Here is a 70,548-nt window from a genome sequence, read left to right as displayed (position 1 = left end):
GCCAATGGGAATTTGCTGTATGGCTCAGGAAACTCAAACAGGGGCTCTGTATCAATCTAGAGGGGTGGGATGGGGTGGGAGATGGGAGAGAGGTTCAAAAGGGAAGGGATATATGTATACCTCTGGCTGATTCATGTTGAGGTTTGACAGAAAACAACAAAATTCTATAAAACAATTATCCTTCAATAAAAAAAAGTTCCCAACTTCAGTTGGAATAGCGGCTTAGCCAAGCTAGGGCATTACTGGAGTTCTCACTGCCACATCTGTAGGGGCCAAGGCTTGATAAACACAAGCGTGCCCACTGGGTTCATTCCTTCTTTGACCTGGGGTCTTCTCAGAGACAGTTTCAGAAATGGGGATCCAGGAGGTCTTCTGGAATTCCCAATGGACTTTATACTTCATTATCTCTGTTATTGTTCAGTCACTAAGTCATATCTGACTTTTTGCTACCACATGGACTATAGCCCACCAGGCTCCTCTATCCGTGGGCTTTCCCAGGCAAGAATACTAGAGTGGGTAGCCATTTCCTTCTCTGAGGGATCTTCCCAATCCAGGGATCGAACCTGGGTCTCTGGCATTGCAGGTGGATTCCTTACCTACTGAGTCACCAGGGAAACCCCTCATCATTTCTACCTTTGTCCAGTCCCTGGTTTCTCCCTTCTTAGCTGAGAGGCAGGGGAGTGACACTGGACGTTGGAGTCATACAGAGCATATTCAGACCCAACTTCTATGGCCTTAGTTTTTATGTCTATAAAATGCGAGTAAGATCAATACATAGCAGGATAATTCAATGAGATTAAGAGTGTCCTCAGCATCTCATAAATGCCAATGGTGATTACCCTGGTTATCCTGTTAACTCAGGACATAGGAAGGCAAATCGGGGACCTCAGAAGAGCATAGCCATGGGATCGGAGGGAGCTGAATTAAAATCCCATATCTGCTCCTTACTAGCTCTGTGACCTTATACATGCCATGGAATCCAGAGGGTTACATGCCACTTAAATTTCCAAAACAAGGTTTTCCCTGGTAGTGCAATGGCTAAGATTCTACACTTCCAATGCCGGGAGCCTCTGTTTGACTTGTGGTCAGGGAACTAGATCCCACATGACTCAACTAAAGAGCTCACATGCAAAAAAAAAAAAAAGAAAAATAGAGCTCACATGCCACAGCTAAGAGCTGGTGCAGCTAAATAAATAAATACACTTTTTTAAATCTAAAAAAAAAGTTCCAGAACAGTTTGGGAATTTGACAAAAGGTTGGCAAGTCCTTCCCCCACCTGCCACATAAGGATATTAATAATTTTTAAGGAAATCTAACATTCATTATCACCATTGTGTGATACATGAAAGGACATTTTAATATACCCCCTTCCAAAAAAATTAGGAAGAATATAATCTGAGAATAATGAACTCAGAACCACGTCCTTGTTTTTCTTATTTCATGCATCTCTAGCATTTGGAAATGGGCACTTCTGATAAGTCTCATTTTTCTTAGTTGTAAAGTGGAGTGAGAAGTCAGACACCTGCACCTGTGATCCGCTGATGTACTTGGTGCAAAGCAGGAGCCGAGGGACTGTTAGCACCTGGTCTTCTTTATTTATTTGGCTGTGCCAGGTGTTGGTTGCAGTATGCAGGCTCTTCACTGCAGCATGCAGGATCTAGTTCCCTGACCAGGGATCGAACCAGGATTCCCTGCCTTGGGAGCTCGGAATCTTAGCCGCTGGACCATCAACGAAGCCCTTTCGGCCTTCCTCCTGAGCTGGTTTCCCTCAGCCCATCTCCTCTGCTCCAGTTCCTTCTCTCCTCTTTGACCCTCCTGAGGACTGAGATGGGGACCAGAAAGAGCCAGTGCACAAGATCTCAAAGAATTTTATTGAGGGTGGAGGAAGGCGATATTGGAGACACAGGTACAGCTTGTAGAGTAGATGGGAATGTCCAAGAGGGAAGAATACTCATTCCATCCAGGATCATGTAGGGACTCTGTGAAAAGGGGCTTGTTTTCCATCTGGGTCTTTGAATGAAGCTCTCTCCAGCCAGGCAGGGAGTGGGCCCCAGCTGGAGGGCAAGGTCTGAGGGAGAGATTTTACTATCTCTAAAGACAAAAGGTCTTTTGTGTGTTTTGATAACTGGGTGGGGTGGGGAGAGGGGAAAAGGTTTCTGGGAACGAGAATGAGATTCCCTGGGAGAAAAAAAGGAGAGAGACAGAGAGAGCCAAAGGAAAAAAAAAAAGCCTTAAAAGACAGAATTCCCTCAGCCGAGCTTTGCTTTTAGGCTGTCAGTTCTGAGCATTCAAAGAGGTGTCTAGAACAGCCTGAAGGAGCTTTCAGAGCCTGGGCTTCAACCTGGGTGCCTTCCCAGACAAGCCATGCAGCTCTCAGTAAGTCATGCCCTTTTGCCAAGCCTCAGTGTGCCCACCTGTGAAAAAGATGCCTGGACCCTGCATGGCTTCAGTAACGTACACTGGGGGTGGGGTGTCCACAAGCTAACTACAGTTATTTTGTAAAAGCTTGCAACTGAAATGGTCCCAAATCAGAGAGGGAGACCATTGGTCCACAAAGATGGCCCAGGAGCTGGTTGGCTATTACTGAATGAATGAAGGTAGTTTATTGGATACACAAAGACTTGCGGGTTGGAGGCCTGAGAGTCCAAAAGCTGCTGCCACTGCTTCTTCCGGCCCTGGCTCTCTGAGAACTGAGTCAGTTGAGGATGCAGGCCTCTTTCCTGGAGGCCGGAGGAGAAAAAGATGTAACAGGTAAGAAGGAAAGCAAGGAGGCTGTTTTCTCCGGGTACATGCTGGACGTTTAGGAAATGGAAACAGGAGGGAAGATTCAGGTAGGTGAAGTGAGCCCAACTCACATCCTTAAAAAAGTATTCCTTGACCCTGTCTTGGGGAAGGGACTCTTGGAGCGTCAGGCCCAGCCGGAGACCTGCCAGAGCCCATGGAAAATTCAGAACCACAGGAGCTTGTTTGACTTGCGTCTTGAGAAGCACATGTTGCTGCTGCAGCTGCCTTGGTAGATGGGGGGGCAGGCGGAACACGGCCTCCCCGTCTTGTATGGTGCCTCTCCGATCCAGTTACCCCTGGAAGAGAAGAGGGCCCAGGGAGGCGGGTTGGGGGGACAGATACATGAGCCACCTTCACACAGGTTTTCAAATATCAGCAGGGCCGCTGACTGGCCCTGTAACCAGGTCACAACTGCAAGCCTCAGTTTCTTCATCTCTAAAACCAAGAGAAGACATTCTTCCCACACAGAAATGAGCATATCCAAGCACCTGGCTTGGCAGATAAGCAGTTCCCCAGGAAGTGCAATTTTTTTGATTCCTTCCACACAACCACCCCACCCCAGCCACCTCCCCAAAGAAATCCCTCCCTCCCCTCTCTAACAAGCAGATCTGAGTTCTGATCCTGGTTCTGCCAGCTGGTGACAGAATAAACCATCTCATTTCTTTCTCTTTTTTTTAAAGATTTTTTTTTTTGATGTGGGCCATTTTTAAAGTCTTTATTGAACTTATTACAGTATTGCTTCTGTTTTACGTTTTGGTATTTTGGCCCTGACCAGGGATCAAATCCACACCCACTGCATTGGAAGATGAAGTCTTAACCACTGGACCACTTAACCACTTACCCAGGGACCACCAGGGTAGTTTAGTCCCTAAACTACCTCATTTTTTGAGCCTTGATTTTATCCTCTGAATAAGTTAATGAAATGGTGTCCATAAAAATTATGCAAAAACACTTTGTAACTTACAAAGAAAGAAAGATAGCACTAAGTCGTGTCCGACTCTTGGGATCCCATGAACTGTAGCCTGCCAGGCTCCTCTGTCCATAGGATTCTCCAGGCAAGAATATTGGAGTAGTTTGCCATTTCCTTCTCCAGGGGAACTTCCCGATCCAGGAATTGAACCCAGGTCTCCCACATTGCAGGCAGATTCTTTACCAACTGAGCTATGCGGGAAGCCCCTGTAACTTATAAGGTAATATGCAAATAAGAACTATAATAATTAGATACTGGGTGTAATTCAACCATGGGAGACGTGCCTGTGAAACCTCTTTGTGGCCTCTGCTGTACATTTATTTTTCATGGACAGTCATCCAAAACCATCCTACCTGCTATGAAGTTAATCTTCTCAATAGATTTGGGGAGGGGCGCGGATAGGGAGCCATTGCTTAAAGGTAACAGTTTTTTCTCTTTGGGATGATGAAAACATTTTGGAAATAGAGGTGATGGTTGTACAACACTATGAATACAATTAATGCCACGAAATAGTACACAGTACTTAAAAATAGCTAAAATGGCAAATTTATGTTATATATATATTTTTTACCAAGATTGAAAAAAATGAATACTGTGATACACCAAAAACCCATTGAGTTGTACACTTCAAATGGATAAATTGTATGGTATGTGAATTATATCTCAACTAAGCAGTTTTTTAAAAAAGAACAAACCAGGGATTCCCTGGCCATCCAGTGGTTAAGATTTGGTGCTTTCATTTCCAGGGGCCGTGTTTGATTCCTGGTCAGGGAACTAAAATCCCACAAGCCCCGAGGCGTGGCCAAACAAACAAAACAAACCTTCATCCCATCATTCTCCTGCTCAAGAACTTTTAGTGGTTTCTCATTGCCTGTGCAGGAGTTTGCAAACTTTTTATGTAAAGGGCCAGATAGTAAATATTTTAGGCTTTGGGGGCCAAACGTCTTTATTGCACAAAAGCAGCCCTAGAGGATATGTGAACAAATGTGGTCATGTTTCAATAACAGTTTATTTATAGAAATAGGCAGCAGGTCAGATTTTGGCTGTGGGCTGTAGTTTGCTGGCCTCTAGCTTATGAATCACAACTACGGTTTTGGTCAGGCTTTCCAGACTGCTCTGGCTTCCCTGATAGCTCAGCTGGTAAAAAAAAAAATCCGCCTGCAGTGCAAGGGACCTGGGTTCGATCCCTGGGTTGGGAAGATCCCCTGGAGAAGGGAAAGGCTACCCACTCCAGTATGGAGAATTCCATGGACTGCATAGTCCATGGGGTGGCAAAGAGTTGGACACGACTGAGTGACTTTCACTTTCCAGACTGCTCTAGTGGCACATAGATCCAGCTTACACACCAGATCTTCCCACAGCTCTTTTCTCCATCCAACCCAAAGAGTTCTCTTTTCTCCCTCTTCATCCACCTCAAGGCCTAAAATCAGTCCCCCAGGATCTTGCTCGGGGCGGCCTAATAATCTCACCTCTAGCTGGTGCTGTTAGTGATCTCTCAAGCTCCAGTGCCTTATTGTCTCAAACATCAAACACTCTTTGTAGGCAGAAATTGAATCTTTTTCCTCCAAAAGTGATGGCTGAATAACAATAAGTAAAGTCAGCCAAAGTGCTTAGAAAAGTGTGGATTTCTGGTTTCATATGGGTTCGTTCATTCATTCATTCAACCAAGACTTCTAGTGGGCATCAGGATTTGTGTCAGATGCTGTGAGTCCACAGTTTTCAAAAGGTGCTCCCGGAAGTTTAGGGGCAGGGAATGTGGGTGGTGGAGACACCAGGGGATGATGGAATAAAAGTCATCCTTTTTTTGTTTAATTTAACCACTTGAGGGAAAGTTCTGCTTTAAGAAAAACCAACAGTTTGAAATCACTGTAGTAAAAGGATATAAAAATGAATCAGGTCTATTTTCTGCTCTCCAAGACTTCTCTTGACCTCTCTCCCACCTAGCTGACTGGAGTCTGGAAGAAGCAGCTGAGCATGCTCACTGCATCCTTCCTTTCTTTCCTGTGGGATCTGCCTCCCTGCAGGGAGCATATGTCCTTGGTGGCTCTGTTTCTTGTGGGAAGCTTAAAGGGGCCAGCACTATACTTAGAAGAGGCCTCTGGTTGTCCAGTGTTGCTTGTTAATGGATGTGAAGGTTTAATTCAACAGCGAGCTATTTGCAAGCCCACTTGGCTGGCAGAGCTAAAACACATTCTCCACTACTGGCTTCATCAGGGAGACTGCCTATCTACTATCCACCTGCCTTGGTCCTCTGTCTATCACCCAATTGACTGTGAAGCTTGGGTAAAGAAAAAGGATTCTCGATCAATTCTAAAAGTACCAAACTGTATGGTGTATTTAGAACAGAGGAGGGCAAGGTGTCCTGTGTGTCTTCCTTTTATGAGAATCCTGCCCACCTTGTGAGCCACCCTCCTGCCCCAGAGTCCCCTCGATCTCAAAGCTGCACTCACTTAATGGCATAGTTGCAGACCAGGTACACAGCCTGGCGCCAGGTGCTGCCCCAGACGCGGATGCTGCCACAGGTGTGGATGGCACAGCCCAGCCGATTAGAAGATGCCCACACCATCTGAGAAGGGAGGACAAAGGAAAGGGAGGCTGTGAGAAGGACTTGGGCCTGGAAGTTTCCTGCACTTGCTCAGTTCAGGGTGGATGCATTAGCTGAGGTTTTCCTGGGGGAGGCAACTGTCTCAAAAGTGAGAGGATGGAGGCATACGGTACTATTAATATAATGTTTCCCAAACTTTATTTTTTACTGCAATCAACAGTAGGGAAAACAGTTTTATATTGTTACCCAGTGCACCAACACACACACACACACACACCCCCCTACTCCTCTTGCACAAAAGTTTTACGAACTAATATTTAATCTTATCATATAGAAGGATATATGCTAATGTTTTCTATAGTGTTCAATTAGATTTCTTTCTTTCCCCCCTTATGAACAATGCTTGAAAATCATTGTTGTGTTGGAGATTAGAACACAAACTTTTTTTTTTAGAAAAGAAAAAAATTTTACTTGAAAAGAAATACAAGGAAGTCCAGCCTCAAAATGACCAGCCAGCCAAATACAAACCACAGTAATTAAAGGAAATGAATACAAAATTTCTAAGATTACCAGGTTTTCCATTAATCTGTTCCTGATTTAAAAAAAAAAAAAAAAAGCGAAACAGTATCTTTCTCAAAAGATTACATATCCACAAAGGAAGGGACCTGTGTTTAGGTATCCATGTCACAAAAGGCGAAGATGAAATTGTTTTTGCAAAGCCTTATGGGAAATACTCAAGGTTTCAATATTGGAAGGATGCAGGCTAAACAGACTAACCTGTTGTTCCTGGTTTATCTCAGTATACAAATTGCTATTTCTCATGAACTGTGGTACATGATATGCTTGCTGCTGCTGCTAAGTCACTTCAGTCGTGTCCGACTCTGTGTGATCCCATAGACGGCAGCCCACCAGGCTCCTCCGTCCCTGGGATTCTGCAGGCAAGAACACTGGAGTGGGTTGCCATTTCCTTCTCCAATGCATGAAAGTGAAAAGTGAAAGTGAAGTCGCTCAGTCCTGTCTGACCCTCAGTGACCCCATGGACTGCAGCCTTCCAGGCTCCTCCATCCATAGGATTTTCCAGGCAAGAGTACTGGAGTGGGATGCCATTGCCTTCTCCCATGATATGCTTAGTCATAAAGAAACCAGGAGAAAGTGTCAGTTTTCCTTTCATATTATTCATGGGGAAAAAAATCTAGAAGCAAATGTACTACCCTGTTACCTTTGGGAAATAGAATTGAGAGAAGAGCTTACTATCTACAGTGCACATTTCTATAGCATTCAAATACCTTATTATTTCTTTTTTTACAAATTTATTTATTTTAATTGGAGGTTAATTACTTTACGATATGGTATCGGTTTTGCCATACATCCATATGAATCTGCCACAGGTGTACACGTGTTCCCATCCTGAACCCAGAACATAAACTTTGAAGATAAACAGCCTTGGGTCAGTTTCTCAATATCAGAAGCTGTGTGACTTTGACCAGTCACTTAACTGCTCTGTGCCTTGTTTCTCCTTTGGTAAAATGGGGGTAATAATATCTCATGGATGTCAGGAGGGACATTTGGCTTAAGCCTCACATTTCCTAGGAGAATTTTCTTCAGTGTTTGACATTTACTGCAAATGAGTCACAGAGAAATTGGCAGGTCTCCAAAAGAAGACCTTTGTCCTACCATTGGTCCTATTTCTTATAACACTATACTGCATTGTATTTTTATGTACCATAAGTGGTACCATCTCAATATGAGCACTCTGAATACACTACGATTTTTGGGTAATCTTATTTGGCATTTCTTTTTTAAGACAGCACAGCCTTGGAAACTAGAAAATACTGGGAAACATTTGGACCTATTGATAGCAAAGGCACTCTTGAACTTGTCAGAACACACATCTCCATTTTGGGGTCAAACAATATGGTCCACTGACCTAAGACACTCAAAATAAGACCCAGTTCAGTTCAATTCAAGGTATATACAGGAAAAGGCTCATTATGTAAGAGCAAGTCCGTAGAGGCCTGTGTTTTATTTCGAGCTGCTGTCCACCACATTCTATTTCTCCCACCAGCCCTTCATCCCTACAAAGGGTACCTGGGTGTAGTGGGAGCAGACAGGGCCACTGCAGCGCCAGGGGCAGCGCGGGGTACAGTCCTTTGGGGCAGGAAACAAGTAATGCCGCTTCTCCTCTGACCAAGACTTCACAAGATCCACCACCGAGCGGTACCTGGGAAGGTGGAGGCGATGGAAGAAACTCAGACCGTGTGCTCGGTGAACTTGCTGAGTGAAAGAAGGGCAGTGTAGTGACGGGGTGAAGGGAGGGCTCACTCACCGGCCGGAATGGACAGACAGGTTCTGGCCCACGTATCTCATCAGCTGTGAGGGCCCGTGGGCCCAAATGCACTGGGAGGCCCAGGCCTCAGCCGACCTGGCCAGCCGCTCGTCCCAGACCTGGGGAAGCAGAAAGGTCATGAAGTTCCCAGTGGGAGGAAAACCACCACCATCTCAGTAGTATCTAGAAATGCAAATATAAGTGGTATCATGACTCCTCCATCTCCTGGGAACCCTGCAATAAATCCACTTAATTAATAAGAAAACTGAGCCTTAGAGAAGGCCTGTGACTTCAAGGTCAATAGCAAGTCCACACGAGAGCTGAGATCCACACCTAGCCTTCTGACTCTTAGCCCGATACCCTTTTTCCTTCACTGGACTTCAAGCTTGGGGTTCCCTGTTCTGAGGGGGTCCCAGGGATTGGCCTGGGAGTTCCCAGCTATCCCTAGAAGAGACTGAGCCCAGGATAATAGGAAGAGAATGGATTTTTTTTTATTAAAATTTGAAAATGTGTTTAACATTAAATTTTTAAAATTCAAAATGTGTTTGTTTTTAATAGTGAAAACATGCACACATTTACTATGTAAGCTGTTGAAAGGAGAAGTGGAGAGTCTTTCATCTTCGTCTTATACTAGTCCCTAATCTTATACTAGCCACCCAGACTCTGGAGGTAACCATCATTGTGAGTTTCTTGTGTCCAGTTGCAGAAATATTCCACACCCATAAGCATATAATATATATATAAAATGTATATATGATTATATGCAAAAATGTAATTATATATAATATAATGTATGTAATATATGTAATTACATATCATATTGTGTTAATATATAAATAAAATATATATTATGTAAAGATAATAATTATGTATATATACACATATAATCCTTCCTGGAGAAGGAAATAGCAACCCACTCCAATATTCTTGCCTAGAAAATCCCATGGACTGCAGAGCCTGGTGGTCTACAGCCCATGGGGTCGCAAAGAGAGTCAGACATGACTTAGCAACTAAAGTGTTAGTCACTCAGTCGTGTCCGACTCTTTGTGACCCCATGGACTGCAGCCCGCCAGGCTCCTCTGTCCATGGAATTCTCCAGGCAAGAATACTGGAGTGGGTTGCGATTTCCTTCTCCAGGGGATCTTCCCAACCTAGGGATTGAACCTGGGTCTCCTGAATTGCAGACAGACTCTTTTATCAACTGAGCCACCAGGCAATAACAACATATACATATGTATGTGTGTATATATATATATATATATATATATATGTGAATTTTTTTGACAGATGGCAGGATGCCAGACATTCTATTTGGCACCGTGCTGTTTTCATTTAACCAGACAGGTTTGTCTTAGCGATGATTCTACATCAGCACATAGAGAATACCCTCCTCCTCCTCGGTAATGGCTTCTTAATTTTCCCATCTATGAATGCCCCAAGTTTTATATCTCAAAAAAGGATCACTTACTTAAAAAAAAATACTAGTTCCCTTCCACTCTGACTTCCTGAGATTCTGAGATATTATTTGTTCCTTCATTTCATCTGTCATTTAGCAAATATTGAACAAGGACTCACAGTCTAGCAAGGAAATGAGACGTTAAGCAATCATTACAGTTGGCTGGTGTGAGAATGTGAAACGGAACCTGGTCTTTTTTGGAGCCATAGAGAGAAAGTGATCCTTGAGCAAGGGATATTTAGCCAGATACCTGTCCTGTGGGCTGAAGCCAGCTAGTGAAGCAATGGGGACACCCAAAGAAGGGTCCAGACATCTCCCCGGGGTTGTGAGACTCATCCATTCTTAAAGAAAGTAGAGGAATGTTTTCTTCATGCTTCAAAGGGGTGAGCTGAGGTAGGGGCATGCAAACCTCTAACCCATGCTCACTGACCCTCCCCAGGGCCCCTCCTGGTGGAACTGTCTAGCTCTCTCTCTTCCACAATACATGCAACAATCAAACACCTGTTGCGGGGAGGGCTTTGCACACAGGGCTGGTGCTCAGTAAATGTGTCATTGTTTGAAAACTGGAGGGCCTTCTACGTGCCAGCCATTGTGTTAATCAATGGATGAGTCAGTTAATGAACAAATAAACGGCTCCCCCACCTTTAGCTGCCTGCCATTTGGGCTCCCATCCCCACCCCTCCCAACACCTTATTGTACCTGATGTCGTATTCTACATAAATGTTGTGGTTGATCTTTGTTTTTTATCATGCCCACTGAAATGGAAGCTCTGTGAAGGACAAGACCTTGTCCATCCTGTTCTCGGCAGTGTCCACAGGGCTTAGCAGTGGTGCCTAGCTCCAAGCAGGAGATGCTACATAAGTGAATGAACACATGGCAAAAGTACAAGTGTTTGCAGGCAGTTAAGGGAGCAGGTATCTGTCTTACAGGGGGCGGCTGACAATCCTTTTCCCTAAAGAAATCTGTAGGTGAGCTGGAGGCCTATCTCTACAGGCTAGTTTGGGACAATGGTCCTGGGGGAGGGGCTGCGATAATGAAAAAGGTTCCCTCCTCCCCTCCGGAGTCAGGCTGGTAGGGGGCTGGGGTGAGACACCCCCTTCTCCCCTGATCCCCCATTCTGCCTCTTTGAAGGAAGACATCCCAGCGTCCTTTGCTGGTCAGCTGCTGTTTCTCCCCCAGCCTGTGCCCTCCACCCCCACCCCAGAAACTAATCCCTATCTCTCCCAATTCTACCCCCAGAGACTTGTGGACAGACTGGGAGTGTCATCAAACCCCTGGGGCAAAGAGACAATGGCAGGGAAATCTCCAGCCACCCACCCACTGCTGATCCCCAGCAGGAAGCCAGAATTCTTGGAAAAGGCATTGTGTTAGTTAAGACAACAGCTTTAGCAGCTGGCAGAGCTGGGGTGTAATCCCAAGTGGGTGACCTTCAACGAATTAATTCTCTGCTTCTCGATTTCTTTATTTGGAAAATGCAGATAAATCCCACCTTGAAGGAAGAGGGTTCTGTGTAAGTGCCTGGGGCACAGAGAATGCGCCATAAATCGCAGTCCTCTGCTCCTGCCTGCAGAAAGGACCTATATAAAGCCTTAGTTTTCTCATCTGTAAAATGGGCAGACTTCACAGGGCCCAGATACTGGCTAGAAAGGCTAGACTCGTGAGTGGTTCAGCCCTTCCAGGGAACACCGAGTCAACTGGCATTTGCCAGAGAGGGCACTGGCAGAGCATGAGGACTCACCATATACTCCATGTTGGCAGCAGGTGGGTGCACGCTGGCCCGGATGTGGTTGTGATAATCCAATAAGGCACTCATGTCCCGGGCAGAGATGTGGCGCTTCCGCCGGTACCGAGGCACCCCCAGGCCACTCAGGGGCCTCACAGCTGTGCCCTTGGTCTGGGTCAGTGCCAGGGTGGTGTTGGGCATCAAGGCGTTCATTGTCTGGCCTGCCCAGAAGAGCAGGCCTGCCAGGCCCACGGTGCCGGACAGCGGGGGCATAGCTGGCTGGAAGGGGTCCCACGTCTGGCCTCGTGCAGTCAGAGCTGGCTGCCTGGAGGGGGCGGTCATGAGGGCACCAAACCCTGAGTGCTCCCCAGCATTCCCACCCTAGAGGATGCTAACTGCTGGGAGCTTGACACAGACCTCCCAACACAGCTCTGGTGGCGGGGAGCAACACTCCATCCTTCCCACCCCATGGACTGAGTGGATGGTGCAGTGGGAAGAATTGCCCAGACAGGGACTTTCCTGGGGGTCCAATAGCTAAGATGCCACGATCCCAATGCAGGGGGCCCAGGTTCAATCCCTGGTCAGGGAACTAGATCCCACATGCCACAACTAAGAGTTTGCAAGCCACAACTAAAGACCCTGTGTGCCTCAACTAAGATCTGGTGCAGCCAAATAAATATTTTTTAAAAAAGATAGAAAGAAAAAATAAAGAAATGCCCAGAGAGTGGCTGAATTTGGACCAGGCCCTGGAGTGAGACAACACTTCAAAGTCGGAGTTCCATCCCACCAGCCCAGGAAGCAGACCCCACTCCTCCCCAGACTGGATACCCTCTGCACCAATCTCACTCCACACGGGCTCTGTCGGTGCCCTCAGAGGGGCAGCGCCCACCTCCCCTGAGGCATCGGCCAGGGCGCTCTCGTCCCCAAGTTGCTGCAATTTCAGGGTGGAGTTCAGTTCAGTTCAGTCGCTCAGTCGTGTCCGACTTTTTGCGACCCCACGGACTGCAGCATGCCAGGCTTCCCTGTCCGTCACCAGCTCCCGGAGCTTGCCCAAACTCTTGCAAGACACAGAAAGAAGGAAGAGACTGAAAGAGGCAGACAAAAAGAAAAGTGAGAATCAGAGAAAAAGAAAATGAGGGAGACAAAAAGATCACTGACATAAAAAGATCCAGAAAAGAGCTATGAGACAAAAAAGGTAGAAAGATACAGAGAGAAAGAGAGACGACGTTGGGGCAAAAAGAGAAGGAACATGGGAGAGACAGAGAGAGAGAAAGAGGGGGGGAAAGAACAGACAAGATAGAGAAAGAAATACTGGGAAGAGAACCACAGAGAGGGGTCTGGGAGACAAGGCGGCAGGCTCCCCAGGGGCGCGTACCCAGGATGGGTAGCCCAGGCTGGCGGCGGGAGGCGGCCCAGGAGGCAGGGGACCTCTGCAGACGCCCAGCCCTCCTGCCGCACAGCGACTTAAACGTTCCGCCAAGAGCTGATGGCATCTGACGTCCCAGCCCCCCAGCCCCCCAGCCCCCTCCCCTTCCAGCCGGGCCAGGCTCGAAGCTCCGCCTGCCAGTCCGTGGGCTTCTCTCTCCTCCCTCTCTCCGCCGTTCCACCTGAAGTGCAAGGGGGCCGGGGCTGAGCTGCCGGTCAGGATAGGGGTGCGGTCAAGGCAGGGATTCCCGGACGAAATACCACCTCTCCTCAGGAGACCTCAGATCCCGAGCCTTTTCTCTGCCTTCCAGACCCCACCTATTACGGCCATCTCGCATCCAGAAAGTGTTTTTCTCTTTTCTCCACAAAGTCCTCCAGCCCCAGAGTTGGCAGCTTTCATATGGTTCCCATCTAATGAGCCTGGCTGAACTTGGATGCTGAGCTCGAGTATACAAGCTCAGCCAAGCTCTCAGAAGCAGATACGATCCCTCCCCATTTTAGATGAAAAACCAGTCTCCAAAGAGGTGAAGAAACAGTCCAAAGTCAAGCCAGCCTGTCTGCTGTGGGGCCAGGATTCACATCCAAGTCTGACCCCAGGGAGGGCCCTGCTAGTATGTAACAAGGATGTCATTTCTGTAACCAAACCAAGTATAGATGCATGGGGGGGAAAGCCCGATGAGAATATTAGAATATTTGCTGCGAGGCCCCTCAAACATAGGACCATGCAGCCTAATTAATTAAGCCAGTGGATCCGGATTCAAATCCCCATTATTTTGTGTTTGAGGGTTTTTTTTTTTTTTGGTTGTTCTTTCTTTAAAAAAAAAAAAAAAAGCCTTTTTATGCTCACTAACTGGTGTCCTTGGGCAGATTACTTAACCATTTGTGCTTTATCTGGAAAATGGGAGAAATAAAGGTTCTTTCCTTACAACACTGATGCCAGGATTAAATGAATTCACATCTAATTGAACTGGTGGAGCACTGAGTGGAGCTCTTTAGGTGTGTGTGCATGTGCTTATGAGAGTATGTGTGTTTGTTATAGGTGTATAAGCACACACAGACACACATGTGAGGGCTTGTGTGTCACATATAGGTGTATGGATGCGTACATGATCAAGCAGATGTCTGTACCTGTGTGTGTACTTGCATGAGTATGCATGTGCTTGCATGTTATGAATGCGCAAGCACACACATACAAGCACGTCCTTCTGATGATTTCTGTGTCATATGCATGTGTTAATGCATAAATATTCAAGGATGTGTGTGTGTGTATGTGTTGACAGAACTCCTTTGATCTCTGAGTTGCTGTACTTTGTTGTTGACAAAGAATTCCATTTTCTCTTCTCTGATTCCTTGTATTCTTCACAAATAAAAAGCGATGCCTTTGCAACAGGAAGGGACAGATTTACAAGAAAGGTGTTCCATTAAAAAATCCAAAGTTGAAGCACTTGTAATCTTCAGTCTCCACTTCCAGAGACCTTTCTGAGAAGTTCCAGGCAGAACCCAGTCTCCGGTGCCGAGCTGAGCCCTGGCCCAGGTGACGATGCAGGGCTGGGAACTGGGACGGGGCTACCCAAGTGCGGTCCTCCCCAGACGCATGGAATTCCCGCCCCAGGCAGCCGCCCAGCCTCAGCCTCGGCGGCCCAGACAGTGCCGGCTGCCAAAGCACACACCTTTTCCCCTGGAGCAGCTTCCCCCAGCCCAGGCTGACTGCTGGATGCTGGGGGAGGCGGGGCACACAGAGGCAGTGGCGGCTGGGGGCTGCTGACTCTGACCTCTACATGGCTTTCCCATCACGCCAGAAAGACAAGAGGCACTGGCTCCGATCTAGCTCCATTCTCTGCCTCCAGTAGGCTGGGTGTCCTGGGGCAAGTCTCTATCCTTCTCCGGGCCATTGGAGCAACTGGACTTAGGGCTTTTCTGTCTACAGTGAGCTGAGAACCATGACATACCAGGCGGCAGAGGAGGCAAACACAAACAGCTTTGGCACTGATGACCCAGGAGTGTGTGCCCCACTCTCCCTGAGCGCTAAATACCAACCTCTCCCATGTCCTGGCCACTTGCAACGGTCCAGAGCATTAGATCCATGACTCACTTGGTCCTTGCAGCTGCCTTTGAGGCAGCAACCCTGCCCACAGACAGATGGGGACTCAGAGCTTCAGTGACTTGTCCTAGGGCCTGTTTGTTTGCTAACTGGGTTCTGGCAGTGAACATTCTTGCCCATTTTACAGAATGCACACGCATCCACTGTGCACACACCACACACACATGCATGTATACACACACAGATACCCTCCTCCCACAAAATATGAGACAGCTGGTTCCCCCAGTCCCTTAAATTCTTGCTGTCAGATGCCCTCAGGTGCTTTTCCATAAATACACAGAAGCCCACCCTTTACACACTTGATCATGTTAACACATAGAAGCGGCAGGTATTTGTTCTTTCCTCAGTGCTCAGAACCATTTCAAGCACTTTACCTGGATGAGACCATCCAATCTTCAGACCCACCCTATCAGGTTGGTATTATTACTGTCATCGTAACCATTTTTCTATACGTGAGGGAACAGGCACACAGAAGTGAGTCTTTGGCCTGGGGTCTCACAGCAGGTGGGGGGCAGAGGTGGGATGGGCCAGGCTAGTCCCACTGCCTCTCCGGAGAGACAGACAGACATCTGAGGAAGGCACGGCCTCGCAGTCCAACCATGTGTACAAAATCACCATCTCCTGAGACTTCCCTGATGGTCCAGTACTTAAGACTGTGCTTCCAATGCAGGGGATGTAGGTTCAATCCCTGGTCTGGGAACTAAGATTCCACGTGCCTTGCAGTGTGGCAAAAAGAAAAAAAAAATCACTGTCTCCTACCCGACATGTTCACACATCCAGAACAACCCAGAAAATCACACTGGTAGCAAACATACAGAAACACCCGCGGCCAGTCCACCAGGTAGGACCTTGCCTGCTGTCCTTGTTGACTAAGCCTGTCCCGAGGTTCACTTTGACAGGTTGGTGTTGTTTAATTGCCAAGTCATGTCTAACTCTTTGTGACCTCATGGACTGCAGCACGCTAGGCTCCTCTTTCCTTCACCATCTCCCAGAGTTTGCTCAAATTCATGTTCAATGAGTCAGTAACGCCACTGAAGCATCTCATCCTCTGCCACCCTTTTCTCCTTTTGCCTTCAATCCTTCTCAGCATTAGGGTGTTTTCTTCTGACAAGTCGGCTGTTTGCTTCAGGTGGCCAAAGTATTGGAGCTTCAGTTCAGCAACTGTCCTTCTGATGAATATTTAGGGTTGATTTCCTGTAGGATCGACTGGTTTGATCTCCTTTCTGTCCAAGGGACTCTTCGAGTCTTCTGTAGCACCAGAACGCAAAAGCATCGATTCTTTGGCACTCAGCCTTCTTTATGATCCAACTTGCCCATCTGTACATGAATACACAGGTTGCCAGTGGATAAAAATGTTAGGGGTGAAGGCAGGAAATAATCAGAGATGGCCCAGATGAATGTCCTGGGCTGGGATCTCACTTCAGGGTAAGAGCTTTACTCACCCCTGGATTTTGTCACACTGGATTCAGCTATTGCTTCATCTTCACCCCTACTGGAATTCTCTTGGGCAAGTGAAGGGGAGATTCTTCTAGATAGCAGTAGTATTTGAGGCAGTACATCTCAGTGACTAACACTGCTGACTCTGGATCCAGACAGCCTGGGTTCATGGCTTACTAGCTGTGTGTCCATGGGCAAGTTACTTAACCTTTTGTGCCTTGATGTCTCACCTATAAAATAAGGCTGCCTTGTGGAATTGTTGTGAGGATTAAATGAACTGAGACACGTGACACAAGGCCTGAGTAAGCAGTCAATAAATGTTAGCTATAACTGATGATAATAATAACAACAACAATAACAGTCAACATTTATTTAGCACATACTAGATGGGCTTCTCTGGTGGCTCAGACGGTAAAGAATCTGCCTGCAATGCAGAAGACCAGGGTTCGATCACTGGGTTGGGAAGATCCCCTGGAGAAAGGAATGGCTACCCACTCCAATATTTTTGCCTGGAGAATCCTATGGACAGAGGAGCCCCACAGTCTGTGGAGTCACAAAGAGTTGGACACAACTGAGTGACTAACACTTTCATTTTTTTTTCAGGTGCCAAGCACTAAGTGCTATAAGAGTCCGATATCATTCAAGTTTTGCTCCAGTTTTATGGATTAGGGTTCAGAATCTCCATTCAACAGACGAAGAAGTGGAAACTCAGAGAGGTTAAGTACCTTGTCCAAGGTCACACAGCTAGTCCCGGTGGAAACTGGATTCCAGAGCCAGGTCTGTTTCTTACCCCAGGGTTCTTTTCAGACAATAAAGTTGCTTTTAAGAAGAGTCTGTGTAGGGACTCCCCCGGTGGTCCAGTGGTTAAGACTCCACACTCCCAATGCAGGGGCACAATGGAAAAAAGCCCATGTAGTACAACACAAGGAATATAAGACTATAAATGGAGTATAACCTTTAAAAATTGTGAATCATTATATTGTCCATGAATTAATATAATATTGTACATCAACTGTACTTTAATTTTAAAAGAGATTAAAAAGAAGAAGAGACTTCTTCTTTGGAACAGGAGCCTGGTGCTTGAGAGAGGAGACTAAGAAAGTTGGAATGTCCTTAGAGATCTTCCAGATCACCCCTTCATTTGCCAGTTGAGGAAATAGGTTCAGAGTGGGTGAGTGACTTGTCCAAGGACACACAGCAATTGGCAGACTCAAAACTTCAACCCAGATTTGTGTCACTCCAAATCCAAACAAGGGAAAGAGGGAGCTGGGAGGGAGGAAAACACATGTGAAAAATAGGAATGGTGATCCACACTCTTCAAAACTCTTTGGTCAAATGTTCTAAGTTCTTCTAAAAGACAACTGAGAAAATGAAAGAGATGGAGGTGGAAATCAATAGAGACTCAAAAGATACACATTTTTTTAAATATTTATTCTTATTGATTTATTTGCCTGCATGTGGGATCTTCGAAGTTCCTTGTGGCATGGGAACTCTTGGTTGCAGCCTATGGGATCTAATTCCCTGACCAGGGATCAAACCCGGACCCCTGCATTGGGAGCATGGAGTCTTAGCAACCGGACCACCAGGGAAGTCCCTACATTATTTTATATGGGCAAATTTTTTATGGACTCCACTGTTGAGGGATGTGAACTTGAGTGCGGACAAAGAAATATTATAGAAGTCAAGCTGTAATTGAGGTGGGACATTTAAGAGGCTCCTATTTCTTGATCTGACTGGGGGTTACAAGAGGTTCACTCTATTGGGTCCCACATTGGTTTTATGTGACTTTCTGTACTTATGTTTTATTTTTCAGTACAAAATCTTTTAAAAAAAATAACAGCAGTGGTAATTTATACAATGACATCTTCCGTCTGTTACTGTCCTAACCCTGCATGAGGATTTTAGCCTTCTTTCAGCAGTTGAGGATGTGAGGTTCAAAAAAGGAGGTAGCTTCCTCATAGTCATACAGCAAGTAACTCTGGGAGCCAGAACTCAACCCTTGTGGTTGGTGTGTCTCTGCAGCCCTGCTGTGGCTGGGCTGCCAGTGGCAAGTGGTACCCGACACAGCAGTAGGGGGTGTTCGGGAGATCTGACGACAGATTCAGAAACACTGACTTCTTGGAAAAGAAATAAAGCACACCCAGAAGCACCTCTGGGCTCCCAGGTCTTCTGCTCTCTCATAAGTCATGTCACCTCTTCGGTGAGTTACCCAGAGGGAGGCAGGATGGTTTAGGAGTTGCAAGGACCAGAGCTGTGACCACAGATGAGTGACCTTGGTCTGGGTGACCCGAGGCAAGTCTCTGAGTTTCAGCTTCCTCATCTGTATAATGGGAACAATAAACAGGCACTACATTATTTGGCTATTATGATAAATTCAGTGAGATACAGGAATTGTCAACACACAAAGCAAGTTTGTTCAGTGTTAGCTATTAACCTGCCCAAGCAAACACCACGTGACTCCATTGACAAGATGCTTAAGAATGGGCAAAACTAGAAGACTTCCCTGGTGGTCCAGTGGTTAAGAATCTGCCTGCCAATGCAGGGGGACATGGGTTCAGTCCCTGGTCTTGGAAGATCCCACTTGCCACAGAGCAACTCAGCCTGTGCTCTACCCTGAGATGCAGCTGCTGAAGCCTGCACATTTTAGAGTCTTGCTCTGCAGCAAGAGAAACCGCAGAAAGAGAGCAGCCCCAGCTCACTCTCTTTCCCCAGCCCCAGGAAGCTTGATGGCATGTATATAAAAATTCATCCAGCTGTACACTTAAGATCTGAATACCGTAAATTATACCTTAGTCTTCCCAGATGGCGCGGTCATAAAGAATCCACCTGCCAATGCAGGAGACGCAGGTTTGATCCCTGGGTAGGGAAGAAGCCCTGGAGAAGGAAATGGTAACCCACTCCAGTATTCTTGCCTGGAAAATTCCATGGACAGAGGAGCCTGGCGGGCTACAGTCCATGGGGTTGCGAAGAGTCAGACAGGACTGAGCAACTGAGCATACACACAAGTTACACCTTAAATAAAAACTGAGTTATAGACGGTTTGAAAAGCCTTTGTTTAATTTCAAAGAGTTCTTTCAACAAGTATCAAATTAAAATCTAATAAAAGAAAACGCACCCACATACCAACAGAAGTAACCCAATTTTGTCTTCCCAACGCACACTTCCTACCCAATACACAGACATATCCTTCCCAGTACACCCACCAAAACCCCCAACACTTTATACACATAGCCAAAGACCCCACCATCCACACAAAGAGAAGTCACAGCCCAACAGAGCAGACATACCTGCACTCCCACTCAACCTCACAGCACATCCATCTTTAAATAGATGGTTTTCAACTTTGGGTGTGTGTGAAAACACACCTTACTTTTATACACACAGAGACACACACGAACCAAACCCATAGACCAAATTGGCTTGGGCAGATTTGTGAGTCAGACAGACTGGGTGGGGGTCTTGGCTCCACCACTTCCTCACCGCAGGACCTAGGGCAGGTCATGCAATTTCTCTGAGCCTCAGTTTTCTGATCTGCAAAATGGGCCCAATAAGATCTTCTCTCATGAGATGAAATAAAATAAAAAGGAAGACCAGGAGTAAAAAAAGCTTATTGAGGGAAGGAGTTGCATGGTTTGTCTCTGTATCCTCGATGACTCACAACACGTCATTATAGTAGACTCATAGGTGTTGTCAGTTCTCACCAGATTAAATTTGCTACAATCCTAATGGAAATTCCAACAAAGTTATTGGAGGAAATTGGCAAGTGGATTCTGAACTTCGTGTAGGAGAGCCGTGGCCCAGGAATTCTCAAAGACACTCCCTTAGTCATAATCTTAGTAATATGTGGTGATTGAGCAGACAATAGAAAAATGAAAAATGAGGCGAGGATGAGCCTGGGACATAGGGGTACACCAAGGAGGACAGCATGGGCAAAGGCTGTGAGGCTGGAGGGCGTTTGGTGCATTTGAGGAACTGAGAAAAGGCGGGTTAGGGAGGATTAGAGGGGGCACTAGTGGTAAAGAACCTGCCTGCTAATGCAGGAGACAGAAGAGACACAGGTTCGGTCCCTGGGCTGGGAAAATCCTCTGGAGGGCATAGCAACCCACTCCAGTATTCTTGCCTGGAGAATTCCATGGACAGAGGAGCCTGGCGGGCTATAGTCCATGGAGTCGCAAAGAGTTGCACATGACTGAAGCGACTTAGCAGGCATGCACACAGAGGGGACAGAAGGGTACGAGGTGGCCCAGAGATGGGGGCAGAGGTGAACAGAGACTATTTGTGCTGTTGGGAGGCCTTGAATGCCACCCCGGCTACAGAACTGAGGACCTCAGTTTCACCTTGGCTTTGCCCTGTGCCCAGTCCTGGTGCCCCACTGGGGACAGGGGTTGGGGGGACACAGGGAGAGGAGAGGATGGCTTAGGTTTCGGGGAAACGGGAGCACTTCATCCCACTATGATCTCTTAGGATCTGACTTCCCAGGGAAACCCAGAATCCTGAAACCAGAGGGGTGCCCCTGAGGGGTCCTCTATCCTCCTCCTCCGAGTCAGCCTTCTGAGCAGGGTGTTTTCAGGGGCTCGACCGGGGAGCCCCTCATCTTCCCCGGTGTCAGAGAGGACTAGCCTCCTTCCATAAAGGCCAGGTGAAGAGGAGTAGCTGGAGAATGGGGCTGGTCCAGCGCGTTTAACCCAGCGGGAGTGTTCGGCGTTCCCCCCGCCCCTCAACCCCCCCCGCCCCCCAACCCCCTCCCGCCCATGATCGCCAGGGGTCAAGGCCGTGCCCTCGGGGGCCTGCGGCCGGAGGACTGGGGAATCCTCCTCCCGGCCCAGCCTGGACAGCTGCACGGCCAGGTGTGGCCGCGGAATTTGCTGTGTCGCCCGTCCGCGCAGCTGGAGCGGAAAAGCCTCAGCGTCAGCGCCCCCTCCTCGCCACCAGCACTCGCGCCCCACATTCCTGCGGAGCGGGGCGGGGGCCAGGCGGCCACATCAGACGCCAGACCCGGAGAATTCTACTGGGCGGGGCCGGTAAGGGACCAGTGGACCCTCGGGGACTCCTCACCCCTTGGTGGTACCGGAACTGAGCCGGATCTCCCATCTGATAAATGCGGACAGCCACACTTGGCCTTGTCTATTTCCTACGCGGTGAGCATCTTAATTTTAGAGGTGATCATCTGTTGTGTGCCTACTGTGTACCTCATACCTGGCAAATAAGTTTTCATTTACTTGTCCTGGCAACAAAGTTGGCTGAATACCGTCCTCATTTTTCATGTGAGTTTAGATTTGAACCCATGTCTGTCTGACTGTATTCTTAAAAAAAAAAAAATTTCTTTATTTGGCTGCACCTGGTCTTCCTTGAGGTGGGTGGGATCTAGTTCTCTGAACAGGGACGAACCCAGGTCCCCTGTATTGGAAGCAGGGAGTCTCAGCCACTGGACCACCATGACCTCTAAACTCTACCAACTGTAAGTGACTGTGTGGCTGTCATTTTAGCAGTCAGGTAAGGTCAGATCTGGGAGGCAGTACGGGCCAGAGGTTAAGCTCTGCCCCTTGAGCACACTGACCCTAGTTTGAATCCCAGCTCTTCAGCACTGCTAGCTGTGTGACCTTGGCTAAGTTACTTAGCCTCTCTGGGCTTTGGTGCTTCCGTCTGTAGACTAGAGTGATCACAGTACCTACCTGTCATGTGAAGGAAGAGCGTTAAGAACAGTAAAGCACTTAGCACCGTGCCTGGCACCTGGTTAAGGCTCAGTATGTTATAAATCAATGTCACTTCCATAAAAAACAAAAATAAAACAACTAGCTAAATGTTTAAACTAGTAAAGGAGACAATTTAATTCATGTTTAACTCAACTTTAAGAATTGAGGCATTAAAATATGACGTAGGTACATCTGAATTCTATGCTGTACTTTGGATGGGAAGACTGGAGGAAAAAAATGTCAAAAAACTCATTCTTCTCAGAACCTAGGCATTTTATTCCCAGTGTGGTGTTCCCTTTTTTTTTTTTAATACCATTTCTTAAAGTGTGAAATACAACAAATACGTAAGATTTATAAAAATATAAACATATAGTTAAATGAATATTTTTAAAGCAAATATCTCTGTGACTCTCCCAAGGTAAGGAACCAGAACTCTGTCTACACCCCCAAAACCCTCTGATCCCAGTGGCCTCCCTCGGTCCTACAGGTAACTGCTATACTGACACTGACATAGTCATTTCCTTGCCTCTCCCCCATCCCCTTATTTTACCAATGCTCTTTCAGGCAAAAACAAATAAAAAACCAAACTAAATCAAACCAATCAAAAACCCCTCCTTCCAAAACCTGGGATTCCCTGGTGGTTCAGATAGGAACGAACCCTCCTGCCAATGCAGGAGACTCAGGTTCAATCCCTGGGTTGATCCCCTGGAGAAGGAAATGGCAACCACTCCAGTGTTCTTGCCTGGAGAATCCCATGGACAGAGGAGCCTGGTGGGCTACCATCCATGGGGTTGCAAAGAGTTGAACATGACTGAGTGACTAACACTTTCCAAGCCTCAGCCCCGTGACTGTTTCAGAGAGGAGGGTCCTGGGGTCTGCAGGATGCAGTGGCCAGAGAGAAAGCAGGCACATACTCAAGGCTGCTGGGGCTGCTGGCCGGCCCTCCTGCCTCTCTCGCTTTGGCCGGAAGATGAGCAAAGCCAGATCCCTGCCCTGTGGTGCCAGCTCTCCTGACCCTGTTCCCAAGCAGTCCCAGAGGCTGGGCATGTGTGGGCTGAGGCGCAGCCAGTGGATCCAACCCCCTCCCGGTTTGGCAGTCAGGCAGCCTGGCCTCTGGCAGCTGCTGGCTTTGCTCAGCTGCCTCATCCAAGGGAGCAGCTAGCCGTCCCCTCCAGCCAGAAAGAGAGGTGGCCAGAGGTTCAGAATGAGGGAGGCATTGCAGAGAAGGAAAGGGCTGGCTGCTGGGGAGGAATACTTCTGCCCTCTGGCCAGGAGCTGTGGACAGAGGGCTGCCCGCTGGGAGAATTATTGGGCTGTCTACTGCCCTCCCTGCCACACCAGGAATGAATTATTTCGGGCACACCAGCCAGCAAAAAAGCACCTGCTGGTTGCTCTTCCTGGAATGACTGCTTCCCACTGTTCCTCTGGCCACTCTCTGGCCAGTCCTTCCAACCCCAGCTTGGACAGAAATCCTCTCTTCTAAGAATTCTTTCCTGACCCTTCCCTGACTCTACAGGGTCTTCTCCTCATGCCCCCGAGCATCCTCTACTTAACCCCTTCTCATTTTTTCACTACATCTTTCAAGCCTTAATGGACCAGAAACCTCTCTCACAGCGATTTATCAACTTGGGAACTCTTATTAGTAAAAAAAAAAAAAAATAAAAATTCATAATTATTACTTTCTGCTGTTTCTCTTCTGTTTATAAGGAAACAATTTAAATTTTAAAATAATTTCCTTTACATCCACATATTAATAATTATTCTTTAATTTGTGTAACAAAATAAAATTTTTTGAGTGCTTAGTAAGTGCCAGATATGGTTTTAATGCTTGGGATGCATTAGTGAACAAAATAAGCAATGCTCCCTACCTTCTAGGGCTGATAAGCAAGTAGAAAAGACAGAAAATAATTAAGTAAATTATAAAATACATTTTTTATAAAGTACATTTTAAAAAGACTCTTTGATGATGCTCCTAATCCATAAAAACCACCTGCTTTTTGCATTAAATCAAGTGATACAGGACAATTTACTTTTAAAACTGACCAAGATCATTGTCAAAATAAAGTCTCTTTTCCAGTGGAAACACTCACTTTTTGTTGTTATTCTACCCCAGTAGAATTTAACTTTATGAGTCTGTGGCATTATAATGTAATATGGTTATAAAGAAGAAAAATTCTGTAGAGGAAGGCAATCAAAGCTTACATTTATTTATTTATTTGGCCATGCCAGATCTTGGTTACGGCATGCAGGTCTTTCATTGCTGCCCATGAACTCTTAGTTTCGGCTGCTGCTGCTGCTGCTGAATCACTACAGTCGTGTCCGACTCTGTGCGACCCCATAGGCTCCCCCGTCCCTGGGATTCTCCAGGCAAGAACACTGGAGTGGGTTGCCATGTCCTTCTCCAATGTGTGAAAGTGAAAAGTGAAAGTGAAGTCGCTCAGTCATGTCTGACTTGTAGCGACCCCATGGACTGCAACCTACCAGGCTCCTCCATCCATGGGATTTCCCAGACAAGAGTGCTGGAGTGGGGTGCCATTGCCTTCTCTGCTTAGTTTCGCACGTGGGATCTAGTTCCCTGACCAGAGAGTGAACCTGGGCCCCCTGCGTTGGGAGTATGGAGTCTTAACCACTGTACCACCAGGAAGGTCCCACACTTTCTCTTTTTTGGTTGTGCTGGGTCTTCGTTGCTGCATGAGGGCTTTCTCTAGTTGTGGAGAGCCAGGCTACTCTCTAGCTAGATTGCCTGGGCTTCTCACTTCGACGGCTTCTCTTATTGCAGACCTCAGGCTTCAGAAGTTGCAGCACATCGGCTCAGTAGTGGTGACCCTCCGGCTCTAGAGCGAAGACTCAGTAGTCATGGTACACAGACTTAGTTGCTCCGCTGAATGTGGAATCTTCTTGGACCAGGGATCGAACCTGTGTCCCCTGCACTGGCAGGCAGATTCTTAACCACTGGACCATCAGGGAAGTCCCCACATTTCCTTTTATTTAATCTTTAGTGTACATATATTCATGTTCAGCCTGGCTAAAGCCTAGTCATAGCCTCAGAAGATTCCACACAACCATTCACAGATTTAGTAACTTTATATTTTTCAAAGAACACAAACTGCCATCAAAATAAAAAGACAAATAAATGTGATTTTCAAAAAATTCAAAGACCACACTGTCCAAGGGAGACTTAGACGCCAAGATAAATTCTATAATCTCCAAACTCTTGCAGCAAGTGATGTACATGTGGAGATTACTTACGAAATTGCATTTTGCTTTCAGCAAGAAAAAGCTACTTTTTTGGTAGCAGACATATTTTTGATTCTAGTTCTCCATTTCTATAGTAAACATGAAGCCATGTGCTTGTAAAATCTGACAGCAAGAAACCTAAAATATAAAATTCTGAGCAAAAGTCACAATTATAATAATCTGATTTTAAATTTTGAAACATTATGAGATGGATTTGTAGAGATTTAGTTGAAAGTGCTTTCAAGTATGTATTAAACTTTTTTATGAATATCCACAAACTGACTTTTTAAAAAGAATGAATCTGGCTCACCAATATTTCAAATGAACATTTTAAACATTCATGTCTGATTCTGCTGTTCCTTCATTTACTCGCTGAGATATTTCTTTAACAAGAAATTCACTGTCTCCCTGGTTATTCAGTGACTTTATTCCCATAAGAGTGGCAGGAAAAATGCTTGATTATTTCCCTTTATTTAATAGCTGTCAAAATAATGAGAGCTGATTTCTCCAAAGGTAGCCATTACTTTTTTTTTTTTTTTGGTAGCTACTACTTTTAAAGTACGCTATGAACCTCTGGGACATCCCTGAAGGTTCAGTGGTTACGACTTCATGCTTCCAGTGTAGAGGGTGCAGGTTCCAGGTTCGATCCCTGGTCAGGGAACTAAGATTCCACATGCCTCACAGCACAACCAGAAAAAAAGCTACTAAACAAATGTGTGTGTTTCCATCCATTGCAGTTAATACTTTTATTTAGGCTCAAGTTGTCCCATCTTTGGCCTGTGGGAGCTTTTCTAATTGGGTTCTGTGTCCTCCTGAAATGACCTTAGCAGTCCTTGGTAGGTTATGGCTTCCTTACTTTCTGGTTTTGACAAGATGGCCCAGCTTCATCTTGGCTCAGGCTTGAAAAATGTTGTTTTTAAAGAGATGAATCTATAGTTATTAAGGACACTCGTCCATCCAAAACATCAGAGGTCTTAACATCCAGCCCAGTGCTTGGTGCATTGCAAATAGTTCATAAGTGTTGGTTTGCTGAATAAATTAATGATGATCACCTTCACTAGGTGAAGTTGCTTGAGGTCAGAGGCCATATAATTCAAACAAATATTTATTTATTCTTTAATAAATAAATGAAGGACTGAAACCCAACAAATTAGGTGATACCACTCAGTCTCAGGCAGGGCAAAGCCTTGATGTTTGTGGTTTTCTATCCCCTCCTGCTGGGGAAGGGTAGGGCATGGTCCTCCAATGCCTTAGAATCTTCTAGGGAAACGTTTCTCAAATTACAGGTCCACACCTATTAGTGAGTGGGTCATGACCAGCATGTTTTAAAAATTCAGTTTATAATTGAATAGAAACTATCGGAGCGCCTCACACAGTAGAGGCAAACTCTCATGAACTGTCATGAAGCTATATTTACAGCTATGTCTATATGCTTATTAACAAACATAGTCACTTATGCTACATATGTGTGTACTGGATCACAACCAGTGATTTGTTGATAAATGTTTAACAACTCTCTCTCTAAGGGAAAATGTGTAAGTACTGTGTTGTGCTGTCGAGCTTAATCGCTTCAGTCATGTCCAATTCTTTGTGACCCCCATGGACTGCAGCCCACCAGGCTCCTCTGTCCGTGGGGATTCTCCAGGCAGGAATACTGGAGTGGGTTGCCATGCCCTCTTCCAGGAGATCTTCCCCACCCAGGGATCAAACCCGCGTCTCCTGCATCACCTGCCTTGCGGGCAGATTCTTTACTGCTGAGCCACTGGGGAAGTTTGTACATACATAAAAGTATAATACATTTCTCTTAATATAAAGAATGTAGCACATAATTTTAAAATAATAAAATATGCAAACACTCTTCACTTTGAATCCCATATAGCGAATTGCTTCTTCTAGAATGCCTTCATTGATGTTTAATTTACTGGTCTCTTGTCTCCACAGCCAACCTCATGTTTCAGTTTAACCATGTTTTGACAAATGGAGTTTCATCTCAGTGCAGACAATCAATAAACACTCAGTAAACCAAATAAAGCCCTGATTTACAGTACTTGCCATTTCTCTTAATGTACATACTCCCACCAGAGCTGGTTTCAAGCTACAAATTGATGCTGACAAACACACAGTTGGTGAATTTGCGCCGTAACATACAAGAGATATAAGCAACCCGAGGGGCATAGATAATAATCAAATAGAGTAAAATAATTAGGGAATGATGACTTTTGAATATTTATTCTGCATTTAATTGTTCATATATACATTGTGATTTTTAATGGTGGCTTTAACAATCAACTTGCAAAAGTCCTGAAAATTTAACAGTTTGTTCTCACAGGCACACAGCTGGACTTACAACGTGAATATGTATTTCTTAATGTAGGTTGAAGTTTAACCGAAACAAGAAAAATTCTCTAGAGACCTACCATTTTTCAGGTCTGGGTTTAACCCTGTCTTTGAAAATCTTCAGGGATGAAGCTGCAAAGTCTCAATTGGAACAAACCCATTTCCTTTCTAGAGGAATACAAATCCTGAAATTTACAGGAGGTAAATTTTTTGCTAGTTCCTCCGGGTAATGTCTAGTTTTTCTCATCCAGAAGAACCCTTTCCCTTTCTCCTGGGATGGGGGATCAACATCTGGATTTTCACCAGGAGGGACCACTTAGCTTATAATGTCCAGTGTACCTCTCTGTTCCTAACCACCATGCAGCTTGCTCTAGAAAGTGACAATAATTGAGCAACTGACAATCTGCAGGAGACAGAGAGAGTTTCAGATACTATTTACAAGCTGCCTTCACAATTAACATCTTTCCGGCTGTGTGGTTTTCATCCCCAATTATGAAAAGCCAAATTAGTGACTGTATAATCACTACCGTTGTTGTTCTGTTGCCAAGTCGTCTCCGACTTTTTGCAACCCCATGAACTGCAGCATGCCAGGCTTCCCTGTCCTTCACTATCTCTCAGAGTTTGCTCAAACTCATGTCCATCAAGTCGGTGATGCTGTCCAACCATCTCATCCTCTGTCATCCCCTTCTGTTCATGCCCTCAATCTTTCCCAGCATCAGGGTCTTTTCCAGTGAGTCGGCTCTTCGCATCAGGTGGCCAAAGTACTGGGGCTTCAGCGTCAGCATCCATCTTTCCAATGAATATTGACTCAATCCTGAAATCCAGGGTTGATTTCCTTTAGAATTGACTGGTTTGATCTCCTTGCTGTCCAAGGGACTCTCAAGAGTCTTCTCTAGCACCACAGTTTGAAAGCATCAGTTTTTTGACGTTCAACCTTCTCTCACATCCATCCATGACTACTGGAAATATAAACATCTGCTTTTTCACGAAAGTATTTATTCACTTTAGGCCCATGTTGGGTCTTAGCTATGGCACTTGGGGATCTTTCATTGCCGCGCGAGGACTTCTCTCTAGTTGTGGCATGGGACTTAGTTACTTCGGGGCATGTGGGATCTTAGTTCCCAGACCAGAGACTGAACCCATGTGCCCTGCATTGGAAGGTGGATTCTTAACCATTGGACCACCAAGGAAGTCCCACATTTGCTTTCTTAAATCTAGTTTTTTAAAGACCCGGAGATATCTTGATATATAAAAACTATTATCAGATCAATGCAGTTTACAGATGGCAGATCATCTTGAGATAATTTTAAGGAATTAATACTTTTATTATTTTATTGACTCTCTGCATGAGAGATTTTAAATATCAGTCTATTATAGGCATAAATCAGACAGGTGTTCCAAAGTGCAGTAGCTACCCTTGGTTTAGGGAGAGAGGATTATTTTAGGCAGACAGAAAAAAGTGTCAGTCGTTCAGTTGCGTCCAAGTCTTTGTGACCCTCTGGACTACAGCACGCTAGGCTCCTCTGTTAATAGAATTTTCCAGGCAAGAATATTGGAGTGGGTTGCCATTCCCTTCTCTAGGGTATCTTCCTAACCCAGGGATGGAACCCAGATCTCCTGGATTGCAGGCAGATTCTTTACCATTTGAGCCAACAGGGAAGCCCATAGAGATAATGAATATTTCAACAGAAACATTATTTTTGTCATAGAAGAAATATAACTGGAACACAGAATCTATTATTCCATGGATATTTCTGCTTGGGAGGTGGTCCTGTCAGCAGGTTGATTGCAGATTTCTGGCCTCTAGAATTGTCAGAGAATAAATTTCTGTTTGTTTAAGCCAATACATTGTAGTAATTTGTTATGGCAGCCCTAGGAAATTAATACAGTAGCAAAGAAATGCTTTGAGTTTGGGAAACTCTGAATCAGATACCCAGCCATGACAGGGGATGAGAGGGTTTTGCTGTTGTTTAGTTGCTAAGTCGTGTCTGACTCTTTTGCGACCCATGGACTGTGGCCCTCTAGACTCCTCTGCCCATGAAACGGTTTAACTCTGTGTTAAAAGAGTGACTGACTCATTAACATGTTCATTGGATTGCCATTAACTCCCAGGGTCCAGCATTTTCACTCAATACAAATACGCAGTTGTTTTAAAAGGGAAAATAAAGTATTTTAAAATGTAAATATAACAATTTCAAGCAGTTATTTCATTTTCTCACATCCCTGCATCTGGACCACCATAAGGAACCTCGAGTTCATAACTAACTCTTAGGAAAGAGGTAGATCTGTCCTCTTCCTATTTTGCAGGTGAGAAAACTAAGGCTCTATGGAAGAAGAGCTACCAAGAGAGAGACTAAATGATGCTGGGACCACTGCTCCAGTTCCTACAGTGCTACGTTCATTCTCCCCCTCCTGCAGCAAATATTCCCACAAGCATTTATTCCTCTGACCAGAGCAAGGAACAGAGGTTGAAATTCTAATCTGCCTGACTGTGCAGGCCAGATTTGGAGAACAAGGAAAGGATGGATCCGGGCCCAGGGAAGCCAAAAATAAATAGATAGATAGATAAATGGATAGATAGATAAACAAATAGTTGGTATTTAATAAAAAAAGATAGTGAAGGACAGGGAAGCCTGGCTTGCTGCAGCCCATGCGGTCGGACTGCGCAATTGAACAACAAAAAAGAGGGATGAGCAATTCGGAGACAGGCACGCTGCAGAGGCTGCAGGCGGCCAGGAGGGGGCGCGCGCGGGCTCCGAAGCCCGACGCCCCTCAGGGGCGGGACCTGCGAGCGGCGCGCATGCGCCCAAAGGGAGGCGGTGGCGCCGGCCCGGATGAAGGGCAAGACGGTGGCCGAGAGGGTGCGCGGAGGAGGACGGTGGCCGACGAGGTCGGGCATGGAGCACCTGGAGCGCTGCGCGTGGGTCCTCCGGGGGACGCTGGTGCGATCGGCAGTGCGGAAATACCTGCCCTGGGCTCTGGCGGCCTCTATGCTGGCGGGCTCCCTCCTCAAGGAGCTCTCCCCGCTGCCCGAGAGCTATCTCAGCAACAAGCGCAACGTCCTCAACGTGTGAGTGCGCCCCGGGTCCCCTCCTGCCCCCGCCGTAGCCGTCACTGTCGGCTTGCCCAGAAAGCCGGGGCTTAGCTGCTCTCATGGACGGGTCATTGGAAGGGGAGGTCCTTCTCCGCATCGTGGCAGCTGTGTCTACACGCGTGTCTCGACGAGGGGACCCTGGGATAGCTAGTGTCACTAGCAAGTCGCGTTTGCACATCCAGAGCAGAGAGTCTGAGCTTGACTGGGCAGGGGTGACGGGCAGGGTGTGTGTATCTCCGTGTGTGTAGAGGTGGGAGATGGGAAGGGGGCGTGAACCAGCCTCTGTGGCTGCTCCCCGTGCCTCCCCTCGGGATTAGGAGTTGGCCCCTGCTTTAGGGGAGATGCCACCTCCCTCCTGCCTGCCAGTGTCAGACCGTGAGCCTCCGCCCTAAGTGCTGTATTCCCCCCAGCTGGTGACGGAATCCCATCACACTTGGGTGGGGCAAGTAGACCTGCCTTCTTTCCCCAACACCCCTTCCCTCCCCCCACAACTCCCACCTTTGAAAGCCTGTCCTAGCCTGTGACAATCCCCCGCTCCAAGATAATCACCCCGGAGCGGAACCCTCCAGTCTATGACCTTTCCCCTGGATCTGCTTGGATCTTCTCAGCTACTCAAAGTTCATGGCAGTGGCCCAGGAATGCAATTCCAGTTGAGCTCTTTGAGACTTCTCCTTAAGTCCACCCACCCGCTCCTTTTTGTTTTTTTAATTTATTTATTTTCTGGCCATGCCCAGAGACATGTGGGATGCTTGTTCCCCTACCAGGGATTGAACCCACACCCTCGCATTGGAAGTGTGGAGTCTTAACCATTGGATGGCCAAGGAAGTCCTTTTATTCTTTTTTTAAACCTCTTGGATTTTAAGTTTATTGACACAAACACTGATTTGCAATAGTGAAGGGAAAGTCTGAAAGACAAAACTTCTCCCTTGGTGTGAGCTTCCATTCTTCTTTGAATTACAGTGTCTGTGGTGTCTTGCAAGAGTCAGTCCAACTTTGTTCATCTACTTAAAACCCTAGTTTCTTTCTGCAGCAGCTTCATCAGATACCTGACAGGTCTTGACTCTAGCCAGATCCTTGCATGTCAGTCCCAGGGAAGACTTTCATGACAGGTGCTTGGGCATTGTTTGAGGAGGCTTTGGGACCCAAGAGTCTTACTGTCTCTGGCCCACCTTCCTTCCTTCCCCACTCACGGAGGCTGGGCTGAGACTAGATTATGAGAGTGGTCCTGGCCCCAGGTGTCTCTTGCATGTGTGTTGACCGCCCCTGGTCTCTAGGTCATCTACCTTTGATGAACTCAGGGGTGGCAGACAAGGCAGCTGCTTGCTTAATCTGGCCTGGGTGAGCTGGGTGCCCAGCAGCCTGGCAGACAAGTTCCTGTCGTTTGAGAGTTTCCATGAATTCTAGTGTTTTGTTCCACACTTCTGTGCTGGTTATTGGGTTAGTTAAAATGTTACGGAAAAACTCTTAACGAACTTTGTGGTCAACCCGATAATTTAATCAAAGGGAGCTAGTGAATTATTGGCTCTGAAAGGGATTTTAAAGGTCATTTCGTCCCCTCAGTTCTACTTGACAGTTGAGAAATGGAGGCCCAGAGAAGTGTGTTGATAAGTCAGAGTCAGGATTGGAACCTGGGTCTTCTAGCCTGAAGCCAAGCTTCTGTCTGATCATTTCTGCCACGTAGGAAAAAGCTTTGGTGTAGAGAAAGCATGGGTTTGGGGGCTGGCCAAACCTTGGTTTCACCTGGGCTTGCTGGTCGTGTGAGTGTGATCCTGGGCAAGTTACCAAACTATTCTTTATCTATAATATGGGGCTAATGACACCTTCTTCACAGGGTAACTGAGTGTTCTGTGGGAAAGTGGATGTACATAAAAGGTCTGTAATTACTTTCCTGAGCAAATAACATAGTGCCTAAGATAGCAGCCCTGGATTTGAACCCCAGCTCCACCTCCGATGGCCTCCGCTTTGGGCATGATGCTTCTCTGTGCCTCTGTGTTTGTACCTCTGTACAGATAAAGTTTTCTTATTATAAAGTGGGGATAATAGCAGTACCTTTCTCATAGAGTTGTGTCAGGATTAGGAGTTAATGGCTTCCCTGGTGGCTTAGATGGTAAAGAATCTGCCTGCAATATGGGAGACCCAGGTCTGATCAGGAAGATCCCCTGGAGAAGGGAATGGCTACTCACTCCGGTATTCTTGGCCTGGAGAATTCCGTGGCCAGAGGAGCCTGGTGGGCTACAGTCCACAGGATCGCCAAGAGTCGGACACGATAGAGCAACTAACACTTTCACTTTCTTTCTTTGAGGTTATACTTACATAGGTGAAGCTGTCGTCTCTAGCTCTTATTACCTTTTTGCCTTTTTCCCTGCTCACGAGTCCAGAGTCCTGAGGCATGGCACGGGACTCTCTGCCACATCCCCGCTCTTCACCTCCACTCTCCTCCTCTCCCAGGTATTTTGTCAAAGTGGCCTGGGCCTGGACCTTCTGCCTCCTCCTGCCTTTCATCGCCCTCACCAACTACCACCTGACGGGCAAGGCCGGCCTGGTCCTGCGGCGGCTGAGCACCCTGCTCGTGGGCACGGCCATCTGGTACGTCTGCACGGCCATCTTCTCCAACATCGAGCACTACACGGGCAGCTGCTACCAGTCTCCAGCCCTGGAGGGGGAGAGAAAGGAGCACCAGAGCAAGCAGCAGTGCCACGGGGAAGGGGGCTTTTGGCACGGCTTCGACATCTCAGGCCACTCCTTCCTGCTGACCTTCTGCGCCCTCATGATTGTGGAGGAGATGGCCGTGCTGCACGAGGTGAAGACGGACAGGAACCACTGTCTCCACGCAGCCATCACCACCCTGGTGGTGGCCCTGGGCTTCCTGACCTTCATCTGGGTGTGGATGTTTCTGTGCACGGCCGTCTACTTCCACAACTTGTCCCAGAAAGTGTTTGGCACCCTGTTCGGTCTGCTGGGCTGGTATGGGACGTACGGCTGTTGGTATCTGAAATCCTTTTCTCCAGGACTCCCTCCCCAGAGCTCCAGTTTGAACTTGAAGCAAGACACTTACAAGAAATAAGAGAAACAAAAGGGATGAGGGCAGGACCAGGGTTGAAAGCTTTTTCTGTTTCTTTTTCTCCTTAATTGTTTGACTAAATGATCGATCCTGCTTCGGGAAGGAAGCTTACCGGGCAGTTTTGGGGTTGAGGGGGTGTGGTGGTGGAGTCTGGGGAGCTGGGCTGGGCCTGGCGACATCACGCTGTATTACAAGCACCACCATCCCCAGTCAGGCACTTTGCATCCCTGGCAAGACTTGACCTTAATCTGTTACGTCCCTTTTGTCCCTGGATGGCGAGCTCAGGCTCAGTGAGAGGGCAGAATCAGGAAGGCCTCTCTGGTGTGGCTAAATGGGGTGGGGGGGCTCAGGACCCTCCCTTGCTGCCGTCACTTGCTCCCTGATTCTTAGCTGTCTTCTGTGTCAAGGGCTGCTAATGCTGTTAATTAACAACCATGCCCTCTGGTCAGCTTTGCATAAGCATTTATTTCCAGCAGGGTTCTTTATATATCACTACCAACCGCCTAAAAGACACAGTCTGGTTGTAGTATTTGTTCTATCTGTGGAATGTCAAATACTTCAACTGACTTGTGATTAACTACCAAAACAGTCACACTGGAGTGCCTCTGCGACGGAGTATTGGACACTTTTTATGTAATGAACACTAATAATTTTCTGTCCATGTTGTCTAGTATATATTGGTTTTTGGAGCAATAAGGTTATCTCCCCTCCCCTTCTGTTTTGAGTGAATGCTTTATAGTTTTTAATAACAACAATGGTATTTGTTCTTTGTTGACAGAACTTCAAAAAATAACTCACGACTCCAGTGTTGCACTTTGGCACACGTGTCGAGCGCCTTGAGGGTTTTTTAGCACACTAGAACACTCTCGGCTTTATGGTATTAAATTCAAGCTCGCGGGGCTGTTTTCTCGGTTAAGAATCAAACTGGGAAGCAGACATTTGAATAACTTGTTGAATTTTAAGCTGAGTCAGAGTAATTTTGCAAAATGTCTATTTGCACTGAAACTCTCCTGACCAGGCATTAGTGGTGTCAGACTGAACAGTGTTTCAGAGTCGTGTGATAATAAGTCTCCTGTCCATTGCTATGGCCCAGAACATTTTTGCCTGTTTAGACAAGATGATGGTAAGTCAGAAGTGGAGGAAGATGTCTCTCCTTGCTTCTGAGGGCAAGAAGCCAACTTGTTTGCAGGAACGTCCCTGTTAAATGGTGGCTTGACTTTGGCCCCTCCCTCTTCTTAACTGGACCACCACCAAAACCACAGCAAACCAGCGTCTGTTCATCTGCCCTCGAACTTGACTTTTTCTTTCCCGTTTGCAGCATTCTCAACTTCCAACCTTGTCCTTGTGTGACCTTCACCGTGAGAATGCTGGAAAGGGTTAGATACTCTGTTTCGTCTGCCCTACAAAGACGCAGTTAGTGCTGTGATAAGATACCCCTTCCTTCTCTCTGTGTCTCTGTAAGCCTTTCATCCCCAGCCCCTTGCATTTTGGATAATCATCCTGGAAGCTTCTTCTATACTCTTTGCCCCCAGTCAAGCCTGATAATAGCATTAACTGATAAGCACTTGATTGGTTTAACTCAAGCTTAGGTTGCTAGGAACTTGATGTCTGGGAAATCTTCAGTGTAAAACATACTGCTTATAAAGATGTATTTAAAATGCGTATCTCATCTGGCCACAGCTTATCCTGTATCGATCAAAGTGTGAGGTGTGATGCATTGGACCCACAGGTGGCAGGAGCACCTGGCAGTGAGATTCTGGAGGTGTCGCCACAACGCCTCGGGAGCACTGGCAAGATGCCATGGGCCCCCCCGGGAGAAGGGTTTTGCTCTCTGGAGCTCCATCTGTAAACCAGGGGTGGCCGAGGGGGTGGGGTAGGTGGCAGGGGCTTGTTGAAGGGATCGAAATCCCTCCTAAGTGTCAGGTTCAGCACCGAAAGGCAACAGACACGAGGTGACGCCAGTATTTGTTTGTCCCAGGTAAACATCTCCAGACATTTCTCTCCTGCAGGTCTGATTCAAGCTCAGCCCTACATTAACTCCGTGGAACGCGTCCGGTACCGAATCTTGTCGAGTCATCAGTCTCCCTCCACTTCCTGCTCAGTCTTATCGCTTTGCCTGTCGCTGGGGGACATGCTCTCCATCTGTATGTGAGACAGCATGGCAAGGCTGAAAGCGTTTGGGTTTAGGCAGGTGTGAGAGGTGGGTCCAAATCTTGGCACCACCACTGCCAAGAGCGGTCTGACCGTGGGCATGCCTCAATTTCTCCATCTGTAAAATGGAGGTGGTCCTGTCGGGATGAAGGGAAAATGATGTAGGTCAATGCCCAGCACATGGGCGTAGCAGGTGACCACCCCCCTGCTTCCTTTTTCTTGATTACACCTTTAGGACTCTTTGGCTTCTCTAGAGAAGGCAGGGAAACCAGCATCTTCTTTGGAGTGCCATTCAGGGTCTGGGTATCCTGTCAAAATAGCCTCGTCTTTTGAAAAGTGTCTGTTCCCGCGGTGCTGAACAAGAGGCTTCCGAGGGCGTCTGCAATCACAGAACACCGCCGTGCTTGGTTTGCCTCCGTGTTGAGGTTCATTCACTGGCGCCTCATTTTCCACGTGCATCTGTCGTAGTCTGAGTACCAGATTGTGTTTAGCGAATGGCTCTTGCCACTGTTTTTGTACACACACAGATCGTATGTGTAAACAGGCAAATGAAGTAAACTGGAGATAATGAAAACCCCACATTGCTGTGTTTCGTGTGTTCTTTTCCACAGCCTTTAATTCCAGAACCAGGAAAGCTCAGCCCGCTTTACAAAAGGAGGGTAATTCTTAGTGGAGCCCCTCGTCACAGATAGGGAATTTCAAGGCTGTTGCCACTCTTAATTATTTTCTCCTAAACCCTGGAAACTAAGGATGGGTTGTCACGTATTTCTTAGCTTGCTTAGCTCCTTGCCCCTGTGCCACATCCGTGTCTCAGAGCCCTGAGGTCTGTATCTGCCAGATTTGCAAACAGTTTTCTTGGCAGTCGGAGGAAGGCTAAGCCTCGTAGAAGTAACACAAAGGACGGTTACAGTTGACTCAAACGAGGTCATCTGTGAAAACGCCTTCTCACTCTGGAGGCCTGTATGCCTGTGAGGACTTTCTGTACCTCTTAGCGCCTACTCCTTTGTCAGCCTGACCTACTCAGTCCTTCCACACAGTGTCTATAGAACGTTCAAGGGCTCCAGGATTTGACGCTCTTCCCAGTTCAAATGCCCTCAGCAGCACCAAACCCTTCTTGAGTTTATCCTGTGAGCCAGGAGCTGGGACAGGATAATAAAGTCCCTCCCTTCTGAAGCTTGTGGTTCAAAGTCTGTCCCTTCAGAGCTTGAGGTGTGTGCTGGGGTTGCAAAGGTGAATTTGCTACATCTTTGCATTGAGGAATTTTCAGTCGTGGAGAAGATGCCTGATGAGCCGACAGCCACCATCAAGTGTTCTGAGCACAGGCCAAGGTCAGGGCCTGGGAACGCAGAGCAGGGGACCACCAGCTGCCCTGCGGAATCATGAGATGTTTCTCCGGAACCTAGTTCTTTTGGGTCTGGAAGGATGGGGAAAAGTTCAAACGGTTGGGCAGAGAAGAGAATCCCAGAACGTGAGAATAGCACACGCAAAGGCACGGGCGTGCAGTGCCACGATTGTCATTCAGGTATCTCTTCTCAGGAGACCTAACTTTCCCCTAATGGTCAAGAGCAATGGAAGGAAACATGGCAAGCTAAAAGAATGTCAGTGGAGATCCTGGGTGCGCCCTGCTGTGCCATCAAGAGCACTCAGCTAGAAGTGCAAATGCGTGCTTGGAGCTGGCTTCCCCCACTGCTTTATCTGCTCTTCTGTGTGACCCTGACCGAGTCAGTCAACATCTCTGGGTCTCAATTTCCATATCTGATAAATGGTGGGCACAGATTGGTTAACCTCACCAACTCTTCGACTCTATTTCTCTGTTCCGCTTGATGAAAAGTTCTCCCAAGCGGGTTAGGACTTTTATTTAAGGAAACAACATGAAAAGAGACTCCCACTCAGCTGAGGTGGCAGCTGGCTTCCCAGTGAGTGATGGGGAAGCCGACCTCTGGGTGCACTTGATCACACCTCGGCTTTTCTCTGCATCAACAATTAATTAATGCAGTTCAGTTCAGAACTAATGCAGTTCAGACCTGATTGCTTGGCTTCGTAGCAACTTCCTGGGCATGGAGAGCTGGACCTGGCTCCCAGAGGGATGAACTTCAGAAGGCTTTTTAAAAAAGTCTCCAAAATCAAACCAATTTCAGTATCTATCAAGAAGAAGGCAGGTTCTGTTAAGGGAAACCCTGTGCAGTATAGTCACCTTCAGAAATTGTCATAGAAACCCCTAATGCAGTCTCTGGGGAGTTTTAAAATTGAACACACACAGCACAGAAAACAGGTCTTCCCATACCCTGGGGAGAGGGGAGATAGTACATTGGGCCCATGTGATTACCTGGTAACCTTGTTGTAGCCAAACTTAAAATGTGCAGACCTGGGAGTTCCCTGGTGGTCTAGTGGTTAGAACTCGGGGCTTTTCCTGCCTTGGCCTGGGTTCAATTCCTGGTTGGGGAACTGAGATCCCACAAGTTGTGCAGCATGGCTGAAAGCAAAAACAACCCCAAAATTTGTGCAGACCCAACAATCTCTGTCTAGGGATTTAGGCTATGGGAGTGCTCACCGAGGTGGGCAAAGATAAACAGAAAAGATTTTATTATAGCTATTTGTGATAGTGAAAAGTTGTCAAGATTTATCTGTTGCCAATCAGATAAATAAATTATGGTAACTGTATCAGGGGGCTTCTCTAGTAGCTCAGATGATAAAGAATCTGCCTGCAATGCAGGAGACCCAGGTTCAATTCTTGGCTCAGGAAGATCCCCTGGAGAAAGCAAATGGCTACTTGCTCCAATATTCTTGCCTGGAGAATTCCATGGACAGAGGAGGCTGGCAGGCTACCCTCCATGGGGTCGCACAGAGTTGGACACGACTGAGCAAATAATGTACATACCTACCAGGAATATAATACAGTCACTACAAAGAATAAGTAGTGTTATATTTAGGGAATCTAGAAGCAGAAAGACTGTTTGTGCTGTGCTACAACTTGCAGTTGTGTGTCCTCGGTCAGGTCAGAATCTTGGAGCCTCTTTGTGAAAGGTAAGATGGGGATAATGCCACACCTCACTCAGCATTCATTGCCCTGCTAGTTGAGGGGGCACGGTGCCGGGCACAGTGTTAACTGTTGTTTGAACAGTGTTTGAATGCTGTCCCCTTGGAGCTAAGCTAAGGGCTGCCTGGCCCTGGTTTCCAGGCTGCTTATTTGAGAGATTGGGCTGGGAGCCTTATCACTTCTCTGCCAGGGCATTGCTCCCTCGGGGTGTGTGTCTGAGTGCCCAGGAGGTGCGTAGGTGGGGTAGCCTGAGAGCTACTCTGATTAGTGTCTTAATTTCTAAAGCAAAGATATCAGGCCCCACCTGAGCATGCAGCTGTCACACTTTCCCAGCTCCACTCTTCTCATGCCTTAAAAAAAATTTTTTTTTAATTGCAGGATAATTGCCTTACAATGTTCTGTAGATTTCTGCCATACAACAAAGTGAATCAGCCATGAAGATCCCCTGGAGAGGGAAAGGGGCTACCCACTCCAGTATTCTTGCCTGGAAAATTCCATGAACAGAGGAGCTTGGTGGGCTACAGTCCAGGGGGCTCCAAAAGGTTGGAAAGGACTGAGCGCACATACACCCATGGATACGTGTGTCCCCTCCCTCTTGACATGGAGGGAACCTCCCTCCCAATCCCCCATCCCAGGGCTCTAAGTTGTTACAAAGTACCACCATGAGCTTCCTGTGTTATACCACAACTTCCCACTAGCTATCTATTTTACATATTCTCATGCCTTCTTGCCTTCAGTTTGCATCTCCTGAGCATCTGCCAGGGATGGGAAGGGATGCAGGGCTGAATAGATGGGGGCATAAACTGACTCTTACCTGGAGTTATTAGAAGCCTTGAACTAGAAGAAGCAGACTGTTCAAATCCTGCCTTTCAATGCCTCAGCTGTGTGACCTTAGGCAAGTCACTTAACCTCTCTGGGCTTGTTATGCAACTATGAAACGGGGATGATTCTTTCTACATCGCTGGTCTTTGACTGGTTTAATGAGATCATAGACAGTAAGATATATCATAAGTTTTAAAATGTTGAGCTGAGAGATTTACTTTGGTGACTGTCTCTCTCAGAGGCCAGGACACTGTAACTTCTACATGTCCCCAGTAACCTGAACTGGCTTGGTGTCTTTAATATAATTTTTGAAATGCAGCATTAGGACTTCCCCATGGTCCAGTGGCTAAGACTCTGTACTCACAATGCAGGGGGCCTGGGTTCAATCCCTGGTCAGGGAATGAGATCCAGTATGCTGCAACTATGAGTCTGCATGCCGCAAACTCAAGATTCCGCATTACGCAATGAAGATCAAAGATCCCTTGTGCCACAGCTAAGACCAGGGCAGCCAAATAAATACATTTTAAAATGCAGCATTGACTAAAAATTAGTAACAACTAACATTTGTTGTGAACTTTTAAATCTGCTGCCTGATATTTTTAGTGAATTATCTCAGCTATAGTTCCCAACTAGGCCACAGAGGAAACAGGAAGGGCTTTGGCTTCATCCCAGCTCTGCCACTGTATTAGTCAGCTATTGCAGTAATAACCTCCAAACCTGATGATTTATGACAGCAAATGCTCACAGGTAGCTGCAGCTCTGCGGATATGGGCTGGCCTCAGTTGGTGAGCTCTGCTCCTGGCAAGCTGGACTTGGTCCCGGGCCACAAGCTGGGCTCGAGTCTGTTCTACTTTCATTCTAAGGTCCAAGTGAAAAACACAGCAACTGTAATACCTGGGGCCAGATTACCCTGGTGGTTCAGTGGTTAAGAATCCACCTGCCAATGCAGGGAAACCAGTTTGATCCTTGGTCTGGGAAGATTCCACATGCTGTGGGGCAATTAAATCCATGTGTTACAACTGAAACTGCACAGCCTGTGCTCCACAAGAGAAGCCACTGCAGTGAGAAGCCCACACCCTGCAACTAGAAAGTAGCCCCCGTTCGCCAAAACTAGAGAAACCTGGCACACAAAGACCCAGTGCAGCCAAACATAGGAAATTAATGAATTACTTTTTAAGAACATGTTTATAATACCAGGGGCCTGTTCTTCTTGTGATGAACACTGAGGCACCCACAGGGCACGTTTAAAGCCTCTGCTCCCATCACATCCTTCCACTAACAGTCCACTGGTCACATGGGCAATTCTCTCCGGCATGGAATATACTCCACCCATGGTGGGAGGTGCTACAAAGTCACATGTCAAGCGTTATGAATGTATAAACCTATTTGTTGTTTAGCTGCTAGGTGGTATCTGAATCTTTTGTGACCCCACGGATTGTAGCCTGCTCGGCTTCTCTGTCCCTGCGATTTCCCAGGCAAAAATACTGGAGTGGGTTGCCATTTCCTTCTCCAGGGAATCTTCCCCACCCAGAAATTGAGCCCAGGTCTTTTTTGTCTACCTGCATTGGCAGGTGGCTTCTTTACCCTTGAGCCACCAGGGAAGCCCATAAGCCCATTAAGGAATCCAACAATCCAATCTACCTCTTGTACCGAGGGTGCTAACTCTCTGAGCTGTTTCCTCATCAGTGAAACATGAGGAACCACACTGGGGACTTCCCTGGTGGTCCAGTGGCTGAGATTCCACGCTCCCCATGCAGGGAGCCCGGGTTCAACTTCTGGTCCTAGAACTAGATCCCACATGCTGCAACTAAAGAGCCACATGCCGCAATGAAAACTGAAGACCCTTCATGCCACAACTAAGACCCGGTGCAGCCAAATAAACATATATGTGTGTGTGTAAAACAATGCTTTGCAGAGTTAGAAATAATTTCCGTGAACTTCCTAGTTCCTGATTAGGACTCAAAGGATGGCAGCTATTGTTATCAGCTCCATTGAGAGATGAGAAAACTAAGGTTTTTAGGCAATGTGGGCCCAGGTTGCAAGGGAAGAACTAAATAGGTCTTCAGAAATATGCTGTTGTGACCTGGGCAGTAGATTCTATGACTTTGGCAGTGAGCAGCTAATGAGCTGAAGACGATACAACCTTCAGCAGTCCTTACTGTCCTGCCCAACAGCAAAGAGACCGTCTCAACAGTGTAAACACTGGGGCGCCCATTACCACAGTCCTGGTGCTGGTGGTGGTGTCTGTCTTCATGACTAGACTGAACTCTGACAGCCCCACCTCCTCTGCATCTCTGCATCCCTCCAAGGGACGTCAAAGAAGTTCAGCAATGGATGGATTCTGAGTAATCGTTTGCATGTTGACTCTTGTCCACACCCTAGCTCTCTCCATAATATTGCAAGATGGAATGGGAGTGGAAAAGGGCACTTGGCTCTCTAATTCACTCATAATGGGATCCTGACCAAACCGGGCATGTACCCATCCAAGGCTTCAGTTTCTGCATATGTAGAACAAGCAGGTGGGAGCTCACAGAGGCTTTGAGTCTACAGTTCTCGCCAGAAGTCTGTCTGTGCCTCTTCTCTTTCAGTTTCTCCTTATGATCTGTTCTCTCCTTCCTGAGCAATAGGCTGGCCAACCAGGACTACATTTCCCAGCCTCCTTTGCAGCTGGGTGAGACCCAGCAATTATATTCTTAGGCTTGAACCAAGATCCGAAGTCACCTGGCCCTCTTGAATAACGGGCCTTAAAATACTAGACAGATGCTCTAATATCCTCTCTATCCTTTCATATCAGATAAAACCTGGTCTCCCTAGCTCAAGCCTTGGGATCCCCCAAAGCCATCAGTCATTTCTTCCTTCTGTATAGAAGTGAAATGGTCAAAACTGGCGACAGAGTAGGGAGAGTCAGGTTCACAGAGTCTGAACGTTTTATCTTTACCCCTCTAGCCCTGAGGGGTACCCCTCTGACCTCTGGGAATGAGAGCTAGATGGACAGCTCAGGTTTACAAATGAAAAGCGGCGGCTCCTCCTGGATGCTTTATTGGGGGCTTTCGGTGGTTTTCAAGCATGAGCGGCAGTGACACTCAGAACCTTTCCCAACATGCAAAAGGCACAGGGAAGTGAGATGCCCCAGGGGCTGGCAGCGTGGATGCAGAGACACCCCCGCACCCCGACCCTTCGAGACATGGTGGGGCACGGAGGAAGCCCAGAGAGTGATGGGGAAGGCAGGCATTGACAGAGATGGCTTTGGCAGAGGCAGGAGAAGGGACCCCAGGACCATCCATCTCCAAACCCAACACTCTGGCCAGGAGAGATGGTCAACATGGCTTTTACTGAAAGTCCACCTCACATGGCGGGAAAACTCAACTCCAGGTGGGAAGAGGAGGATGGGATGGACGCTGCCTTCAGGAACTTCCGGTAAAGCGCCAGACCCAGCAGCACTCTGCTCAAATCAAGAGGGGAATGGGAGGGTGTGCTTGTGGCATCGGTCCCAGACACAGCCTCTGGTTGGATGTCACTGCCTTGGCTTCAGCCAGTGCTGACTCAGTTCAGGTCCAGGAGAAGAATGAAGCCCCTGAGCCGATCTTCAGGGGTCTCCCATGCGGGTCTCCGGGTCTCCAGCCCCACCCGGAAGTACCGCTTAGAAGAGTCGAGTCTTGATGTTGGCTTTGTCCTGTGGAAGAGTTTCCCTGGGCAAGAGGGAAGGGGAGGCGAGGGTCAGGCCCTCTGAGTCCCCAGCACCTCCCAGAATTTCGGCCCTATGAATGAAATGGCCTGGGACTCACCTCAGATCCCAACTAGTCCCCACAGTTCCATCTTGAGACCTTGAATCAAAACAAACAAAAAAAGGCATTCGTGTTTTTGTTTTTCCTTTCTCTCTCTCTTTCCCACTCATTCTTCTTCTCCTTTAGTAGAGCCGTGGCCTCAACTCACGGCACTGGCAATATCTACTTCTAAACTATGGAATGTTTTCACACTGACTCTAGAATTACTCCGAACAAGGGGTGGGAGGGGGCTCTCCAAGTTTTCGTGAGACCAGACGGTGTGTTACCGAGAGCTCGTGGGGAATCACACAGCACAGAGACACCGACAGTCAGACACCAAGCCCGGAGCCTGGCTTTAGATGTATTTTTTCTTGAGGTACCAGTAGGCAAAGTAGCCCATCCCTCCCAGGGAGCCCATGAGAAAGGACGCCCCAAAGAAAGATGGCGGCTTCCGCTTGACCAGCCGGAACGCGTTGGGGATGACCGCCGACAGCAGAGTGGTGTGGATGTCGCCCAGAACCTTCCGGAAGGCAAAGCGTTTCTGGACCCTCTCGAAGAAGGACTGCAGGTTGGGCCGGCTGCCGTCTTCCCAGTATTTCTTGGACAGTCCCAGGAATTTGAGGCGGTGCAGGGTGGCTCCCAGGAGGACATCCGCAAGGGTGAAGGCACAGCCGCAGAGCCACAGCTCGCATTTCTGCCCTGGAGTGGAAGAAAGACAAGATGGCGGTGGGGTGGGCTCAGCTTCTGTCCTCCCATAACTCCCTTCTCTCTCATCACTTAACGCCTCTGGCTTCTGTCTGCTGGCCACAGTGTTTCCCCAAGGTCACCCACTCCTGTACTTCTTTCATGATCTTGGCCATATGCATATACTTCCTATATTACTCTTTTCTTTTAAATCAGCTGACTTGTTAAATGCAAATATATGTATTTAGGGGCTTTCCAGGTGGCACAGGGGTAAAAGAATCCACCTGCCGATGGAGGAGATGTAAGAGGCCCAGGTGTGATCCCTAGGTCAGGAAGATTATTTAAACTCTGGACTCACATATCACACTGCTTATTTTCCAGCTCTACTTGTCTGTTCACTGGGTGTTTCAAACTGGACAAGTCCAAAACTGAATTCCTGATCATCACCCCAAATCCACCACATCAGTAACAGCACCTCCATCCATTCAGTTATTCAGGCCCAAAGCCTCATGACATATCGAATTCTTTTTGTTTCACACCCACATATACTTTGGCAGCAGTTCCCATCCACTTTACTTTCAAAAAACATCCAACGTTGGATGTTACCTCCACTGTTACCACCCTGGTCCTAACAATCGTTATCTTTTGCCTTTGACTCCCTAGAGTCTATTCTCAGCACAGTCGTCAGAGGAATCCCATTAAACTTAAGTCAGATCATGTCCTTCTCTCTGATCAAAGCCCTGTAATGACTCCCTGTCATGGTCAGAGTAAAAGTTGAGGCTCTGGGCTTCCCTGGTGGCTCAGTGGTAAAGACCTCACCTGACAATGCAGGGGACATGCGTTTGATCCCTAGTCTGGGATGATTCCACATGCCGCGGGCAACTAAGCCTGTGTGCCACAACTACTGAAGCCTGAGCACCCACTTACCTAAGCTTCGCGACGAGAAGCCGCCACGAGAAGCCTGCGCACCAAAATTAGAGAGCAGCTCCTACTTACTGCAGCTAGATAAAGCCTATTCACAGCAATGAAGACCCAGTGCAGTCAAGGATTAATTAATTAATAATTTAAGACATTTAAAATGTGTATCTGGTGGTATGTTCCGTGGGTCACAAAGAGTCAGACACAACTGAGCATGTGTGCTGGTCATGAAGATGTGATAAGACACAATGTCTTCCCTCAAGAGGTTCATGGTTTCATGGGAGGAGGAGCTAAAATGTAATGAAGGTTCTGATCAAAAGTTTGTTCTTGACTATGGAACCTTCCAGATGCTCATGAGACTTCCGAGGAGAGATGATATGTCTGCAGTTAGAGGCACAGGTGCGTGGCATAATCAAGGGCATGAGTGGAGACAGAGCTGAGAACGGGACCAAGGGCGGAGCTTTGGGGGCATCATGATTGAAATCTTGGGCAACAAGAAGCAACCAGAGAAGCAGCATGAAAGGAGCAGCCTATGGGGTGGGAGATGACCCAGGAAAGGGCAGTGCCCTAGAAGCCAAGATAAGAAAGTGTGCCAGGGAGAGAGGGCTCAGCTGAGGTCAGACGCTGCCGGAAGGTCACCGAAGGGGAGGCTGAGACCTGGAGATTGCATTTGGTGGCTGCTGACCTTGACAAGAACAGCTGGAGTAGATGCTGACAATGAAAGATGAAAGCCTGGCTGGAGGGAGTCCAAGAGAGAAAGGGAGGAAGGGAAATGGAGACGTTGAGCAAAAGTCACCCTTCAAAGAGTTCTGCTGTAATGGGAAGGATACACCGATACTATGAGATGGGTCAAGAGTGTTTTCGTAAATTGGAAGAAAAAAAAAAATGCTGATGGGAATGATTGAGCCAAGAGGGGAAGAGACACTACAGGAGAAGTGGAGAGAATTACTGCTGTGGTTGTCCTTGAGTGGATGAGCGTGGGTGGCATCAGTACACAGGGAAGGGACTGGGCTTAGCTGGTTCAAGAACAGTTCATCCTTGGTAACAAGAGGGAGTACAGCACTGTCTTTCAAGACATCTAAGCTTCTAATTCTAAGTTTCAAATGTAAGACATCCACCTGAGAGAGAACAAATGATGCCAATTAAACTACTGAGAACCTTCCAATTTCAGGGATGTTGACATGTAATTTAACAAAGATGCATCTTAGAATCGATAAAATACAGTGTATATACAGGCACTGGGACTGGTGGGAGGGTAGCTATGGGGGTGAGTTGAGAGTGAGGATGTGGGAGAAGCAGCTGGAGGGTTCAGGAGAAAGGAGAGGTAGTAAATCGCCATCTGAAGAGGAGGCAGTGGGAGGCCTGGGGCAGCAGGAAGGCCATCGAAGGTTAGTGGTCATGAGTTCAAAATGAGACCTGCCAGGGACTTCCCTGGTGGTCCAGTGGCTAAGACTCTGCATTCCCAAAGCAGGGGGCCCAGGTTGAATTCCTGATCAAGGAAGTAGATCCCACATGCTGCAACTAAGAGTTCGAATGCTGCAAATGAAGATACCACATGTGGCACCAAAGATTACATGTGCTGTAACCAAGACTTGGCACAGCCAAATAAATAATCATAAAAAAGAAAGAAATAAAGATCAGCCACCATCCTTGTACATTCCTCCAGCCATGTTTAGGCTCCTGGGTATAGGCTGAATAGGTGGAGAGTGGTCTGAGGTTTTGAAAGCAGTTCGATTCCTGGGTTGGGAAGGTCTGCTGGAGAAGGGAAAAAGCTACTCACTCCAGTATTCTGGCCTGGAGAATTCCATGGACTGTATAGTCCATGGGGTCAACCTAGACATCACATTAAAAAGCAGAGACATTACTTGACCAACAAAAGTCCGTCTAGTCAAAGTTATGGTTTTCCCAGTAGTCATGTATGGATGTGAGAGTTGGACTATAATATAGAAACCTGAGTGCCAAAGAATTGATGCTTTTGAACTGCGGTGTTGGAGAATACTCTTGAGAGTCCCTTGGACTGCAAGGAGATCCAACCAGTCCATCCTAAAGGAAATAAGTCCTGAATATTCATTGGAAGGACTGATACTGAAGCTGAACTCCAATACTTTGGCCACCTGATGCGAAGAACTGACTCTTTAGAAAAGACCCTGATGCTGAGAAAGATTAAAGGCAGGAGGAGAAGGGGCGAGAGAGGATGAGATGTTTGGATGGCATCACTGGCTTGATGGACGTGAGTTTGAGCAAGCTCCGTGAGTTGGTGATGGACAGGGAGGCCTAGTGAGCTGCAGTCCATGGGGTCGCAAAGAATCGGACACAACTGAGTGATTGAACTGAAATGAACTGAACTGAGGTTTTGCAAAGTGTGATGAAGTAGGAGAGGGATAAGGGAGCTGAAGGTGCAGACAAGGGGCTGTTAATAATGATGGATCAGGGAGTTACTGCTGTGTAAGAAGACGGGTAAGATCATGATCAGGGTGACAGACAGTGAGAGGAGGCAGGACCAGGGGATGGAAGTGCCGGAGTACGCACTGGATAAGTGTAGATAGATTTGAGAACAGGACCAGGGACTAAGCCGTGGGACACGCCAAGGTTTAGATATTGGGCAACGAGAGGAACTAGTGATGGCGCACAAGAAGGCATGATCTGTGAGGCACGAGACGAACCAGGAGAGTGTGGTTTCATTTCCTTAATCCACACATCAATCCAATCAAATAGGTGCCATTATTATCCCTGTTTCACAGGTGAGGGAATTTGAGGCCCAGAGAGGTTAAGTAACTTAGTAGAAGCCACACAGCTAGTAAGTGGCAGAGTGTGGATTTGAACCCAGGCCTTCTGGTTCCAGAGCCTGTGCTTATAACCACTACATTAAGCTGCTTCTTTCTATGTGCAAATACACACATCTGTATGTATTTCTACAGACACACAATCCCCTTTCAATGGGTGCATTTTGATTTGGGTCTGTGTGTGGACCTATGTGTCTGCAACCTGCATGGTGTGTATGTTTAGCCATGTGAATGTCTGCTCAGATCCGTGCAGCTGATTGTGTATAGGCATGTAGACAGCTGCACACGTGGGTGCCTGTGTCCATGAAGTGGGCTGGATTACCACATGCAGGAGTGAAGTGTACACTCACGTACATCTGGTGTTTGCCTGCAGACAGATGTTTGCAAACATGTACATGTGCGTCACTATTTAAGAATGCCCATTCCTGGGACTTCCCTGGTGTTCCAGTGGCTAAGTCTCTGCACTCCCAATGCAGAGGGTCCCGGGTTCGATCCTTGGTCAGGGAACTAGATCTTGGGTGCCACAGCTAAATGGTCACATGCAGCAACTAAAGATCTCGCATGTGGTAATGAAGATCGGAGATCCCACATGGTGCAACTAAGACCCCGTGCAGCCAAATAAGTAATAAAATAGAATGTCTTTCCATAAAGAAGAGAGAAAATAAACTAGTGGTTGGACTTTCCTGGTCGTCCAGTGGTTAAGAATCTGCTTGCCAGTGCAGGGGACATGGGTTGAATCCCTAGTCCTGGAATATCCCACATGCTGTGGAGCAATTAAGCCCATGTACCACAACTACTGAACTCACAGGCCCTGGAGCCCTCGAGCTGCAGCGAGAAGCCACCGCAGTGAGCAGCCTGTGCACAGCAACTAGTGAAAGCCCACTTGCAGCAGTGAAGACCCAGAGCAGCCAAAAACAGCTAATGAATTAATTGAAAAAAACCCTAGTGGTTACCAAAGGGGAGAAGGAAGCGGGAGGGGCAAATTAGGGGTATGGGATTAAGAGATGCAAATTACTATGTATCGCATAGATAAGCAAAAAAGATACACTGTATAGCACAGGCAATTATGGCCATTACCCTGTAAAGACTTTTGATGGAGTATAATCTGTAAAAATACTGAGTTACTATGCTGTATACCTGAAACTGACTTCCCTGGTGGCTCAGAAGGTAAATTGCCTGAAACTAATATAACGTTGCCTGAAACTAATATAACGTTGCCTGCAACTAATATAATGTTGCGGATCAACTATACTTCAATTTAAAAAGAAAAAGAAAAAATATGTCCAAGATTACTTGATACTTACCTCTTTTGTGGAGCCCACTTTTCTTCCCCTTGAATATGGGCTGTATTTAATGACTGGCTTTGAATGAACAGAATGTGGTAGAAGTGACAGAATGACTTTCAAGGGTAGATCATAAAAGATAATGTGGCTTCTGCTGCTTCTATCTCTCTGGGGTTACTCACTCAGGGGAAAACCAGCTGCCATGTTGTGAAGAAACTCAAGTAGCCCTAATAAGATGCCCACGTAGGAACTGAGGTCTCCTGCCATCAGCCACTGAGGAACTGAGACCTCTAGTCAAGACCCACGTGAATGAGCAATCTCCAATCCTTCAGCTCAAAGTGCTGCAGCCCCAGCCAACAGCTGGACTGCAGCCTGCATCATGCAACCCCAAATTAGAACCACTCAGCCAAGCTGCTCCAAAATTCCTGATCCACAGAAAAATGTGTGCTATGACAAAAGCTTTTTGTTTAAGCTGCTGAGTTTGGGAACAGTTTGGTATAAGCAATAAATAACTTATGAGCAGGTCTTGATGCGTCTTTCTCTCTCCACTATCCTCTACATGACATTATCCAATTCTATAACTTGAATCACAACATATATGGGAATTCCCTAATGGTTTAGTGGTTAGAACTCCATGCTTTCGCTGCCAAGGGCATGGGTTCAATCACTGGTCAGGGAACTAAGATCCTACAAGCCACATGGCCAAAATAAGTAGATAAATAACAAAACCAAAAAACCCACAGATATGCTGAAGACTCGAAAATTTCCATCCCCAAATTCTGGCCTCTCCTTTGAAAGTCAGACTGGAATATCTGATAGCTTACGTGACATGCCCTCTTGGGTGCTGCAAAAGCATCTCAAACTCACTGTGTCCCAAACTGGACTCTTGAGTCCCCCTTGCCCATATCAGGAAACGGTATCATCAGTAACTCAGACCAAGACCTCAGAAGTCCTCTTAGATTCCTTTCTCCCCTCTTACTCCCCACCCTTCCCCTGACATCCTCAACCTTTCAGCAAGTTCCTGCCCATTTTAATCTCCAAAATACCTCTGGAGTCTTTCATGCCTTCTATCTCCACGGCCACCACCTCAGTCCTAGCCACCACCATCTCATCTGCGCTTCTGTCTCCCGTGAAACCCACTGAAAGTGAAATCAGAACACTTCATCCCAAGGAGACTGCAGAAACAGCCACAAATTCCTCCTATTCTTGCAGGCATGCCCCTACACAAAGGCTTTACTGATCCTGCCACCAAGAGGAAGAATCCAACCCTCCACCCGTTAAATCCTAGCTCTGCTGTGTCACTTGCTTTAGCCAACGGGGCTTTAGTCAATGTGATACAAGAAGATGCTTAACATGTATTTGCACACTCTTGCTGCTCTCAAAATCCCTGTGACCATCATTTGACTTAGTCTTGCTTAGCCTTCCAGATGATGGGCAACCTGTAGTCCAGCTAAGTCCACTGGCCCCTGAACACTCTTCCGTAATAGCCCTTCTTCAGCACCCTCTGAGATAGAAATGAGGAAATTCCTTCTTGAGGTATCAGGTTGGTCAAAAAAGTTCATTCAGGTTTTTCCATAATATCATGTGGACAAACCCGAATGAACTTTTTGGCCAACTCCACATATATTCTTTTTAATCATTTAGCCATACAGCACTTTTTTTGTAGAAAGGATTTATGACAGTTGGTTTCAGCACACATGACCTTGTCCCTGTTTAGGACCTTAGGTACTTGTGTGTGCCTTGCACTTGGAGCCTCAGCTGTGAAGTGCTGGATGAACACTGGACCCAACAAAAGGGAAGCTGTTCTTGTCCTAACTATGCCATTTAAGAGCTGTGTGACCTTGAGCAAGTCACTTTACCTCTCTGAGCCTCAGTTTTCTCATCTGAAGAATGCACATGTCTTTAGCTGTCACATGCAATAAACTAGTTTGTTCTAAACACTGTGCTGAGTGCTTTTCACTTTTTAAAGAGTTCAACAGGATGGAGTTAAGGTTTTAAATTGTACTATTACCATCCTACTTCGGGCTTCCCTGGTGGCTCAGAGGTAAAGAATCCACCTGCAGTGCAGGAGCCACAGAGGATGTGGTTTGATCCCTGGGAAGATTGCCTGGAGGAGGACATGGCAACCTGCTCCAGTATTCTTGCCCGGAGAATCCCATGGACAGAGGAGCCTGGCAGGCCACAGTCCATGGGGCTGCAAAGAGTCAGATAAGACTGAAGTGACTGTGCACGTTCACACACATCCTGTTTCACAGATGAGGAAACTGAAGCTCCAACAGGGAAAGAAACTTGTCCAAGTCACACAGTATAGGCAGCAAAGCTGGAACCCTAATTTGAATCTGTCTGACTCTACACCTATCTTTTAGAATACTGTGCTCCACAACCTCTCCAAATACACAGACATCTATGTGTGTGTGTGTGAAGCTGTAAGTGTAGCAATGCAAGTTGCATGGCTTCCACAAATTTGCATTGTTGAGGAGACCAGACTAACAGGCCACCTAAAATAGAGCAAAATGGGAAAGTCCAGAATGAAATTTGAAGAAGGTGATGGCAAAGATGGTGGATAAATGAAGACAAGGAGCAGAGTGGTATGGAGAGGGTACTCCAGCCTGGAAGAGTGGCAGGTGCAAAGATTTGGAGGTGGAAATGAGGCTGGCATACTTAGAGTCCCAAGAAGAGACGCACTTGAGAATAGAAAGAGTCAAGATCAGAGAGTCAAGGTGAGCCTAGATGTATGGCTACAGCATGAAGGAGCCATAACACATAATACATCCTTCAGTGGGGGAAAGGTGAGGTGGTATAAGGGATAATGGTCACCACCATCACTACCATCATCATCATCATTAACCTTTATTAAATACCTACTGTGTGCGAAACGCTGATCTAAGCATTCTACATGTATAATTTCATGCAGTGTCTCAGCATCTCTCTGAAGTAGGTCTTATTATTATCCCCACTTTATAGACAGGGAACTGAGGTTCAGGGAGGTGAAATACCTGGCCCAGGGCCATTCAACTAGCAAGTGGCCAACCTAGGACTTAAACCTAGGTTTTCTGACTCCATGGCCCATGATCCTAACCACCTGGACAGTCCTCTGAGATCTTTGGGGAAAAGATGCTGAGACAGACAGGGTGGGCTGGATGTGCTCCAGCACTCACGTACCCCAGAACTGGCACCCACCCTCGTTCTCAAGCTTCCTCTTCTCCAGCTCAGCCTCGATCTGGTCCAGAACCATGGCCAGCTCCCCCAGGATCTTCTTCAGGTAGCTCACGTCATCGTGTTCCAAGATCTTGGCCTGTGGGCAGGACAGGCAAGAGCTAGAGGAGCTGAATTGGCTTCAATAGGGCAAAGATGAGCAGGGATGGAAGAATCTTGGTCCAAACCCCCTTCTGCCAAACCCAGTCTCCAAATAATCCCTCAAGGGTATTGGATACCCCAACATTACAAAGCATCCTCATCTGCTGCTCACAGCAGTCTAGTGAGCTTAGCTGTCCTGACCAGATCCCTTTCATGGGTGTAAAAGCTGGTTGATAGTGGCTCAAAGCTGCCCCTTCTCCAGAGAACTGCTTTTGGCCAAAAAGGAGTTTCCTGGAAATATTTGAGAAATACTTGGGCCAATGGCTAATACAAGGGTATAAAAGTTTTTCCCTTTGTTCAAGGTGACTTTGTGGTACCCTTTAAGGTCCAGAGCAGGTGAACTTGGATCCTTCTTCATTCCTACCCCATCCTTACCGGGTTCTCCTTAAAGCACTCCCTCAATACTACATTTACCCAAGAACCTCAATACAAAGCTCTGCTCTTATAGACACAACTGAAGACACGAGGAAAGGGAGGCTGCAGGGGCACAGTGACTTGCTCAAGGTCAAAGAGCCAGTAAGTGACAGAGGAGACAGGATTGGAAAAGCAAGCCAGTGGTTTTCCTATTTCAGGTCATCAAATGATTTCTACTTAGAACCAGCTTCTCCCAGTTCTCTTCCATGGAAAAGACGGTGGGAGAGGGGAATGAGCAGACCTAGGGGCACTCACCATGAGCTTCTTCTGTTTAGAAAGGTAGGGTTCAGAGAGCTGGGGCTCCTCTTCATGGTCCAATTTCATGAGGTCTGTGGTGGCGTTGGCTAAATGTCCTGGGGAAAAAATAGGAAAGGTCCCATTCATCTGATACCTGGTGCTTTTCCTTTCCCTTCCCCCACACCTTGGACTAGGTCCCACTCAAACACTAGTCTGGAAAGTAACAATATCAACAGGCATAACCAGCAGACACTATGTCACTTCAGGCCAGGACATAGGGATGGATGAGATGCCATCCTGCCTTAGGCTTAGGCTAGTGGGAGAGACAGACCCTTAACAGATATCTATGACATAGCATGGCCAACCTCTAATGAAGAAGGAATGGATACTGTGGGACCCAGAGGGCACAAGGTATCAAGAAAGCTCAAGGAGGAGGAGACTCTGGGGGATGAGTAGGAGTCTGGCCGGAAATGAATATCACCCTAAATCTGGACAAGCTCCTATTTCAGTTTACATTTCCCCCACCCCTTTCTGTAGTGAAGAAACAAGTTCAGAGAGGCTAAATAATGTAACACAACTAGTAAACAACAAGCAGAGATTTTGAAGCTGGATCTGTCTGATTCTCAGTCTGGTGCTCACTCACTGTAACCCACAAGGAAAAACTTGTTCAGTTAAAAAAACGAAAAATCATGAGAGCTGGGTGTCCACTTTTGGTGAGGGAAATTCCCTGAAGATATAGGGACATACTGACATGTTTTCTGGGAAAACTGGCTTTTTAAAGATGCCAAAAAGGCCAGTGATGGAACATGGGGAAGTGATGGAACTCAAGGCAGCACCGTGAGAATTATTCTTAATGAGAAAGAGGAACTGTCCTGTAATCTACCTTAAAAAGTCTAACTGTGAGCCATGGGTTTTACAAGAGGAGGTGGAAAGATTAAGTGGGATAAGATCCTGTGGAACAGATTCCATGTGTGAGGTAGAATTTCTCCAGAATTCTTAGCCAGTAAGTCTGGGACACACAGTGGGTCAGGTGTGCGTAAACCTGACCTCCCTTCTCCCCTGAGCCCCAACTCCATTTGGATATCTCTTGGGCCCCTCAAACTCACCCTCACCCAACCAACCCCATCATTTTCTCTGCTTCACCTGCTGCTTGTTTGCATACTCCCCAAACTGCAGCATGCTTGCCCCACACTAAGCCAAGCCAGATGCCTGGGTGTGCGTGTGTGCTAAGTCACTTCCTTGCAACCCAATGGACCGGAGCCTGCCGGGCTCCTCATGGGGTTCTCAGGCAAGAATACTGGAGAGGGTGGCCATGCCCTTCTCCAGTGGATCTTCCTGACCCAGGGATCGAACCCATGTCTCTTGGTACTCGCTGAATGTCCAGATCATTCCAAACCTCTAGGCCTTTGCTCTGACTGCTTCTTCTTCCTGGAAGGGCCTTCTCCTGTATTCCTGAAACTCCCCTTCCAGATCCAGCTCAAGATCACCTCTTCTATGAAGCCCTTCCTGATCCTCTAGGTCTCTTTGTCCTCCAGCATATGCTGTACAGATTTCCAGAGAATGCAAACACATTAGTCAGCTGCCATTACACAAATCTATTCACACTGTGGTCTATGTGAAAAGTGCCCCCCTGACTTGTGCAGTGCACAACATGTACTGCTGCACATGGACATTTTGATGCCAGTGTACTTATCTCTGGATGTGCATGTCCCCCATCAGAACCCAAGTATCTGGAGAACAGTGAATATATCTGATTCATCTCTGTTCCCTCAAAAACCAGTACAGGCGTGGCACAGAACAGGAGTTTATGAATGAATGAATGGAATAGAATGAGAAAATAAATGAGTGACTGCAATTGTTCAGCTTCTGCTTCTGAGGTTTCACTGTCCACCATCCCATCTCCTGGCCTGATATCAGCAAGCACACTTCCCAGATCTTTCAGCTATGGGGCTATATTAAGTCTCATTGATGTTTTATGAGTTTGAAGTTCAAGGACAGTATCTTCTCCTCTTGCCAGTCACCCAGGGCTCCCCATGTGGCTTTCTTTAGACCCCACGAGGGCAGACCAGGCCAAGGAAAGACATTTGACTAATTGGGATGGGGGAGGGGTCACTGCAGGATGACTTCTGCATCCTGTGAGGTCCTTCCTCTCTCCCTCAGCTGGGCTGGAGTCTTGAGATCCTCTCTGCACCCCAGTGCCTTCTGTTGCTGTTGCTGTTAAGTCGCTTCAGTTGTGGCCGACTCTGTGCGACCCCACAGACGGCAGCCCACCAGGCTCCCCCGTCCCCAGGATTCTCCAGGCAAGAACACTGGAGTGGGTTGCCATTTCCTTCTCCAATGTATGAAAGTGAAAAGTGAAAGTGAAGCCGCTCAGTTGTGTCCGACTCCTAGCGACCCCATGGACTGCAGCCCACCAGGCTCTGCCGTCCCTGGGATCCTCCAGGCAAGAGTACTGGAGTGGGGTGCCATTGCCTTCCCCACCAGTGCCTTCTAGGTACCTTCAAATAACTCAGGACAAGATGGGGGAGCACCTCTATCTTTCAGAAGCACTTAGGACCTCCTTCCACCTAGTCCAGACCAGCATCACTGCTCACCTAGATGACAGCCAGGACCCTTTAACTGTCCCACCCACTCTTCTTCCTGTTGAATGATTTTTATAAAATGCAAATCTGATCCTGTCATTTTCCACCACTGTTTCTCTGCTGCTCATCAGATAAAATTCCAATTCTGCCAGCCCTACTCCCTAGATTCACACCAGGACCACACCTACCCCCACTGGGCTACACACATCAACCCCATTAAGTGTCCTTCGGTTTCACACCACTCCCTCTCCTATCCGTGAACCTAAAAGGATTCTCTCTTTTATTTCCCTTTCTAGTTCCTGGTCATCCTTGAATATTGCTGCCTTCCAGAAGCCCTCCATGACCCCAGAGGCTGGGATGGGCATCTTCTTTAGCCCCAGCCTCTGTGTTCCCCTTATCATAACACTGATTGGTACTAGATTAGAAAAATTTAAATCAATGAGTCCTGAACAGACTATATATGCATACTTGCTTGAGAATTCAAACAATATTAAAGAATGTACAGAGAAAAGTAAATCTCTCTTCTCTCAACCTGCAGTCCCTTAGTCCTGCTCCCTTAATCTTCTCATGCATCCTTCCAGAAATACGCTTTGTGTTTGCAAGCGCTCGTGTATCCATTGGACCCCCTTTGACATATATAAATGATAACACATTAGATGCTTCACTTTCTTCTTCTTTATTAATACGTCTTAAAGAGCATTCCATAAGCCTATTATTTTTTTTAACAGCTGCGCGATGGTCCATTGTTTGTAAGAAATAGAATTTATCTACCTATTCCCCAAATCATGGACAACAAGGTTATTTCCCCGATGACTCAGCAGGTAAATAATCTGCCTGCCAATGCAGGAGACACAGGAGACTCCGGTTCGATCCCTGGGTTGGGAAGATCCCCTGGAGAAGGAAATGGCAACCTAGTCCAGTATTCTTGCCTGGAAAACCCCATGAAAAGAGGAGCTGGGGGGGCTACAGTCCATAGGGTCACAAAGAGTCAGACATGACTCAGCACGCATACACATTCATGCATTCATTTCCCCAGCTCATGGACAACTAGGTTATCTCCAGCTTCTCGCTATTAGCTCCTATGCTGCAATGCGTATCTTTGTACATACTTCTTTGGCTCACACATCCAATTGTCATCGCAGGACAATCTCCAAAGGTGTGGGCCTTTTAATATTCGATACAGAGTGCCACACTGCTCTCCTGAGACGCTGTTCAAATTTACTTAGTCCTGCATTGTGATTACCTGGTCATTTGTCTTTCTGCTTCCAGGAAACCATGACCCTGGGAGGGTAGATGCTGTAACAGTCCCCTTCTGTCCCCAGCTCCCTATCCAAGGCCTGGGTCATAGAAGACCTCAAAAATGTTGTTGATTCACTGGGGACAGGGCAATATAGACAAATCTTGAGTCTTGTTTAGGGGCACTCTAAAAGGATGAAATCAAGTTCCACAATCTGCCTCACCTTCAGACATGAGCCTCATTCCCTTGAGAGAGAGGAAGTGACCATTTACCAAGCATCTATTATCTACTTAGACTCGTCACGCTTCCTCTGTGTATAGGACTCCATGGTGTCTGCATAGAGCCTGGACCAAAGTCTGTAAACAGTTGTTGATGGATGATCTGATTTCATCCAACCCTTATATACTGAGTACTGGGGGAAAAAAAAATGAAAGGATAACATAGGCTGTGGGCACATTCAAGCTGGCAGTTATGACAGTACACGTGTGATGGACTAATCAGAAATCAGAGACTCCACTGGGGGCCTCACAACGTCTGGGCAGTCATCCTTGGTGATGCCAGCCCGAATGTCACTCAGTGCCCTGGGCTGCCAACCCCAGGTGTCTGGGGCTGGGATGCCTTTGGAGAAGTGTCCAAGCTCCCATGGACAGACACGCCTCTGGGGCGACAGATAGCCCGATAGCCTCTATATGGGATAGCAGGACAAGAGGAGGGGGGCAGGAGATGGGGACAAGAAAGCGGAACTGTCAGAGATGGAGAGAGACATTCAGTTCAAAACAGTGAGTGAGATGGAAAGCCAGAGAGACAGACACAGACAGACCCAGAGTGAGAGATAGAGAAATGAACAAATAGACACAGGAATGGAGAGAGATATCCACGGGGAAGAGGAGAGAAGGAGTAAAAAGAGGAGAAAGGAAAGGAAGAAAGTGAGTAAGAGACACAGAAATAGGAGGAAGAGGAGGAGGAGTGAGGATTGGGTTTAGAGGGAGGAGGGGGGCTAAGCCAAGGTTACAGGAGGGTCCTGCGGCCCCACCCCCGCGCCTGGCACTCACTGCGGATCTCGGCCGTGGCGTACTTGGGGATCATGGAGTCAGTGGTGAGTTCGGGGTGCAGAATGCAGCCGTGCGTGTAGGCGTCCATGGGCAGCGCGTCCAGCAGCTCGCGGTACTGCAGCACCCGTGCGTGCTGGGGGCTGCCCGCCTCCGGCATCAGCGCCACCACATGCTCTGCGGGACACAGCGCGGGGCTGGGGAGGGGATGGAGGGCCCAGTCTTGGGCCTCCCGCCCCCCTGATTCAGAGAGGCCAGCCTCTGGCACCACACCCCCCAACCTCAGCATCCTGGAACCACAAATTATCCAGCGGTCTGGGACCCACTCCCTTTCCTTGACTTCCCAGGTGATGCCAGTGGTGAAGAACTTGCCTGAGAATGCAGGAGATATGAGAGATGCTGGTTCAATCCCTGGGTCGGGAAGATTCTCCTGGAGGAGGGCATGGCAACCTACCCCAGTATTCTTGCCTGGAGAATCCCACGGACAGAGGAGTCTGGCGGGCTACAGTCCATGGGGTCACACAGAGTCGGACACGACTGAGCGACTAACACTTTCCTGGGCCCACCCCCTTTCCTTGACTCTTGGGATAAGGTCCTTACCAGGCTAACAGGGGACGCCAGTGGTCCTGCCCGCCTACCTCTCCTCCAGGGAGCCCTGCCAGACTGTCCTTCAAGGGGCAGCTTCTCACCTGCCAAGGCCTGTTTTCAGGTGGGAGTCTAGGCCTAGTGTTGCCAGACTTGGCGAGAAGTTGGAATCCTGGATGTTTGAAACTGAAACATCCTTGGTTTTTAAATGTTGGCAACTAATTCTTTTTTTTTTTTTTTTAACACTGCGCATCTGGGCCCGTCTCCGCCATGGGGACTGAACTACTGAACTTGAGCAGGGCCAGAGGGAAGGAAGGAACAGGGAGGGGTGGAGAAGAACTTGGGGGCTCTGAGGAGCTGGGCCCTGCTCACCTCTGGAAAGTTCTCGGGTATCCGAGCTGGTCTCCGGCTTCCCGGAGAGTCTGCTGCTTCTGACTGTGCTTATAGGGTTTCAGGGTCCCGACCGAACCCTGGCCTCTCTGGGTGATCGGGGTCCTGTCTGTGGGGACTTAGAAGGGGCTCTGGGCCCCGCTCGGGCCTGGGGGGCTCGGGAGGGTCTGTGGCCCAGTCTGTGACTCCTGAGTTCCTGGGAGGAGGCTACAGCCCCAGAGCTCCAAGTGGGGGTCCTCGGGGATCTGAGGATCTTGGAGGGGGTATCTGAGCCCAGCCTGTAGCCCATGGTTCCTTGTTGGGGAGACCAGGCCTGGGGGTTGGGGCGTGGGTTCCCAGGTTTGCCAAGCTTCCGGGCGCTGTCTGGGCCTGCGCGGCCACCGTACCTCCAGTGAACGTGCGCTCCACGTAGTCGATGATCTGGTCGTAGTCGCTGATGATGTTGTCGCGGTGGATGATGACGGGCACCTCCTCGCCCAGGTTGAGCCGCATGAACCAGGGCTCCTTGTGCTCGCTCTGTGGCAGGCTCACGTCCCGCTCCTCACACGCCAGGCCCTTCTCGGCGATCACCAGCCGCACCTGCAGGCGCCAGGGTCAGAGCGGGGAAGGCGGGAAGACACACGGGGACCCTCTGCCCGGTGGGGGGCGGGGCGTGGAGGAAGAGGGGTCAGAGGTCACACACCAGAGGGGACATGTTGCTGGAACCCATTCCTGGGCCCCTGGGGTGCTGGACGGGGTGGCGTACCTCGTGGGGGCCTGGTGCTTGGTGCCTGCTGCCTGGTGGAGGGAGGAAGACAGCTCTGCCCTGGGGACCAGGGGCAGTGCTGACTGGTGGTTAGGGAGCTGGGAGTCACAGTTGGACATAGTTGGGATAGGATTTCTGGCTCTGCTGTGTGAATTTGGGCAGATTCCTTACACTTTCTAGGCTTCAGATTTTTTTGTTGTTGCGGAATTGAAGTATTAATAATAGCACCGACACAGTGTCTGGTACATAGAAAGCACTTAATTCATGATTATCATTATCAGGATTGGACTCAGCCTGGCTTCCAAACGTGAATCTGACCAGGAAATTTGCAGAATTTCTTATCATCATCATAATCAACAGCAAAATTTCTCAAATGATTTGAGAAATCTAAAGTGAGGTGAAAAGAATTTGCTGACATCAGCCTAGCCCTTTATTGTCCCCAAACACCTTCCTATCTGGTCGTTGGATGCTCACAACAGCCTTTCATAGGGTGGCAGAGCAGGGACCATCTCCCTGTTTATCTTGATGAGAAAATGAAAGCCCAGAGAGGGCAACTAACTTACTCAAAGCCACACAGCCACTTTGGCAGTTGACCTAAAACTAGAAGGTTCCTGACTCCCAGACTAGTGTTCTCTGCCCCGGGGGCTCCTTCCAGGGAGTCTTGGACCTGCCCTCTCCAGAGTCTTTCCCTAAGGTCCAGAGGGTCCCTGACAAACACTGGAGCTGGTAGATTCTAATGGAGAGTTTTGAGGCTAGCTTGCTCCTGATCCAGCCCAACAGTTCTTAGCTGGGAGATGGTTAATGACCACCTAGTCCAACTGTCCTCTCTCTGTGGACTGAGACTCAGAGAGAAAGCTGGGCTTGTCCAAGGTCTCCCAGCAAAAGGATGGCAAGTTCCATGCCTACAAGCTCTCCCTATTTCTGTCTCCAGCCCAGGAGAAAGAGAAGGCATCCCAAGAGAAGCACAGGTCTCTTCTGGTAAAGCATCGATGACCCCCCTCCATACCTAGGTGGTAACTCCTGAGCCTGGGTGTCCCCAGTCTTCCTCCCAGATACCAAGAGGTAAGCTCCAGAAGAGGCAACATGGTGTTATAGTCAAAATGTTAAGCTGCGTGCCAGACTGTGCCAGTTCAAGTCCCAGCTCTAGCACTTAATTGCTGGAGAAGGAAATGGCAACCCACTCCAGTGTTCTTGCCTGGAAAGTTCCATGGACGGAGGAGCCTGGTAGGCTAGAGCCCATGGGGTCACAAAGAGTCAGACATGACTGACTGACTTCACTTTCTTTCTTTCTTTCTTGGCTTTACAAGTAGCTCTCCATTTGTGTGCCTCAGTTTCCTCATCTGTTCAATGGAAGTCTCACGAGTAAATTCCTCAGAGGGTTGTTGTGAGGATTAGATAGATTAGTCCCTGTGGAACAGTGCCTGGCATACTGTAGGGGTAATGTGTGTCTTGGCTTCTTGAATTAGACTAGGTTTTGGAGGCAGACAGACCTGAACTTGAAGGCTGACTCTGCTGCTTATTTGCTATGTGACTTTGGGCAAGTCACGTGACCTCTCTGATCCCTAGCTTCTGTGAAATGAGGAATGTATTTTACTCCTTCAAGGCTGGCAAAAGGTTGAGGTGGAATGACATGGATAAAGTCCCAGTGTGAGAGGTTAATTCATGGGTTCCAACATCACTGTTATCACACACACACACACACACACACACACACACACACTGCCCTACCCTGCATTCCTGGTTGATGTCTTAGAGTACTTGATGCCCCACCCTCACAGCTAACATGAACAACCCCGTCTGTGTGCTGGACTGTGGGGAAGAAGGGGTAATCAGCCCTTGAAGCCCCCAGCCCTCACCCAGATTCATTTGCTGCAGGAGCCAAAAGCAGGCCCCGTGGGCAGGATGGGGAGGCAGGGACTCAGGTCCTCAGCCTGGCTCTGCCGCGGGGCAATGCTGTGTGACCTCGGAACTACTGCTGCCCCTTTCTGAACCTCCTTTTAATTGTTAGTAAAATGAAAGGCTGAACTCCGTGTTCTCAGAGTGTCCCGTGGCCCTGCTTTGAGCTGATGCTACATTCAGATCCTGCGGGAGACAGGGCTGGCTCTGCCCTCCTCGGCAGAGGGTGGGAACTGCTGGTTCTAAGATGGGGGGAACTGTGGCAGAGGGAGTGCCAGGGTGGCATTTGTTAGGTCTAGTTGTGTGAGTGTGTGTGCATGTGTCTGAGTGGCAGCTGTGTAAGTGAGCAAATGTCTGCGCATGTGTGTGCACGAGTGTGGGTGGGTATGGATACAAATCAGTGTGAGCATCCAGTCTTGTGTGAGCATTTGTACATGAGTGTGAATATGAGTGTGTGTGCCTGTGTGTGTATAAGTGTGAGTGGGCATGACGGAAAGCATTTATATGTGTATCTTTGAGCTCATGGGTGGTGCCTGTGCCCTGTAGGAGCTGCAGGGCAGTCAAGGCTGGAGTTCTGCTGGAACCCAACCAACCATTCCCCTCTAGCCCATCCCGGCGAGCTCCGCTGGGCCATCCAGCCTCTGGGTCAGGCTGGGATCTCTGGATGTATGGAAACAGAAACTAAATCAGGCCTTTGCCCTTGGCAGGTCCAGACATTTGACGGTGCATCCTGGCAGGGCGTCTACTCCCAGGGCCCTGGCCTTGAACTTCAGTAAGGATGCCTGGTGGTGGGACTCCTGCCTGGGTAGGGGACTATCTTTAGAGGAACAACAGTCCTGCTTGGAGCTGCTTCGGGGTCACACTGGCAAGCAGCCAAGGAGACTTTCTCCTTTAGCTGTGCTGCAGGCCACAGCCATGTGCCATTCTGCGGGGGAGGAGAGTGTGGGAGGAAGCCAGGCCCGGGGGAAGGGCATGCAGCCATCAAGGCCATCTGCCATCTCTACCTCTTGGAGGCTGGGTCAGACTCAGGTGGTCACCACTCAGTGTGACCAGGCATCAGCCATCTCTGGGCAAACTGTCTCCCCTGTGGGTGCCTGGAATTCACCCACTGGTGCTTCACTGTCGTGGTTAGGCACTGTCCCCCCTTACCCAGGCCCTGAACAAATGGTGATGGGCTGGGTTGGTGTCTCTGTCCAGCCACTTAGTTGCTGTGTGACTTTGTAAAAGATACTTGGAGTCTCTGAATCTTAGTTTATTTGTCTCAAATACTTTTTTGAAAAAAATTAATAAGCTTTATTTCTTAGAGCAGTTTTAGGCTTACAGAATCAAATGCCTTTTAATATAACATTTTGAAGCTTACAAATGAGCCCTTTTTCAGCACTTATTTACTGAATGCTTACTCTGCGCCAGGTCTCATTCTAAGTGCTTGAAACTCAGAAGTGAACAAAACAAAGGTAACTGCCCACAGGGAGCTGACACTCTAATGGGTGCAGACAGAAGACAAGCAGTTAAAATGAGATAGTGTGTCAAAAGAGTGAGTTCATTGGGAAAAAAAGAAAAAAAGCAGAGCAAAGTAAGGGAAATTGGGGGTCCAGGGCATTTTAAATAGGGTGATCCAGGGACTTCCCTGGTGGTCCAGTGGTTAACAATCCGCCTACCAGTGCAGGGGATGCAGGTTCGATCCCTGGATGGGGAACTGAGATCCCACATGCCGTGGGGCAACTAAGCCCACACGCCACAACTGGAGTGTCTGTGTTGAAGCTGCTGCGCCTGCCTGCAGTAGAGTCAGTGCTCCGCAACTAGAGAGGCCCATGCGCTGTAACGAAGACCCAGGGCGGCCAAAAAAAAAAAAAAAACAGAGTGATCCATCAGGGCAGGCCTCTCTGAGAAGGTGACATTTGAGCAAAGGACAAAGTGACGGGGTAGTTCAAACAGTGATCTGAGGAAGCGAGTTCCAGGCAGAGGGGACAGCCCGTGCAAAGGCCCTCAGGTGGAGATGTCTGAAATTTTTGAGAAATGGTGAGATGGCCAGAGTGACTGCAGCAGGATGTATGGGAGACAGAGGAGAGGGGATCAGGAAGAGTTGTGCACAGGGATTTTTAATAGAGGTTCCTAGACCCCGGGGTCTATGAATAAAATCAGGGAGTCCTTGAACTAGGATGGGAAAATTACAGGTTTATTTTCAGTCATCTCAGGCTGACACTTAGCATTCTCTTCAATTATGAGTGTAGGCGACAAGGCATGGTAGTGTTAGCAGTGCCTGCAATATTGTCACCACTAGGAATCAGATACTGTCATCACTTCACAGCTGCTGCAGTTATAACTGTCACGACTTCAACATTACAGTAGTCATCAGTCCTGGCACTCGATCACGTGATACGATGGGTTAATACATATTATTATGTAATTCATTTGTTTTGGAAAATATGTCAATAGCTGTACTTCGGTAGGACTGGTTTTCCTTCTAATCCAATGCTCCTATGTATTGATGTTACTCAGTTAAAAACACTATTCTGAGAAAAGTTCATAGGCTTCCCCCTATTGATGAGGATTCCACAACCAGGCAAGGTTAGATCCTGCAGGAGGGCCTGAGGCCATTATGACAACTCTGGATTTTTCCCAGAGGGACTTGGGAGCCACTGCAGACTTCTGAGTGGAGGAGAGGTGGGCTGTGCAGTCCTCGCCTGTGGCACTCCTGGGAGTGGGGGTGGAGCTGGAACATGGCCAAGGGCAACATGGACAGGACTGGGGTGCCAGTGCCCAGGAGCTTGACAAGCAAGGCCAGAGTGGCAGGTCGAGGCCATTTACTTGCCTTCTGCCATGTGTGGGAGGGCCCTCTGGGAACTGCTGTGCATACAGGCAGGGCCCTTTAGGACTGATGGAAAAGAAGGCAACGCTAAGCTCCTGCTGTGTGCCTGACACTTAACATGTGTCCATGTCCTCTGAATCCCCCAGAAATCCTGCAGAGCCAGATGCAAATGTCCCCCTTTCCAGAGGAGGATATAGAGGCACTGAGAGGTGAAGTGACTTGTCCAAGGTCACACAGCCAGTGAGCACTCAAGATGAAACCAGAAGCCAGGACCATCTGACTGCACAGCCCAAGAGCTTTCTGCCAGGCTGCACTGCCTCTAGAACCCACCATGGGCACCTGGGCAAGGAGAAGGCCCTGGCAGGAGAGGCAGGAGAATGCCTTTGTCAGAGGCTTGGTCACAAATGGGATTGCATTGGGTGGTCCCATCCTTGACTTAGGGGGCAACTTAGCCCTGAGCTGAGCTCATCCTGAATAAGAAATATTCAAGAGGCTTCCTCGGGAAATGGTGATGGGAGGTGCCAGCCCCAAACCCCTGTCCAGTCCTGGACATTGGGGCTTGTCTCCTGAGGTTCTGGGGGAGGAGGAGATCCTGGCATCTGGAAGTGGGTCTGACTCATTCCCAAATCCCCAGCAACTTTGTTGAGCCTGGCGTGCAGTAGGTGTTCAGCACGCATGTATAGAATTTATGGACGAGTCCCCGCGTGACCTTGGTTAACTCCATCTCCTCCTTTACCTCACACTTTAGTGATATCATTATCAACAGAGCCCTGATCTTGTGCCAGGCACTGCTATCAGCACTTTTGTGTATCATCTCATTTTACTATCACAAATAGCCCTCTGTAGAAGGTACTGCCATTAGCTCCATTTTACAGATTATAAAACTGAGGCTTTGGGGGAGGCAAAATGACCTGCCAAAAACTCCATGGTGAATTATTGGGGAAGATGGCTCTCCTGCTGGGGACTGTCTGGCCTCAGAGTTTGTACTTTAAACTGGGAACTACTCAAAGGAGAGTCGGTGGACCAGCTTCATCAGCATCACCTGGTCGTCTGTTAGAATGCAGCATCTTTGGCCCCACTCCAGATCTACTGAATCAAAATCTTTGAGGTGGGACCCAGTGTTCTGTGTTTGAAACAGTAATGTATGCTCACGTGCGACTAGTGCCAGTGTAGAACACGACTTAGCGACTGAACAAGTGTAAAACTATGAGCTATAACACCTTTTCAACAACTCTCTCAGCAACCCTAAGAAGGGGTTGCAATTAGAGGAAATAGCTATAATTGTTACTATTATCCCATTTTCCAGATGATGAAAACTGAGCCCGAACCCCAAAATCAAATCAAAGACTGGTTCCAAGGCCATTTCTCTTTAAGGCATCTATTTCTCCATCTGGAAAATACGTGACTGGAACAGAAGGATCTTCAGGGAGAAGCGGAAGGGTCAGGCAATGGGTGACCCGTAGGCTGCACCAGGACCCAGCGGCTGGGACCTGGCCATGGTGCTGAATTTGTGCCTCATAGATAGGACAGCCCAGGGTTGGAGATTGCGCCCCTAGAGGTGCCCTGGTCTTACAGGTGCGGGGTTCGGACCTCACCCCTAGAAAGCGGGAACCCCGATAACTTAACAACGGGCTGGATTCCCAACCACCTTCCAGCTCCCCTGAGTCTGAGAAAGGGCTGTGGGGTTGTCTGTGCCTTTAAGAGCAGAAAACACACATCTTATGGGCCGAGCTGAGGTTTGGGGAGACGGGTTAACTCGTTGCATCTCAGCTCAAAATTAGGGGGTATAAGGGGAGGGCTAGGGTCAGACCCTTCAAACCCCAGTTAGAAGAAGTCCCCCAGCCGGACAGAGAGGCAGGGGAGCTTTGACCCGAAGGCCTGTGGTATCGGGATAGAAGCGCAGAGGGCAGGCCTGCGATGGGACTGGGGCTGGAGGCTGGACCCCAGGAAGCGCTCCTCCCCCTCCCCGCAGCAGCCGCCCCCTCCAACAGGCCGCCTTCCCAGCAGTGCCCATTCCCTTCCCCTTGCCTTTGTCTCTCTTCTCAGCCCTCCAACAGATCAGGTCTTTCTGGGAGGGAAAGAGGCAGAATGGCTGTGCCTAGGATGAGGGACGGTGCTCCTGGGGCCCAAGACAGGGCCAGTCACCTCCCCGGAGAGCAGCCCAGCGTCCCCCGTCCTCCGGGCCCCCCAACCCCAGATTCTACCCTCCAGTCTCTGAGCAGATCTTCGGATCCTTAAACCCTCCCGGGTCCCCTCCCCCAAGTCTCCTAGCCGCGAGGCGCATCGGGTTCCCCGGCTCCCTCCAGGCTACCTTCTGCGAGCTGAAGGACTGAGTCCAGTGGTACAGAACCAGGCTCTCCTTGGGCCAATGGGCGTGGCTGGCCGCTTCGGGTGCGTCGGGGGCCTCCGCCGGCTTCGCCGCATCGCTCTCCAGCGCCGAGATGGGCCACCAGCTGCAGTTGGTGGGGGTCAGGTTGTTGGGGGTCGCCATGACAGCCCGAAATCCGAGGGAGGAAAGCAGAAGGCTTCGGCGGCGGCGGCTCTCTCTCCCAGCATCACATGGCCTCGCCGAGCCTGCCACTCTCCTTCGCTCGCTCGCTCCCTCCCTTCCCCGTGAATGTCATTACTCACTGGGCGCGAGGGGAGGGGCGAGGGGGATCCCGGGAGCTCACTCCCTCCTCCTCCCCTTGGCCCGCCCCTGGCCCGTGTCGGAAAAGCCGTCAGTCCTCGGTCAAGCTCGGTGGAAGGGCGCGAGGCGCCGTAGGAAAGTGGACCATGTCCCCAAGTACTCCAGTCTGGCCAGTTACCTGCCGAAGATTCCACCATTGCAAACACATTCTGCCTCTCAATCTTCGAAAAGGCAAATGGGACCGCTGGGATTATAGGAATCCATTCCTTTTATCAATTAGAGTCTGGAAATAGCTGGTTTCTTTTTGAAGCTGTTATTTTCTAACTTTTCTCCAGAAGGACCTTTAGGGGTTAAAGGGAACACATTATGATCTATTGAACAAACACTTACATAGCACTTCCTGTGTTTCCAGACTTGTCCTAAAGGCTTTTCAACCATCCGTTCATTTAACCATCACAATAATCCTATTAGCTTCATTTTATAAACAGAGGAGGAAACTGAGGCACAGAGGGTCTAGGTGACCTTAGGCAAGGTCACCTAGCTAGTAAGTGGTGAAGCTGAGATCCAAACCCAGGCTTAGTAGCTCCAGAGTCTTTGATTTTAGCCATAAGGTCATTATGTGACATTAATATAAAGGACAGCAGAGCAAGCATTTATCAACCCAAGTAATCTACATGCATCATCTCATTTCATCTGCACAGTAGTAATTTTTCACCTTACCTCACAGGTAAGGGAGGTGAGGCTCAGAGGCACTGAGTCATTGGTCCAAGGTCACATCTTCACCCCGGAAGACTGAAGCAAACTAGAGGAGCCCTGTATTGGCTTTGTTGTCACATGATTTACCCTAAACATTCATGGGTGTGTGCATACTAAGTCGCTTCAGTCGTGTCCAACTGTGTGACCCCATGGATGGTAGCCCCTGGCTCTTCTGTCCATGGAATTCTCCAGGCAAGAATACTGGAGTGGGTTACCATGCCCTCCTCCAGGGGATCTTCCTGACCCTGGCCTTGAACCCAAATCTCTTACATCTCCAGCATTGGCAGGCGGGTTCTTTACCACTAGTACCACCTGAGAGGCCCCCGATTCATGGAACTTTACATAAATTCCCTAATATATTCTTGCTTGCCTTGCTGTATTTTATTTATCATTGAGCAAATAGATTCAAATAGAAACGTTAGCTTCTCAGTTTGCCCTCTACTGCCCACCCCAGGTCATGCTACCATGGGCCCTTGAGCCCATCACCCCAGATCAATTAGCATATCTCTGGTGGAACCAGTGTCCTTTCTTCTACCAGATAACAGCAGTTCTGTGGTCCAAGAGTTTCCTTTTTGTGTTGGTTGCCAGAACCTTGAAACCATGTTCTAGTTGCCACATCAACCTCCCTGGTTCAGCAAAATCTCTCTCTTTTTAAAAAATGTAATCAATTAATTTATTTTTGGCTGTGTGAAGTCTTTGTTTCTGCTCTTGGGATTTCTCTAGTTGTGGCAAGTGGGGCTACCCTCTAGTGTGATGCTAGGACTTTTCATTGTGGTGGCTTCTCTTGTTGCAGAAGGTGGACTCTAGAGCGTACAGGCTTCAGTCATTGTAGCACGCCGGCTTAGTTGCCCCAAGTAGGCATGTGAAATCTTCCCGGACCAGGGATCAAACACATGTCCTCTTCTTTGGCAGGTGGATCCTTAACCACTGGCTAACCAGAGACGTTTAGCAAATTCTCTTTTTATGAAAGTTTTATTTCTTCCTCAAAATGTCTTGTTCACAGTTTAATTTTGCAAAGGACATGATATGTCTTGGAAAATTCAAAAATCTATGAATACAGGAGAGTAAGACCTTAGAAATTTGATCAGTGTGGGAAATCTCGGCCCCTATCTGTATCTTTGACCTGAATGCATACAGAGAGCCTGACTCAGAGCAGCCGCATTGAAATATGTATTATTTATCTCAACAAACATTAATATTAATCGTGTACTCACTATGTGCAAAACACTTTTTGAGGCAAAGTAGTAAGACAGACACTGGTTTGTTGTTTGCATTTTTCACTTAGCAGCACATCTTAGAAAGAGTTTCCTACCAGCATAGGTATAACCCAGTACTTTATAACAGTTCATGCTGTGTGGATGCAACATAAATTGATGAATATATGTGCTGTCTCCAGTCTTTTGTTATAAAACAATGCCGCAGTAAATATCCTTATTCATATAAACTTATGCACATGTTTGAAGATAATTTATATGATAAATTTAAAATTGGAATTGCTGGATCAAAAGTATGTCTTTGCCAAAGTTCCCTCTGAAGAGGCTGTACCAGTTTATGCATGCGTGTCCGCTTCAGTCTCTTTGCAACCTCATGAACTGTAGCCCACCAGGCTCCTCTGTCCATGGGATTCTCCAGGCAAGAATACTGGAGTGGGCTGCCATTCCCCTCTCCAGGGGATCTTCCCAACCCAGGAATGGAACCCTTGTCTACTGCATTGCAGGCAGATTCTTTATTGTTTGAGCCACTAGGGAAGCCTATGCCAATTTACACTCCCCTACTAATGATCTATGAAACTGCCCATTTCTCTACACCCTTGACAACAAAGCATACTTTTAAACTTTTTTTTCATTTTCTATGGGTGAAAATGATATCTTGTAGTTTTTATTTGCTTTTCTTTTTTGACTTTTATTATAAAAAATTCCAACATATGAAACGACAAAGAGAATAGCTCAATGAACACCCATGAATCAATCACCAAGACAGAATCATTGTTAAAATTTTACATTTGTTTAATTGGGGGGGGGTGCAGTGAGGACTTGAAGTATTTTGAAATAAATTATATGATATTTTGAAATAAATTGTATAATATTTCATTCATTAAATATTTCAGCATTACTTTGTATCTAACCTAGGTCATTTTTAAACATCATTTTCACATTTAAAAAGTTAAAAATAACATCCTAATATCTAGCTTAGACAGTAAGTCCCTTACATATGAATGAGTTCCGTTCCAA

General features: G+C 47.7%; 3 protein-coding genes across 3 annotated transcripts; 1 reads left to right on the top strand and 2 right to left on the bottom strand.

Moving 5' to 3' along the window:
* Positions 1–2,662: 2,662 nt before the first annotated feature.
* On the bottom strand, positions 2,663–12,077 carry R3HDML (R3H domain containing like). Its single transcript, XM_005903200.2, has 5 exons — positions 11,820–12,077; positions 8,626–8,744; positions 8,388–8,520; positions 6,205–6,320; positions 2,663–3,080 (listed from the first exon to the last, which is right to left on the bottom strand). The coding sequence occupies exons 1-5, from the start codon at positions 12,075–12,077 to the stop codon at positions 2,948–2,950; spliced, it is 759 nt and encodes a 252-aa protein (XP_005903262.1). The 3' UTR covers positions 2,663–2,947.
* An 18,775-nt stretch (positions 12,078–30,852) lies between these two features.
* On the top strand, positions 30,853–36,919 carry FITM2 (fat storage inducing transmembrane protein 2). The gene is made up of 2 exons (XM_005903189.3): positions 30,853–31,104; positions 33,577–36,919. Exons 1-2 carry the CDS (start codon positions 30,869–30,871, stop codon positions 34,190–34,192), a joined length of 852 nt encoding a protein of 283 aa, XP_005903251.2. The 5' UTR covers positions 30,853–30,868; the 3' UTR covers positions 34,193–36,919.
* Positions 36,920–43,248: 6,329 nt separating this feature from the next.
* On the bottom strand, positions 43,249–67,466 carry GDAP1L1 (ganglioside induced differentiation associated protein 1 like 1). The gene is made up of 7 exons (XM_005903190.3): positions 67,244–67,466; positions 59,869–60,061; positions 58,511–58,684; positions 53,658–53,755; positions 52,812–52,926; positions 43,985–44,662; positions 43,249–43,888 (listed from the first exon to the last, which is right to left on the bottom strand). The coding sequence occupies exons 1-6, from the start codon at positions 67,421–67,423 to the stop codon at positions 44,319–44,321; spliced, it is 1,104 nt and encodes a 367-aa protein (XP_005903252.2). The 5' UTR covers positions 67,424–67,466; the 3' UTR covers positions 43,249–43,888; positions 43,985–44,318.
* Positions 67,467–70,548: the final 3,082 nt, after the last annotated feature.

This window comes from Bos mutus, chromosome 13 (assembly GCF_027580195.1).
Source record: "Bos mutus isolate GX-2022 chromosome 13, NWIPB_WYAK_1.1, whole genome shotgun sequence".
NCBI classification, from domain to species: domain Eukaryota; kingdom Metazoa; phylum Chordata; class Mammalia; order Artiodactyla; family Bovidae; genus Bos; species Bos mutus.
This window is presented reverse-complemented; position numbering and strand designations above follow the sequence as displayed.

Excerpts from the sequence above, each read along its gene's own strand:
- R3HDML (XM_005903200.2), bottom strand. The coding sequence starts at position 12,077 with ATGCCCCCGCTGTCCGGCACCGTGGGCCTGGCAGGCCTGCTCTTCTGG. Across the intron at positions 8,745-11,819 it reads CTGCCAACATGGAGTATATG|GTCTGGGACGAGCGGCTGGC; the intron begins GTGAGTCCTCAT and ends CTGCTTCCCCAG. Across the intron at positions 6,321-8,387 it reads TCTGCTCCCACTACACCCAG|ATGGTGTGGGCATCTTCTAA; the intron begins GTACCCTTTGTA and ends CTCCCTTCTCAG.
- FITM2 (XM_005903189.3), top strand. The coding sequence starts at position 30,869 with ATGAAGGGCAAGACGGTGGCCGAGAGGGTGCGCGGAGGAGGACGGTGG. Across the intron at positions 31,105-33,576 it reads AAGCGCAACGTCCTCAACGT|GTATTTTGTCAAAGTGGCCT; the intron begins GTGAGTGCGCCC and ends CTCCTCTCCCAG.
- GDAP1L1 (XM_005903190.3), bottom strand. The coding sequence starts at position 67,423 with ATGGCGACCCCCAACAACCTGACCCCCACCAACTGCAGCTGGTGGCCC. Across the intron at positions 60,062-67,243 it reads AGTCCTTCAGCTCGCAGAAG|GTGCGGCTGGTGATCGCCGA; the intron begins GTAGCCTGGAGG and ends TGGCGCCTGCAG. Across the intron at positions 44,663-52,811 it reads GAGGAAGCTTGAGAACGAGG|GGCAGAAATGCGAGCTGTGG; the intron begins GTGGGTGCCAGT and ends CTTCCACTCCAG.